This window comes from Periophthalmus magnuspinnatus, chromosome 6 (assembly GCF_009829125.3).
Source record: "Periophthalmus magnuspinnatus isolate fPerMag1 chromosome 6, fPerMag1.2.pri, whole genome shotgun sequence".
Taxonomy (NCBI): Eukaryota; Metazoa; Chordata; class Actinopteri; order Gobiiformes; family Gobiidae; genus Periophthalmus; species Periophthalmus magnuspinnatus.
The window spans coordinates 2,250,093-2,322,181 of record NC_047131.1 but is presented as its reverse complement, the minus strand read 5'-3'; the positions used below and the strand labels follow the sequence as shown (position 1 = coordinate 2,322,181).

Here is a 72,089-nt window from a genome sequence, read left to right as displayed (position 1 = left end):
ACAATGCAGCTGCAGAGACTTAGAGATATCACACTTTAACTAAAACACACTTCGACAGATGAGGACTACACTGTAAATCACTATAAATCACTGTAAATCACTGTAAATCACTATAAATCACTGTAAATCACTGTAAATCACTATAAATCACTATAAATCACTGTAAATCACTATAAATCACTGTCATTGTGGGGCCTTTGTCTTTCTGATGAAGCTACTGAAAATCATTGGTTTATACTGGTCATCTGTGTCAATATAAACAGATAAAAAACTATTAATCACACAAATTACAAACACATCCAACTATCACAACAAAGACTTGCAGCAGAGGTATCACAGAAAACAACATACAAGAACATATGGAAGAGATTGTGGGCAATTTGACTACAGTAGTTCAAACACTTGTATAGGCTATGCAATATGTACAGTGGGAAAACCACAGCGCGGACTTGGCTCGGGGAGAGGGAAGGCGGCTTGGCACAGACTGGGCCTCTGGTACAGCAGGCTTTTCTGTGCCCAACGAGGAATCAATTTGATTTAGAGAAGGGAGACATGTGAGAAGTCGGAAATGGAGCGCAATAAAAAACAAGGGCACTTTTGAAGACAGTCTGCAGTGTGTAAATCCTATAGGGAAATAAAGCATGACAAAAATGCCATGGATAAAAAATGTGATATGCAGTATTGAGTGTTAGATACACTTTTTTCTGTTTGATTTGAGAGGAAATGCCAAAGGAATGCCACATATCAATAAGGTTCATGGCTAGATTCCCAGTTTGTATTCTGTGTCGAGATGGGTTTTCTCCAAACTGCTCTTTGCTTGGCTTTACACCATCAAATTTAAATATACACAATTGACAAGTACTCCCGCAAAGTACTCCTGACCAAGATCCTGACACAAGATCTGGAGAAGAGCCGTAAAACAGTCTCCCACTGCTCTTGGCAGGTGGTCCGAGAAGCATTAAAGCATTAAAGAATGGGTCAAAAGCAAGGAACAAATGTTCATTTTTTGTTTTTGTTTTTTTTAATTATGATAAAATTGTTGATGCATTTAGCACTGATGACACAAGGACAATACACTCGTCTCACTGGAAATGTTATTACTTTGCCTAGACTTTTTCACACCGGTACTAAACATATCCGTCTTCATGGAGACGAGCAGGTGACACTGCCAGGTCAAGTTACAGGCCAGATCTGTGGAGAGTTAGTTTTAGCAATAGAAAATCTGTAACTGCATAACTGCAAGATATACAAGTTTAATACCATATTTTGGAACATTCCAGGCAAAACAATAACATCTCCACGTGACAAGCAGCTGGGAGACCCTCCACTAGAACAGTTGCATAGTGCATTTTATAATACAAAAGTATTCATTCAAGTATTTGCCTGTCTTTCCTTAACACTTCCAGATTCAGCCTTTCAAACTCTTCTAACCACCTACAGACTAAACACTGCAACAGATCCACATATTGTGCCTGAGTGTTTCTTCTGAGTGTTTCAGTCACACAGCCCTCACCACTGACGCCTCTGGCCTCCCCCCACAGGAGAGCTGAGGTACACCAGCAGTTTGTGTGTTATTTGATCAGAATGCAGCCCATTGCAGGACGTGGAAAACTGGAAAACTGTGGCCAGACAGTTATTGTAATTTCACAACTGCCTGCAGCTGTTTAAGCCATTTCCTCACATGACCATTTATGGGCATGCACTACCTGTGGTTAGGACTGACAGGCTAATCTGCCGGCGCCAAATGAAGCGCATCTGTTTTTATGTTACATTACAGGTTTTCTTTCATCACACATCCAAACTATTGAACAACGAGCAAAAGTTAAAATGATTTTCCCTCAAGCCACATCAAATTATTTTTGTTATCAGCATTTCAAATGTGGCCCAGTGTCACTGGAGCATATTATCAGACATGAAAAGACACACATACACACATAACAAAGAGGTCAGCTTTGTTCTGCTCTAAAAGGACCAGTGGCTCAAACCAGTGTGTACTGTCACTATGCTGTTGGGTAAGACATTTCACCAAGACACTTCTCCCACCTTGACAACGTATGAATGTGGTGTGTGAGTAATTGGTAGTAGGATGAGCTGATGGCCCAGGTAGAGTAGTGTCACTAAAGAGAGGTTATCAGAGCAGCTATGGGTATCAGCCCTAGTATTCTGTGACTGACTAAAGAAATAAGGCTTGTCAAGCCTGTAAATCAAATATAAGTGCAGGGCAGTTTAAATAAATCAATAAAGAATGAACAATTTGGCAACAGTCTAACCAGACGTTTGGCCCTTCAGTCCGAGCTCCGACCAGTGAGGCTTATTTTGAGTTTGTCTCGAGTAGGCGTCCATTCACAATTTTGTAGGCTTACCTCAAGCTGGCATGTCCCCAATTCCATAAGTGTCAACTATAATGGTGCGGGGCCAGGTCGAATCCCAAAAAATAAATAAGAAGGAACTGTTTTAGCATAAAATTAAAAATGGGAACGTTAATGCTCTGCAAATTGTGCTTAGGTGGAGAGCAAGAGAAAGGAGCTTGTTTATACTCAGATCTTAAGCATGGTGTGTCTCTTTGACTGATGGCTCTACACGTGCACAACTACCCCATACACACTACAACATACACACTACATACTCAGGACACACTCAGTACATGTGGGGCCCCTCGCTCTCACATGTGGCAGCAATCAGGCCTCACAGATGAAATTAGATAGAACTCGTATAGAGACGGATCAGTAATGACCAGGATCTAATGTCTAATCAAAATAAATTCACTTCAAACAGCCAGCCACTTCAAATGACTGTACAGACACGCACATAGAATAAATCACTTATTGAATCAACTCACTGCTCTTAATCTTGTGCCTTTCACTAATATTGGCAGAGCTGATGAAACCTGTGGTGATGTGTTTAACTTTTTGATGTAAATTGTAGACTTTCTGACCACAAGGCCCAGCTAACCTCCGCCGTTCTCCAGACGTTCTTTATGGAAATTCAGGGATCACTAGATTTATCTGCGTGACAGTGTGTGGGATGAGATATAGTTGCTTTTTTGCAGGTTAATTCAGAAAAAATCCAGTGTATTTACATTGGAAAGGTATGGCTGAAATGTATCCTGTTTCAGCAGCCCTTAGTGATAAAGAAATCGAAGGAATGTACAAAATGTAAACGTGTTATCTTTGAAAAGGAGCCAATAAAACAGCTATTACAGGAGGAACAGCAGAGATATGTCATCTTATTCATTTAAAATCAAGGAACTTTTTGCACATATTTACTAAGAGAACTGCATTAGTGGAAGAAGAAAGAATTCAGAGGTTTGGCCTTTTAAACTAATACTAATGTAGATTATTATCAGACCAATATTATTATTATTATTATTATTATTATTATTATTATTATTATTATTATTATTATTATTATTATTATTATTAAGGATTGGGATAATAGTAAGGTCAAAGGTCATAGTCACACAGAAAAATAAGTACCACTGTTTAATCAGAGAGATCAGTGAGACGTGAACACACACCGCTCTGTAAATATGGACACGGGGGCCAAATATCTCACACCTGGATACAGATTTGAAGTAGTCAGACTGTATTTGGTGCTGCCTCCCTGTTGCTTCAAAATGTCTTTGAATCAGTTGACCAGACCACTGCTCGGTGGATAATTACTATATGGACTTATCATTCAATATGTGATAGATACAGTTAGTTTTGGGGGTCAGTATTTATAGTGGTGCTTTGTCTCTGTACTAGTGAGGAACATTTAGTTATTTTTCTGTACTATGATCAGATTTGGACAAATAACTTTGATGACGCACTAAGTATTTCATTTATTTATTGCAGCTCGTGTTCTTTGACAGAATAGATTTTGGGATAATTCTGCTTTAGGGTTATTGTGTCAGTGGCATAATGGTATTCAGTATTATCGTTGACCGTCTATATTTATATATTTATATATTTATATTATACTGTAACATCACGTGACCATTCTGAGTAAAGCAGTAGAGTGCAGCCCAAACTATCAAAAAGATGATGATAAAAATAAAGGTCTGACAATAAATAACTCTGTCTTGAGTCCAGCACATATATAGAGCTAATTCAATCACACAGTTACACTTACTTAGAAATGAAGGCAGTTAAACGCTCTCCTTACCTGTAGTAATAGTAGGAGTTTTGCACAGGTGGGCTCAGGATCCACTGCAGGGGTCTTCACAATGAGGCCAATGGGAACACCTATCAATCAGGAGAAAGATTTTACTTTCATGTTCACAGTGTTATTATCCAAAACCACAACCAAGTAAGACATGTTCATGGAAGACCCAGGACATGCCGAGGGACTATGTCTCTCAGCTGGCCTGGGAACGCCTTGGGGTCTCACTGGAGGAGCTGGAGGACGAGTCTGGGGTGAGGGAAGTCTGGGAGTCCCTGCTTAGACTGCTGCCCCTGTGACCCCGGGCCCCGGATAAGAGTAAGAACATAGATGGATGGACAACCAAATATACATGACCTATTTACTTGTAATAACTTTTGGATCAATGGGACTTAAAACATGAACAGGGTTTATTTCAAAGCGAATCCAAAGGCTGGATTTTGGGAGCTGGGTCGGAGGCTGAGGTGATCACTGGGTCCAAATAAACAGGGTCACGGGAAGATGAACTAATGACCTGGCAGCGTGTGGAGAAATGAGTCTTTGGCCGCGTCCCAAATCAACGCCTGCGCCACTTCGTCGGGTGCATTTAAGGGCACTTATGTAACTTCTGACGTGACAAGGCCCGCCCTATTTCACGCGGCCGATAAATGTTCTCTGCGTTTCCATGGAGATCGTCCGTGAACGAAGCGTGCATCTGAGCAGACTACACGCACTGCTATATCCCATCATGCATCGCGCGTGACTTCTTCTACGGGAGAAACAAGGTATATTTTCTTAAACTTATGTAATACTCCCTACAATTGGGAAAAAAATCACCTATAACATTATATTTGCCTACTGATATTTAAAGGGTAAGATTCATTCCTTACTTCATTCAGTCTAAGCAGAAATAAACAGCTGCGACGATGACACTTTGACTCTTCTTCTGTTAAATAATAAAGAATTAAAAATAAAACTGTAATTATTTCAGTGTCAGTTTTACACCTTTAGGTCATGAGTCGACGGTGGTAAAGCTCATTAATCAGCAGCTGTCACGGTTGCTAGGTGACATAACGTAAGCGATGGCATAGATGTAGGCCTATTTTGTTGCATTTTAACTTTAAATAATAACCACAAAGTCATAGTTATAGGGCACTGAAATGACTGGCAGCTTGATCCTGTTTAGACATGGTGGACTCACTGTTACTGGTTTTGATTTGGTTTAGTTCTGGTTCATTTCTTCCCTGATGTAGTCTAGTAATTCTTTTTATTATTATTATTATTTTCCAATAAAAGTCATGTTTTTGTCCTAGAAATACTGCCACGTGGAAGAAAACTCCATTGATAAATATACAAATGCATGTGGTATTTTTATGCACAGCTTTCACCAATTCTGGTTTAATAAACTTCTACCATATGTTACCAAATCACAATTGTAGGAGGAATTGGTGCATATTTCAAAGCGCTTCAAAGCGAACTATAAAACATGGCTATAAAGAGCGGAATATGTTTGGCCAGCTCATGCGCACAGCGAGGAAGAACACGCTGTAAGGACCAAAACAGGAAATGTTAAGTGTGTGACCTCTAGAGTGTGTGTGGTGTGTGTGAGTGAGTTTGTGTTGTAAGCCGACTCTCGGAGCAGCTGATCATGTGACGAGAGAGCTCGTCCAGATGTTTCGGAATTAGTCCTAATGAAGTGTGCTGCTCTCTTCCTCTTTCCTTCTTTCTCTCCGCTTTTCTCTCTATCCCATCTCTCTTCCCCCTCTCTAATCTTTCTCTCTTACTCCTCTCAATTTTCTCTTCTCTTCTCTCCCTTCTCTCCTCTTTCTCTTCTCTCCCCTCTCCTTTCTTTCTCCTCTCTTCTCTCCCCTCTCTTCTTTCTCTTCTCTTCTCTCCCTTCTCTCTTCTCTCCCCTCTCCTTTCTTTCTTTCTCTTCTCTTCTCTCCCCTCTTCTTTCTTTCTCTTCTCTTCTCTCCCTTCTCTCTTCTCTCCCCTCTCCTTTCTTTCTTTCTCTTCTCTTCTCTTCTCTCCCCTCTCTTCTTTCTCTTCAATTCTCTCCCTTCTCTCTTCTTTTTCTTCTCTTCTCTCCCTCTCTCTTCTTTTTCTTCTCTCCCTCTCTCTTCTTTCTCTTCTCTCCCTTCTCTCTTGTTTCTCTTCTCTCCCCTCTCCTCTCTTTCTCTTCTCTTCACTCCCCTCTCTCTTTTCTTCTCTCCCCTCTCTTCTTTCTCTTCTCTTACTCTCTCTTCTTTCTCTTCTGTCACTTTCTCTTCTTTCTCTTCTCTCCCTTTCTCTTCTTTCTCTTCTCTCCCTCTCTCTTCTTTCTCTTCTCTCCCTTCTCTCTTCTTTCTCTTCTCTTCTCTCCCTCTCTCTTCTTTCTCTTCTCTCTCTTCTCTCTTCTTTCTCTTCTCTTCTCTCCCCTCTCTCCTCTTTCTCTTCTCTTTCTTCCCCTCTCTCTCTTTCTCTCTCCACTCTGCCCTTGGTGATGAATACAGTTTTCTGAATCTCTCCCCCTCTCTCCATTTCTATTCTCTTCTTCCTCTCCTCCCTCTCTTCTTTCTCCATCACTCTATCTTTGTAACAGAGCTGCAATTAACAACAGTTTGGTCTGTGATTATATTTTTGATGAGTTGATGGGACCATTTGTTTTTCTTTTGTTGGTGATTTAAATTTAAAGTGCATTTATGAACATTTATAATATTGTTTATTGTTGTTTTCCTGATGTGATAAATGTGATAAAAGCTCTTCTGGCACAACTTTTACAGTCTGTGTTATTCACATAATAATCACTCATTTTGAAATGAATCATGTTTTAATATGATTTGCCTTTTTCAGTGGTCTCCTCACCTCCCTTTGCTCTCCTCTGTTCCCTCTCTCCTGTTACCTCCCTCCTCTCTCCCCTCTCCTCTCTCCTCTGCACCCTCTCTCCTCTGCTCCTTCTCTCCTCCCTCTTCTGCTCCTTCCCTCCTCTCTCCTCCCTCCTCCTCTCCTTCTCTCCTCCTCTCCTCCCTCCTCTCTCCTCCGCTCCTCCTCTTCTTCTCCTCTCTCCTCCCTCCTTCTCTCCTCTCTCCTCCTCTCCTCTCTCCTCCGCTCCTCCTCTCCTCTCTCCTCCTCTCCTCCCTCCTATCTCCTCTTCTCCTTCTCTCCTCCCTCCTCTCCTCCCTCCTCTCTCCTCCGCTCCTCCTCTCCTCCCTTCTCTCTCCTCCCTCTTCCTTTCCTCCCTCCTTCTCGCCTCTCTCCTCTCCTTCTCTCCTCTCTCCTCCTCTCCTCCCTCCTCTCTCCTCCTCTCCTTCTCTCCTCCGCTCCTCCTCTCCTCCGCTCCTCTCTCCTCCCTCCTCTCTCCTCCCTCCTCCTCTCCTTCTCTCCTTCTCTCCTCTCTCCTCCCTCCTCCTCTCCTCCGCTCCTCTCTCCTCCGCTCCTCCTCCCCTTCTCTCCTCTCTCCTCCTCTCCTTCTCTCCTCTCTCCTCCACTCCTCCTCTCCTCCCTCCTCCTCTCCTCCGCTCCTCTCTCCTCCGCTCCTCCTCTCCTCTCTCCTCCTCTCCTCCGCTCCTCTTCTCCTCTCTCCTCGCTCCTCTCCTTCTCTCCTTCTCTCCTCTCTCCTCCTCTCCTTCTCTCCTTCTTTCCTCTCTCCTCCTCTCCTTCTCTCCTCCGCTCCTCTCTCCTCTGCTCCTCCTCCCCTTCTCTCCTTCTCTCCTCTCTCCTCCCTCCTTCTCTCCTCCTCTCCTCCTCTCCTCCTCTCCTCTCTCCTCTCCTGACAGTGATCAGGCCTCCTCACAGATGTGTCTGTTGCTGGGTGCATTATGTGTTGCTGTTTGGCCTGAGGAGCATCAGTGTGTGTGCTCAGTCTCTCAGGTCATGGACAGACTCTCTCACTTCATCAGCAGGAGTCTTGGGGTTTTTTAATCCCACAGAGATGGGACAAGATCTCATGCCATAAAACTGCAACAAGGTCGTACACACATATGGACAATGATCTCAAGAGAGTTTGTTGTCAGTGAGTTTACATTTGGATTGAGCTAAAAAATGCAAACTTTACTGAGTTACACATCGTAGATGCCGCCCCCCTCGGTCTGTCAGATCTTTAACGTAGTTTACGATGAGACTGAAACCCGCCTCTTCTCCCTGGCATTAACACTGCAGACAGGATATCTTGGTGTTTTATTGCTCTTTCCCTAAGGTTTGTAGTATGTGTATATTTGGGTTTCTTGCACTTTGGTCAGCTGATGTTTTTAAATGTGCTGTATACATAAAGTTGAACTGAATTAAAGGCATAGTTCACAAGCAGTGCTACAGTGCCAGCAAAAATATGAAATAATCATTATAAATTATGTTATAATCTTGTATTGTCTCATTTCCGTGGTCCCTATCTTGTGTTGTGTCTCAGGGAAATTGTGCCTTACCCCAGACGTGATCTTAAACATTAGTAAATGCGTCTTCACTCTGCAGATGTTATGTTACTAAGACAGCGAAGTTTGAGGTTTGAGGCTATACATCAGACACCAACTGCTGGAAAAAAACAAAGTGAGAGAGGTTTAAATCTCAATAATACACGGATATTTGAGAAGAACAGTCTTTTTCAATTGAGACAAATACAGCAAATGGATGTGACTGATTCATCACAAAAAGAAGTGATTTCTTGTAAGTAAAGTTCCAGGTTCTATTGTGCTCCATCTAATTGATCCTCACTCATACAAACTGCTATGACGTCTTAGTTTGGCCTCATGTCTCTGTAATCAAGTGAGTGTGGACGACGGGAAGAATTCCTCGTGAAAATCATTTCTTTCATCACTGATTGCACAGACTGTGTCAGAGATGCCTTGTTCCAGTGGTTCTTAAATGTTTTTACTGGGAATAACGCTGGGTCTGCAGGTTTCTTTTATAGTCTGTGTCCTGAAATAGAGAAACTGTATCCACATTTAGAGCTAATTTGTCAGGAATAAGCTTGACAAATCGGTATCAATTCTGTAATTTCCCCAATGCACAAATAAAGGTTTATCTTATCAAGTCTTTTCCATAATGTAAAAATTATTGTGACAACACTGTGTCCAGAATTAGAGAGTTGCGATTTAATTTCAGAAGAATCCTGATTTTGACCCATTAGCCCTGGTTAAGACCCATTTGTCCAGGTTTAGTCCAGGTTTAGTCCCACTTTAGTCTGGCTTTAGTCCAGCTTTAGTCCAGCTTTAGTCCGGCTTTAGTTCGGCTTTAGTCCCGCTTTAGTCTTTCTTTAGTCCTACTTTAGTCCAGCTTTAGTCCCGCTTTAGTCTGGCTTTAATTCCGTTTTAGTCCCTCTTTAGTCCTGCTTTAGTCCTGCTTTAGTCCTGCTTTAGTCTTTCTTTAGTCCTACTTTAGTCCAGCTTTAGTCCTGCTTTAGTCTTTCTTTAGTCCTACTTTAGTCCAGCTTTAGTCCTGCTTTAGTCCTGCTTTAGTCCTGCTTTAGTCTGGCTTTAGTCTTGGGTTAGTCCGGCTTTAGTCCTGCTTTAGTCCTGCTTTAGTCCTGCTTTAGTCCTGCTTTAGTCCAGCTTTAGTCCTGCTTTAGTCCCGCTTTAGTCCCGCTTTAGTCCTGCTTTAGTCTTGGTTTAGTCCCACTTTAGTCCTGGTTTAGTCCCACTTTAGTCCTGGTTTAGTCCCACTTTAGTCCTGATTTAGTCCCCCTTTAGTCCTGCTTTAGTCCTACTTTAGTCCTGCTTCAGTCTAGGCTTTAGTCTTGGTTTAGTCCCACTTTAGTCCCGCTTTAGTCCTGCTTTAGTCTTGGTTTAGTCCCACTTTAGTCCTGGTTTAGTCCTGCTTTAGTCCTGCTTTAGTCCTGCTTTAGTCCTACTTTAGTACTGCTTTAGTCCAGCTTTAGTCCTGCTTTAGTCCCGCTTTAGTCCCGCTTTAGTCCTGCTTTAGTCTTGGTTTAGTCCCACTTTAGTCCTGGTTTAGTCCCACTTTAGTCCTGGTTTAGTCCCACTTTAGTCCTGGATTAGTCCCACTTTAGTCCTGGTTTAGTCCCACTTTAGTCCTGGATTAGTCCCACTTTAGTCCCGCTATAGTCCCGCTTTAGTCCTGCTTTAGTCCTGCTTTAGTCTTGGTTTAGTCCCACTTTAGTCCTGGTTTAGTCCCACTTTAGTCCTGATTTAGTCCCGCTTTAGTCCTGCTTTAGTCCTACTTTAGTCCTGCTTTAGTCTAGGCTTTAGTCCTGCTTTAGTCCTGCTTTAGTCCCACTTTAGTCCCGCTTTAGTCCTGCTTTAGTCTTGGTTTAGTCCCACTTTAGTCCTGGTTTAGTCCCACTTTAGTCCTGGTTTAGTCCCACTTTAGTCCTGGATTAGTCCCACTTTAGTCCCGCTATAGTCCCGCTTTAGTCCTGCTTTAGTCTTGGTTTAGTCCCACTTTAGTCCTGGTTTAGTCCCACTTTAGTCCTGGTTTAGTCCCACTTTAGCCCTGGTTTAGTCCCAATTTAGTCCCACTTTAGTCCTGGTTTAGTCCCACTTTAGTCCCACTTTAGTCCGGCTATAGTCCGGCTTTAGTTCTGCTTTAGTTCCACTTTAGTCCTGGTTTAGTCCCACTTTAGTCCTGCTTTAGTTTAATTTGGCCTGTTAAGTGCTTCGGTCTGAGTAAGTTTTTTTTTTTTTGGACCTTATTTTTGGATCTCATTCTATATTTAATCATAACATTTATCTATCCAGGTTTTATCCTGTTTTTACTGAAGCTGTTTTTTTACGTTTTCCAGTTCTTGGCTTGAGAATGCCCCGTCTTCCCTTGCATCATGACAAAAGCCTCACATTACCAGATGCAGCTCGAACTCTGACTGAACCCAAATTCTCACATCAAATCCCTGTTTCTGTTTTTAATGAGGATCTGCTTCACATTCCCTGGGTGATTCCACATTCTTTCTATAGGCAAAATGAAAGGCAAATGAAAAGATGGAGTCTGTGAAGTGAGAAGTGGAGGTGCTGAGAAACAGACCAGTGTGGAGTGAGATCCAAGTCCCAGACAGGCTCATGTTTGATCGTGAGCATGTACCATCACAAAACACGGTATAGTTCAAGTGCATTAGGTCAGACTGTGCCCTGCCAAAGTCGATGTCATGATCTTGAGACTATCTCATAAGAAGAAGAGACAAAGCAGACCTGGACTTAAGTCTGTGGTCATCTAAAAGAGAAGCAGATTGAGCTAAAAAGCCCCTGTACAAAACAATACTGTAATTTGATGAGTGAGCTGCAATTAGTAATGCTGTCCCTATGTGAACCGAAGTTTTGAAACATAAAAAATGCCAAGGCTCATGTGACACAGACGACGAGGAATCACAGTTAGATCTGGACAATCAGGCAAAAATACCACATTTATTCACTTTATTTAACCTGGATAATTTGCAGACATTTGGAATTTCAATTTGGATTTTCAGATGTGTTTTTCGTTCAATATTAACTTGATGATACGAACATAAAGGACCATTTAACGCACATAATGACAGGGTTTTACAGCCTTAAAACACATAGAATAACTGTAAAAAATAAAGCTGATACTTCGTACGTAACCCCCGCAATAAACGAGGGACCACTGAAGTCACATTTCTTCCCCAAAAGTCCAAAGTCTGATTAAAAACGTTGATTAAAATGTGATTAATAGCTCGAACATACTGTACCTTCCATCACTAAATTCCTAAAGAGTAATTATTCAGCGCTTTATCGCAAATTCAGCAGATTGTGAAGTACCGTAAATTTCGGATTATAAGCCGCTACTTTTTTTCCACGCTTTGAACCCTGCGGCTTTTACAGCAGTGCGGCTTATATATGGAATTTTACTGGATAACGGCCCCTGGGGGGCGCTCTCTAGCTGTAAACGTAAAAGTGAGACAGACGTGGGGAAAGATTCTGCTCTGAAGAATTCACTAGTTTTGATTTTGAACGATCATTTTGCGCATCATGAAATGGATATGATGCAGTTTTTAAGATAAAGAAACAGAAAGGAAACAGAGCAGGGGTCGGCCTTTAACACGCAAAGAGCCATTTGGACCCACTTTCCACATAAAATAAAACACTGGGAGCCGCAAATACTTTTTGACATCTAAAATGAAGATAACACTGTATAATAACAATAATGTAACGGAATAATGTAGGTTTTACTTTCACGGACAAGCCTTCTACACGTGGCAGATAAATATGGCAAAAACAACTTAAGTGCATTAAAAAAATACAACTCACCAAACCGCTGCATCATGCATCGCGCTGATTATGTGATTATGTCTACTCTACTCCGCAGTTTCTTTAAAAAAACAACAACAAAAAAACTCGTAGCGTATCGTTTAATCCCAGGTGCTTATTCTCCATGTGCCTAAGCAGTTTTGAAGGTTTCATTGCCGTATTTGCTTTTCCCGTATGTTACGCAGAGCGGACTCTGTGCGTGAGTCACCTGTAGCGACAAACCCAGATTTTAAGTAGGCATTGTCTGTTAAATTTATCTTTCTTTTTCTTGGAGGTCGTAGTCTCCTCTTCTGGCTCCTCAGTTGTCCTTTTCCCCTTTGTTAAAAAGATCTCCAAAGACTTTTGTTTTGGCTCATTTTCACTCGCTTGTGGCTCTACTTTTGTGCGTCGTGTCTGATGTGTTATACGTGATACGTCACCGCGGAGACAAGAGCAGATAATATACTTGCTACTACATCAAATAGATTTCTGTGGCGATTTCCAGCAGGATTTTCATGATTCATCTACGGACGAGCTTATTAGTGTGTCATTAGGGACGGGCCAAAGTTGCTCCTGACCCCTGTGCGCACAGCGTCTGAAAATCAGGGCTCTTTACGCAGGACTGTGAGCTGTGTCTGTGTTAGTTCCCAAGCCACGCAGAGCCGCAGTATGAGGCGGAAAGAGGCGCATACGGCTCCGGAGCCGCGAGTTGCCGACCCCTGAAATAGAGCCACTGCACGTGAGCTCGACATCAATGAATCCAACTTGGTCAATGTAAAAAGACGACAAAAGTTTTCAGAGGAAATAAAAGCAGATTTTCCGTGTTGGTGCAGCTTTATTTTCTAAACCTGCAGATGTGTTCATCCCGTGTTGTTGTCGTGTTGGTTCCAATTTTCAGGCACAGTTTTAAAAAAGCGTGTCGGTGCACCGTCTTTCTGTGTAAATATCTCATGTTACAATATGAAAACCTGCGGCTTTTATTCAGGTGCGGCTTATATATGTACAAAATTGATTTTCTCTTCAAATTTAGCTGGTGCGGCTTATATCAAGGTGCGCTCTGTAGTCCGAAATTTACGGTACAACATAAAGAGAGGGACCACACAGACCATGCCCAGAAAAACAGTTAGCAAAACAATCTAACACAGTGGACACAGTATCTATGGTCTAAACTGACAGGAGTATCCAGAGCTCTCCTCCTCCTCTTTACTGCCCTGGAAACGCAAACTGTTTATTTTTTTAACAGTTTGGCGCATTCACTCTTTTATGATTTTAATGTTTGAATGTAAGCAGAGCCAGTGGGATGCACCCGTCACAGGTCCTCCAAACTCTCACCAACGCGCCCTGACCTCAATAAAACAGGCAGAGGATGGCAAATTGATAGAGATCTTTATGACAACTTGGCAAAAACAAAACGGCGTTGAACATTGTGGGTCGACCAAAGCCACGTCCTTAGTCCAATAAACGTCTAAAGGACTGCAGCACTTATGCGGGTGCTTGTATTTTTGAAGCTAAGGTGTAAATTCAACTTGTAACACTGCACTGACCATCACCTCAGCCATTCATATTAAACCTGCGTACCTGATTTCTGAATTAAAAATCTGTTCAACCAGTTCCCATCTCTCACAAACCCTTTGGCACATTGCTGGTATTCACATGCATGAATTCTTAGGCGCATGCTTTAAAACAGATTTTCTGCTTTGATTTTTCATATACAGTGTTCCCTGGTTTATCGCGGGGGTTACATTCTAAAAATAACCCGCAATAGGCAAAATCTGCGAAGTATCGGCTTTATTTTTTACAGTCATTATATATGTGTTGTACTTTGTCCATCTCAAGTTGTGATAACAGTTGCCCTTTGCGGATGTTGGAACACTGAGCTACTAGTTGCTTTGCCGTAAGCTTGGACTGTGGGTTTTGAAGTGACCGTTTTTCCCACATCCTGTTCATGTGACCCCTCTGACTCAGGTCACTGGAAGAAGAGCATTCCAACAGAGCCTTGTTCTCGCATCTCGCCAATCTCTGTCTTGTTCCAGTAGCCCATTTCTCATCAAGGTGCTCTGGTTCGCCAACACCTGACACAGACCTTGTTTGGTTTATGTGCTGGATTGTCTCAGGGGCCTCTGCACAGCCTACACCTTGGGTCTTGCCTGGTGTGGTAGATCTGGGCCTCTATCGCTCTAGTGCTCAAGGCCTGCTCCTGTGCAGCCAGGATGAGTCTCTGTCCTTCAGTTCAGCTCTCTCAAGCCATTGGTAGGATTTCTTGATATCAGTCACTTCAGTTATGTTCCGGTGGTACATTCCATGCAGGGGCTTGTCCTCCCATGATGGTTCCTCCAGCACCTCTTCCTCTGTGCTCCACTGTCTGAGCACATCATCTGTTGGGGCCTTGTGCTTGATGTACTTATGGGTCTTGGATGTTTCATCCTGGACTGTGGCTCTCACACTCACTAGTCCTCAGCCTCCTTCCTTCCTCTGAAGGTGCTGGATTTGGGATGGAACCCGCCATGCATGGTCAGGAGCTTTCAGGTCTTAACATCTGTGGTCTAGTGTGTGTGTGTATGCGTATATATATATATATATATATATATATATATATATATATATATATATATATATATATATATATATATATATATATATATATATATATATATATATATACATACACACACACATATACATATATGTAGTCTGTGCAATATGTAACTTGGGTAATGTAGTTGTAATGCACTCTCTCTCTCTCTCCCTTCCTCATTTTGCAGTTTGCCCATTTCCACCACAAAATCTTTCATTCTTGCACTTTATTGCGCCATAGATGTTGCTGTCTGCCGATGTCTAAACACTTAAGTTTATCTGTTCAATTAACACATTATCTGTTGTCTGTGTATGTTAAACTCCAATCTGGTTGAAGTACTTATTGGCAAGACAAGCACTTTTTTCTCGGGCTGTAGTTGATTAAAGACATGCCCTGTGCGTTGATTAATCATCTTAAAGGAGGCGCAGCATAGCACTAGCCTCTCAAACTGTAAACAGACAAGTACAGCAAAAGCATAAAACTGCAGTCACTCCCAAAACTCCAGCCAACTCGCTCTATTCTCCTTTCTGCTGTGGTCCGTTTAATTCCTTATAATCCAAACAAAATAATTAGTCGACCGATTAATCAACTAAATGACTAAAGACCTACAGAAAAAACTTTTTTTCTCAATGAAAGTTTCCCTCTGTCAGATGTTGAAGTGAGATTACAAACACAGTCATTCTCCCATGGCAGAAGTATTGGCCCCAGTGTAAATCCACAGTCTCCTTCAATAATGTGTCAAAAACAAAAGAGCATTATGTACATGGACACTCAAATACATCCTGTGCTTCCTACATCTGGCCAAGAAATATGCTCAAGAAACAAGAGATTCAGGGTGCACTTTAAAAGAGGGTCTGGGGCTTACTAGAAACTTACTAGGGTCTTACAGTGGTACTTAATAGATACTTGACTGGTAATTACTGTGGTAGTTACTGTGGTAGTTTCTGTGGTACTTCCAGTGGTTTTGCTTGCCAGTACGTCATATGTCTAAAAATAGCATATTCTTTAATATTGTACATTTTATTCTTTAATCAATCTTTTTTCTAACTGCAATAACATCACCATTACACCACTACACTACACCCCTCACTAGATGCCATTGTAAATAACACTGTAATTAACCATTCACTTAATACGACATATTACTATAAGTACCAGTACTAGTACCAATAACTATTAGTGTAAGTACCACTTCTTGTACCACAATAAGTACCGCTTTAAGTACCACAAAGTACTGCTATTAGTTATTCTGTATAAGTCCTAGCCAAAGTACCGGTAAGTATCAGTAATTACCAGTAAAAGTACCACAGGAACTACCACAATAACTGCCATTGTAACTACCACCGTAATTACCCGTCAAGTATCTGCTAACTACCACTGTAAGTACTTAATAAGTCCCAGATCCTATTTTAAAGTGCTACCTAAAGGTGTACTAAGTAACCTTTCTGGGAACCTTCATAAGATATTCTTAATTTGCCTGAAATGTTCCACAGTCCGGTACATCTCAGTGCAGATCTGGGGAGAGGCGAGCACAGTCACAGTGAGAATTCAAGTTTTTCAGGGAACATTTTCACCAATAAAAGCACCTGCAATTTAATAAATACACAAACACAAATGCAATGTTAAATACCATACTGTGGAACATTTCAGGTAAAACAATAACTCCTCAGTGGACACAAGCTGACCACCTGAAAAGTTACATAGTGTGTCTTTAAAAAAATAAACTATAAGTAAAAACACTTGTCTCTGATTGTGTCAAATTGCTGATATGAGATATAAATGCACATGAGTCAAAACCCTGCGAGGAATTCAGAATGGACGCACTGCCCAAAACGTTATTAACTTTCCTACAAGTAGTCATCAATTAGCATTTGCTGTTAATGAAGTAGAGAAATGCTCAAACGGGCCACAGTCTTTTCATAACTCCATCTTGTAAGTCATTGCGCTGTGGTTTGAAGCTTGTGGTGAGCGAGGCTTGTAAAGTGGGCATGCTCTGTGACTGGGGATAAGAGATTTGCTGCATCCCGCCCTTCTGTAATATCAACAGAATTGCTTCATCATGGGAGATAGTGTCCTAGTTCACCAGAATAGAACAGAGATTTAAAGGGGATTTTCCACAGCCTTCTTATTATATTATATAGGCTAAAGTTATATGGGTGTTTCTGAAGGTGTTTATGTCTTAATTATTGTTTATGTGGCTTTGTTGTAGACCACGGAATTAGGAAAATAAGGCATTAAAAGGATATTTCAGCATTTGGGTTTTTTTTATAAACTTGGGGAAAATTACACAGCACAGACTTGATTTAGAGAAGTATAAATGAGTAACACCACATTCACTTCAGTCTCGTCGGCCAGATCTGATAGAAAACAATGGGAAAGTCAGATGTCTGCAGGCTGCTTAAACATCATGCTGCAAAGTGCACAATGAACACAGCAAATGCATGACATGTGTTTGCACATTGTGGTGGAAACTAAATTAGACTTCATTAAAAGTTGCGGTATATTATATTAAAAGTACAATGACAATAAAGTTAATCTTAAAATGAAACTTAAATACAAAGTCCTGAGCCTGAACTTGAAACACTTGATCTGTCATGTGACTATAGATGAAAGGACCTTAAATTGCATATAGTTTATGTTCTGCAAAAAGTGCATTAATCCCATTTTAATCATATTAATCAAACCACTGAGCCACTGCTGTCTGAAAAACTGCATGATACAACATCTCAAACAATAAGAATGTCTCTCTTTCAGGTGTCTATTTTCAATTCCTGCCCTGTATATTTCTAAGGTCAGTTTAAATAATAAAATAAGGGCTTACATAGACAATCCCACCAGAATCTGTGCCAATACTTAGTTCACTTAAACCTTCTAGAGATGCTGACACTGACATCAGATTCTACTGTTGTACTGCAGAGGTTTATTATCAGTAATAAATAATTCTTTCTAGGATTTCCATGTCATAAAAACTTGAGTGAGTCTAACAATGCACCTGCACGATGCATGAAGCAACTCTTCGCGTTAACTTCGTACTTAAAGCCTCCTGTACACCTCCTGTCCAGCTCGTGATTTAAACCAGACGACATGAGGCTGCACGCGTGATCCTCTGCAGACCATCCGTGCATTAAACGTCATCACGCCTCCTCCTGCCGTGCGTAAAGGTAAAGCACAAACACTAACCAAAACTTTGCCACTTACCACGCTCGCTCCAGGTCGGTGCTGCTGGTCCACGTGATGTCCCCGCGCTCCAACTCGCTTTAAAATATATCTTTTCGGTAAAGTTGTTGAGCAGGAAGTATTTTGGTTGCAGTTTGAGTCGTGCCCTCCTCTCCTCCTGCCTCACTCGCATATGGAGGACCTCCCATCCCCGGCGCAGTTGCAGCCCGGCTCCATGCGCTGTTTGGGCTCCTTCCCACGCACAGTCAGGGCGACAGAGGAGGATGGGAGTTACTTTAGGATGAAATGTTATCCGCGTAAAATCACATCAATGAGCAGGAGTGACCATATGGATCCTGTCCCACACTTGTTTGTCCTGTCTCGACCCTTGAAGAGAGACATCAGTCTGGTCCATTGAGATTTTTCCTCAATGAAAATAAAATCCACATGGTCTATATTTTGGCTCGGTTGAGATGTTCAAAAGGTGCTTGAATTGCTGTCATACAGATGTAAATTTTATGGAGGGAACAGCCAAAACAGTCTTTTATCTGAGTTATAGGGCCACTGGAGGAAACTGAGAGTTTGGAAAATTAAAGTGAAAGTAGCCCAGTAGCATTTAGTCTTTCATTCACAGCCAAAGTATGTCACTTTTTGACTGAAAGAGACTCAAATAAAAGCATGTTTTCACCATTTCACCTTGTTTTATTTAAACAGCATTCCACACAATATTTGAGGTTGCAACTAGTGACTTTCCACCTTTGCTTGTTGCTTATACTGGCTTGAAATAGCATAACAGCTTGATTATACATACTTTAGATTGTTTTTTTGTTGTATTGCACATGTGTCAAACTCAAAGCCCGGGGGCCAAATACGGCCCGCCACGTCATTTCATGTGGCCCGCGACAAAAATTAAATTAAAACGTATGACTGTCTTAAAATGTCAGTTTATCAGGAGATACACAGTTACACAGTCATATTTTTACATCTATGCAAATTTGAGTGCAACCATTTTACTGATGTGGCCCTCGGTGAAATTGAGCATGACGCCCCTGTATGTATTGTGAGGGTGGTCAGACTTGTAGTGCTACTTCTTGTCCCTGTCACAGTCTGATGAAGACGCCAGCTGTCGTCAGTCTAACCAACAGAAATCCCATAGGCCAACATTACATTATCCAGTGCATGTTTGGCAGATTTGATCATCCCATAGGTTTGCATTTCATAACCTGTCATGGTTTGGTTGTGATTACAGGTGTCCAGTTTGAATCACTATTTCACAATTTCAGTTTGTCTTTGTTGGCCCGACTATTTGAGAGGCAACAGATAAGAGAAGGTGATTTATCAGTAATCAGTGATATGAAGTCAAAGTTTGTTGAGTTCTTGTTTTAAAAAAAAAAATAATTTTGTGCAGAGGACTTATGGAGGACTATTTTGCATTTGGTCCTATTGTCCTGCCTGATGTGAAAGTGTTTTTGAATGTTGCCAGGTGTGTTCTGGTTACATCACCAGTCCCTTCTCTTACATCTGTGCAGTGTTCGACCCAGTGGACCAACTTCAAGGTTACATATTTGAGCTAATATTTTTAGTGTAAAACTATTACACATTGTTCAATGCAGTATTCCCAAATGGAGGGTGGGGACACTGAAGTGGGTCACAGGGAATAGGAATAAAAAGTTTGTGTTTTTATTTTGTTGGGAACTAAGAAACAAAATATCCAGATTTGAAAATGAGTTTATATTTGATTTTTTTTTTTTATGTTTTACCTTTCTGCTTATCTCTTATTGTAGTGTCCTAATTATCTATCTATCTACCTAAGCCATCCCAAGAATATCTGCAAAATAAAAATAAAAAGTATAATTCAACTTGCTGTACTTTTTATACATGCATTTTCATAGCTGGCAGCAAAACAGTCGTCGTAACACCCAACAAAATAATGAACGAGCCTTGGACAAAGATAACACATACATAACTTGTGTTATATAGAGAAATCACTTTGTAAATTTTAAGTCTTGGCACTGCTTTGGTTTATGAAGTGTGTAAAGTAGAGTTATGATGCCAATTTTACCCGAAAAAATAGACTTATTAACGAATAGCACCAGAACAAACATGTAAGGTTTGTTTTTGACAACGCTGGCTCGTGTGCTCAGTGGCAGACCTATAAATCAGCTACTGCCAAAATGATTTACGACTTTGAAGATATTTGGTATTAGTTGTACTTTTGCTGCAACAAATAAAATCTATAAAAGTAGAACTCCAATCTCAAGTCAGTGCCAGGATTGCATTTCCTTTGGCAGTGAGTGAACGCATCTAAAGAGAAAGGTAGGCTACTTAAATGCAGCAGATGCCAGAGGATCTACTGTCATCTCAAGTATAACGAAAAACTGCTGAAAGAGAAATTCACTGTCTGTTCCTTGTCCATCACTCAGCGTCCATACTTTCTCCAAACAATCTCATCTCCCCATCCGTCACTCATTGGCGTTTTCAGCAGGTTATCTTCGAGGCAAGCTGGAAAGAGAGCCCGTTGTTATGGTGACCACTCAACTCCTGGATGCCGCCCAATCTTGTAAAAGTAGAAAGCAAAATGATGAGAATAGCGGGTATTCCTTCCAAGTTTAATGGAAGAGAGAGAGAGATGTGCAAGCCAACAATTTGAACTCAGCTGCATCACCGCTTTTAACAAGGGGATTATTGTCATTTTGAGATATAAAATGCAGAGCAACATTGTGTACAAGTTAAGCATGTAAAAATACTTGGAATGGATAAGATGGGGCTTAAGGAGGTCAGGGCCATCAGACTGAAAAGAAACAAAAGGAAGCAGCCAAGACTGTGGATGTTGTTTTATCAAGTTCATTTTGTCGTCTGGTTCGTTCCCCTCTCCAAAATATACTATTACATCACATAAAGCATGGGAAATTTCTCCCCACAGTCACACAGGCCAATAAAGTTATTCTTATCTGTTATTTATGACGCCATGGTCATTCGTATGGTAGCATAGAACTGTCTGCACTTAAAAAACAATCTGCAATATCACGTTTTAATGAAATTACATGATAGTATCACGAAAATTAGGTGATTCTTATCTCGAAATTACATTATACTATTTCAAAATTCCATGATGGTTTCACAAAATTACATTATGTTATGACAAATTAACATGTTATTATCTAAAAATTACGCGATACTATCTCAAAATTACATGATAGTAACATGAAATGACGTGATGCGTTCATCTTAAAATGTAACACAAAATGATCATGAATTACATGATAAGAAGTTATCATGATATGTAAAACAAGGAACTACGGCATCAATGGAGGAGTTATCCACTTTTGCTCTTTGTATGGGGAAATATAGGCTTTGCTACTGATTTTGGAAAGACTTTTCCCACCAGTAGTAGTATTACTAATAGTAGTAGTAGTAGTTCCTCCCCAATGGTAAGATGAGCCCATGAAGGAGCACTGAAATACACATCCAAATCCGTGGCTGAGTGAACGCCCTCTTTATGCACAGATTGAGTACGTACTCATAGTCTACAACTGTGCAGCTCTCATCTGTCATTGATAACAGCCTACACCTTTAGTAAATAAATTATATGTTTATACTTAAGCAGCCTCTCTATCTGTACCCCTCTGAAACTACACTGCCTGGTCAAAAAAAAAAAACTCACCACCAAAAAAAATGGTCACACACTATAATATTTGGTTATTCCACCTTTAGCTTTGATTACAGCACACATTCACTGTGGCATTGATAAACTTCTGCAATGTCACAAGATTTATTTCCATCCAGTGTTGCATTAATTTTTCACCAAGATGTTGCATTGATGATGGTCGAGTCTGACCGCTGCACAAAGCCTTCTCCAGGACATCCCAGAGATTCTCAATGGGGTTAAGGTCTGGACTCTGTGGAGGAAAATCAATGTGTGAAAATGTCTCATGCTCCTGAACCACTCTGTCACAATTTGAGCCCGATGAATCCTGGCATTGTCATCTTGGAATATGTCCGTGCCATCAGGGAAGAAAAAATCCACTGATGGAATAACCTGGTCATTCAGTATATTCAGGTGTCAGCTGACCTCATTCTTTGAGCACAGACTGTTGCTGAACCTAGACCTGACCAACTGCAGTAAACCGTAGCTATTTGCTTAGTTAAATCCAGGTGGTGACTTTTTTTTTGGCCAGGCGGTGTATCACATCATTTTGTGATACTATCATGTAATTTTGTGAAACCATCACGTAATTTCAAGATAAGTATCACGTTATTTCATAAAACTGTCGCCTAATTTCATGATAAGACGTAACGTTATACTGCACATTTTTTATTAAGTACAAATTTGGCAGTTATACGCCGTACATTAGCACATTTGAAATCACACTTCCAGAAGAGATTACAATAACATACTTGGGGTGAGTTTGCAGTTGCACTTATTTGATTCTGCTTTGTAGGGCTGTAGTTTACAAAAGAAGTTCTTGATGGAAGACATGTCCTGCCACTCACTTAACAAATAAAGGGGGGCATGGCAAAAGTTCTCAAAATGATTTCATGCTACACTGCACTCAAACAAAACCAAAACAACCATTTTGGCACCCTGGCCAAGTTCTGGAGGACAGTTAGATCCCTCTCAGAACCTAGTATTTATACATTACCCACCAATATTTCATTGATTTCAGCTATTGTAAATTGTTGAAGAAATATGTGTACTTTTAATAGGCATTTTATCTCTGCATGTGATGTTCTGGATAATAATGGTGATCCTTCTGATCTTGATTATGTTGAATCCTCTGACAGATGCAGTCACATTTCATCTCCCAGACCTTTCACTTACATAAATGTACACCGCTTCATAGACCCAAAGAAGTCCACAGGAGCTGAGGACCTTGATCCAAAACTTCTATTACAAGCTGCCCCATATTTAATTCAACTTCTATTGCATATTTTTAATTTGTCAATTCAAATGGCAGTCATATCAGAATGATGGAAAATGGCACATATTTTGTCTTTACGCAAAGGTGGGACAAAGGTCTTACAAAAGTTTTCCAAAAATTTGTTTCAAATCAAGTCTGGAGTCTTATCAATCAGGTAAATCCTTGTGAAGTGCCTGAAACATATTGGTTTGACAATGCTACAGGTGATTGTTTCCAAAATTATCTTTCAAACAGAACTCAGGTAGTAGTAGCCGATGGGTTTAAATCAAATTGTTTAAGTTTTAGTAAAGGAGTGCCCCAAGGCTCAATTTTATCTTTATTTATTTATACAGGGGGGACCCAATGAGAGCACTTGGGCTCTCTTTTTTATGGGTGCCCTGTTTAAAAACCGAAAAAACAATCAAAACAAATAAGTCAATAAAAAACATCAATAACAAGTGCAGGTGTGTGTATAAAAGTTTGTTATCAGATTATTAAATTGCAATTGTGTCACCAACGTGTCCAGTTTTGCTTTTCCTTGGAGCATATTCCATTTTTGTGAAGCAAAACAGCTCAAAGCCTCTTTCCCATCTCAGTTCTGGTGTGGCTCGTCCTTAGCCTTATGCAGTCATGTGATCTGGTGTTAAATGTTCCGGTATCAATAATTAACAAGCAGGTGAGGTATTCTGGCAGTTTTTGAAGTAATGCCTTATAGATAAACTTAATGCAGTGCTGTTCTCTTCTAACAGACAGTGATGGCCAACCTACTTTTTCATAGAGCGTACAATGATGAGTTTCAAATCCATCACCTGTAACAAAGCGAAGGGCCGAGTGAAATAGTGGATCCAATGGTCTCAAAGCAGAGGCTGAAGTCTGCATATACACCACATCCCCATAATCCAGTACGGACAGGAAGGTTGCTTGCACTATTTCTTTTCTGTAACTCATTGGGATACAATATTTGTTTCTGTAATAAAATGATAATTTAGATTTTAAACTATTACATAATTCTGAGATATGTTTTTTAAAGGACAAGTTTTCATCAAGCCAAAACCCAAGATATTTATAAGTGTCGACTCTTTCAATGGATGTACCATTTAGTGTGTAAAGGTTTGTAGCTTGCATGTTACTGAAATGTTTTTTTTAGAAAAAATCATATACTTAGTTTTACTTGCATTCAAAAACAGCTTAAGATTTATGAGGGAGTTTTGGATTTCATTAAAATCTTGCTGCAGTTTTAAAAGTGCCTGATCAGCAGAAAGAGCACTTGCACACAAAACAGCATCATCTGCATATAAATGTATGTGGCTTTCTTTTAAATTGTGACCAATAGAATTAATAAAAATAGTAAAAAGTAGGGGGCCCAAAATTGAGCCTTAACTTTACTTAAAGTTTAAAAAAATCTGATTTAAAACCATCGGCTACTACTGCCTGGGTTCTGTTTGAAAGATAATTTTGGAACCAGTTACATGTAGCATTGTCAAATCCAATCTGCTTCAGACGGTTCAGGAGGAATTTTGGGCCCGCTATGCACTTTTTATTATATTTCTATTGGTTGCAATTTAAAAGAACACCTCATACATTTATATACAGATGATGTTGTTTTGTGCTCCCTCTATTGAGCAGGCAATACTAAAATTGCAGCACGATTTTAATGAAATCCTAAATTCCCTCAAAAATCTTAAATTATCATTTAATGCAAATAAAACCATAAGTAACTATATCTTTTTTTTTTTCTAAAAGGTTATCACTTATGAATATTTGGGGTTTTAGCTTGATGGAAACTTATCCTTTAAAATACATATCTCGGAATTACATAACAGTTTAAACTCTAAATGATCATTTGATTATAGGAAAAAATCTTATCCCACTGAATTAGAGAAAAGAAATTGTTCAAGCGACCTTTCTTTCTGTACTACATTATGGAGATGTGAGGTACATGCAGACTTCAGCCTCGACTTTGAAACTTTTAGATTCACTCTTTCACTCAGCCCCTTGTTTCATAGCAGGTGATGAATTCAAAACCCATCAGTGTTCCCTCTGAAAAAGTAGGTTGGCCATCGCTGAAGAGAACAACACTGTATAACATTTATTTATAAGGGACTACTTGATATACTGCCTGAATATCTCAGTTGTTGAACTTTGATACGGAAACTTTTAATACTTTTAATACTTCTTTAATAAGATCTCGATTGTCTACATCCAAAAACTGACCTAATGTTTTAAATTGATGTATGTGGTCTTTTGTTTTGTTTATTTTCATTTGGATTGTACTATATTGTAACAGAGCGCTCTTCCTGTATAAAAATAAATGAATGAAAATTGTATTTATATGTAAAACAGATTCAATTGTCTGTGTAATCCCTCAGTCGTCCAGGTCTGATCCATCGCAAAAGACGAAATTTAAATATGTCAACTGGACAAATCGTTGCAGTGCAGACGTTTGGCTGCTCTTCCAAGACGCTTCTTCAGTTGTGGTCAGATTCCTGCTGGACACTGCCTTATATCTGTCTGAAGGGACGAGCTGACTACACTGAAACCATAAACAGCTATTGTCTCCAGTTTCAGCCTTAACAACCCTGTTCAACTTGTAATGGCTGCCTATTGTTCTAACAAAACAAGAAATCCTCAGCTAACTCACTAATTTATCCTGTCTGCTTTTATAACATATAAATCCTTATGATCTACATAAAATAATTAATCGACTAATACAAATATTGGTCAACTAAGACTCCATTGGCCAAATAATTGACTAAATGGCTAAAGGCCTAGAGTCCTGATGTAGACTTGGCTTAGTTCTGTTCTAGTCCTTGTTCAGTCCTGATCTAGTCCAGGTTTAGTTTCCAGTTTTAGGCCCAGAGCGAACACACCCTTTGTTAGATCTGCTGAACTTGTTTAAATGATTGGTATTTGAGAGAAAACTGACCAGAAAAAAATAAGAGTTATTTAATTACTTAAACACATTTACATTCAAATACTTAAAATGAACATAAATCAAAACTTCAAAAACAAAATATAAATTCCAACTGTAACAAATAGGTATTTTTTTACAAAAATAAATGTCATGAAAGTCACTGTTGCACATAGCTCACTGTAAAGAAAGATCAAAATATAAAAACGTGAAATATCATGTAACTGTATGGCAGTCATACTCATGTTTTATTAACATGAATTTTACAAGGGCAAATATGGGGGTGAATTACAGTTTTTCTACTCACGCACACACATAACCAGTGTATCAAAGTAGAAGCATAATCATAATTTCTGTTTGTTATTCATTTAAACTACAAAATAGAGTTGAAAATGTAAATTGTGACATGGGACGTAAACATCGGCATGGGCAATAGATCAAACTATTAAATATTGTTTTGAAGAAATGCCAAATTTAAATATAAATAATAATAATAAAAAAAAATAAGATTATCAATAAAAATGTGAGTATAAAGTAGTATTTCTGCACATTTTTGTGTAATTTTATTGCCCTTTCTTTTTCTGATACTTTACAATAATACATTTAAAGGTTAAGTTTAAAGTTTTAGCACTTTCCCATGGACTGCAAAAATATCTGATTTCAATTTTGTTAATATTGCCCACCCAAGGGAAAATAAATCCAAATTTTGACTCAGTGTGCTCAAATCGGTTAATTCTACGTTCCAAATCCAGCACTTCTCCAGAACAGAGACAAACTCTGCACAGCCCATTGGAGATGCATTCAGAGCGTGCAAATCCCTCCAAGGGCTTTCAGGGTTAGCAATGAAGCCAAACTCACAACTTCCCAGAGCTGAAGTACACAAGTGAGTGATGTGATGAAGTGGTAGAGAGATGAGGGTCCCACAGTGCACTATTTGTGGGCTGGGTCTGTTCTGGTGACAACTCCACCAGAGATATGACTTAAGCTTTATGTTTTTCCCCCACTTTGGAAAACGATACCTGAATAACTAAACCTCTTACTTCATTGTTGTGTCTTTCAGTCATTTAAACATGATAGCTTCTCAAAGTACTTTAATTAAACCTTTACAAGTCCATAGTTTCTCTTTCAGGTTGCCACTGTGGTAACTATCTCCATTTTGACCTCTCCGTTCTCCCCCTGGATAGCGCCCTGGATGGCTTCTTTCACCTCCATGTCGGCGTGCAAGGCCAGTTCCGCTGCCTGGAAAAGATCAAAAATATGGTGTCAAGGTAAGAATGTCCTGGTTTTTGCCGTTATTGACAAGTAGGAGCTGAAGATTAGACAGCAAGTGAAGGGGACTGACAGAACAGATCACAGGAGAACAAAGGGGGGCAAGTGTTGAATTGAAAACACGTGAAAGAGGAAAGAATCTTCAAATGAGAGGTGTTGTAATGCTTTTTGACAACGCCTGTGCCCGCTGTCAGAGGAGGCTAGGCGCATTAGATCTTAAAAGCCCTTTAAAAAGATGGGATCACGCGTCAGGAGTCAGGATTGGAGGATGACCAGAGCGAATGAGTCACTTCTTCCTTCAAAGTTCACTCAGACACACCTGCAGTGTTTAGAGCCCCGAACACTGTCACTGCACCAAGACAATAACATCTAATTCAACAGCTGTGCTCCTCCAGCCCTCAGATATGAAATTGACGTCAACAGGGTTGAAAGGTTAAAGGCAATCAAAGTATTAATTTGAACAAGTATCGATACTGAAAAGAATCCTTAAATCTAGTAATATTAAACAAATACCAGTAATTTTGAAGAAACTAATTTTCTGTTTAAAAAAAAAATCTATGGTATCAAAATCTGTCTCAAGTATCAAGCAAAATCAAAAACTTTGGTTCAAAACTTTACTCTTGTGACAATGCTAATTGCCTATGCTACAATTATCTATACAATATAATGAAATATATACCCATGAGTATATTGTATATATGAGTATATAAGTATTTAAGAGTGTAAGAACTGCCATTTCTGTAGTTTAAACCTTTACAAATACGTTCTGAAATGTATGGGTTTCCTGTATTAGTTTATCAATTCATATTTACGTTTCCGCTCAAATGTTAATGTTCATACTTAAATGTGCACTGTGAACTGTGTGAATTTTAATTGTAAAACGTAAGTACTGCAATTAGATTTGCAATTTATTAGAAAAACTGCAATTGGATATTTTCCCAAGACAGTTCAGCTCTATATCACTATACTCCACATGTAGCACCTGCAGGGGAGTTTGAAACCCAAGCAGGCAAGAATTTATATCAAGATATGTGGCTCTTCTAATCATCACCCAAACCCACTCTGTGTAATGTTGGCTATGAAAGTAACAGATGAATGCAGAGATAAATAAACAGTACAGCTCGAGTAATTTGTCAAAAATGTGTAAGTGGTACCACCTGCTTGGAACATGTTCCTCCAATTCAAAAAATAATCTAAAGAATGAAGATAAACCTTCAACAACAATCCCACATAACAAAGTCAGATACCACAGATTTTCTTTCCATTATGGTGACAGATGTGTGATGTCAATAGATGTCATGATGTGTGCTTTTGATTCAAGGGCCACACCATACATTTGATTGAGCCGTTAAAAAATGTATCATATTGCGACAAAAATTGCGATTTGATTTTCAATTTATGTTTTAATAATTGGATTGTGTTCAAATTGGAACTGGAATTAACATTAGAGAAGGCTGAAATCACAGAGACTGCAAATCTTTTGACCTTTCACATTTTTATTTGGCTGTGCTTAATCTTGCAGCCCTAGTGGTCAGCATATATAGAGAGACTGCTGCTAGCTTTAAAACAGTATAGTAAAACAATGATAAACCTTACAACAGGGCAGCAGATGGAGAGAGAAGGCCTCACACAAGCCACAGCAGGATCAGGGGCAGATGGTCATATTCAGAAACACATAAAGCACTACACCTCATTTTTAGTCATAAAAATGTAACCAAAAACAAAAACAAAAAAAGAACTAGTTCATAGGATCAGAAGTCTGCATCACCCACAGAATTCAGATTTGTCTCAATCTGTTATTCATCATCTGCCCACATGGCCTAATGAATCCAGTTTTCAGTCTTCGCTAAACTCAGGTTCACTGCGGCATATCGCTGTCAGCTTTGTTGACATCTGTCATGGTCTGTGTACAATCAAACACTAGAACAAATAAGGCCTTTTAAGATGCTTTCAAATAAATCACTTAGGTAAACAAATAGCTGGAGTGCCTTCTTCACTAAGCAACATGCTGAACACACTGGGAATTACAGTGCACCAGCTGGAATGTGCAAAAAAAAAATACATTTCTGGTTCAAAATCAAATCAAAATATGGTTCTAGATATTCACGCTACTTCCAAATTCCTAATCAGGAAACACCAATGGTCTTCACCTAGACAACTGAATACAACAAAGTGTCAACACAGATTACAAAAAGAGCAAATCTGAAAGTGTGTGCATGGCTGGTCAGCACATTTCCTCACAAAGGCAAATATGTTCAATCACAACAACATGCTCGTGGAGGAGATCCATATCAGAAAGGACTGTTACTTCACACAAGCATAAATCATTGTAAGGCCGTTTCTGGTTCCACTCACCACAAAGGCCGTGCTCACATGAGGAGAGGCTGTAGCGGCAGGGGTAAAATGTGATATTATTCAACATTTGGGTGAAAGCAAAACCAGACACAACAATGGAAGAGAGCTGTTGTTTTATTTGGCAGTTTTAAGTGAACACTTCAAAAGACATGCATGCCATTCTCAATCCACATGTGGTGATTGTTCAACCAACTCCATCAGCAAGACATTCTCACTTCATGGCTTTCTACTGCATTTGTGATCTGAAATGATTGTTTGGCCATATTGCACTGCATTTTATTTAAGTAAATGTTCTACATGTTATACCATTGGAACAGAAGTGAAGTGATTATTAAATTGCCTCTTAACTGTAAATATAACCTTGACTTTTGTTGTGGATTTGAGTTATGTATGGGTTTTTGCACTCTGGAGGAATAAATAACTTTTAAATGCCGCTGATTAATAATCTGCATTGTTGATGTATATAAAATTAATACTACAAGTCATTTAATGTTTTGGAAAGAAAAAACTTTACAACAGGAAAACTTTGCACATTCTACTTTAGGACGGGTGAGTAAGAGGATGTGCAAAGGTTTGCCTGGTGAAGGCCAAGGGCTGAAACATTGATTATATACAGTGAGGCAAATAAGTATTTGAACACCCTGTGATTTTGCAAGTTCTCCCACTTAGAAATCATGGAGGGCTCTGAAATTTTCATCTCAGGTCCATGTCCACTGTGAGATACAATCTAAAAAAAAATCTGGAAATCACATTGTATGATTTTTTAAAATAATTTATTTGTATGTTACTGCTGCAAATAAGTATTTGAACACCTGAGAAAATCAATGTTAATATTTTGTACAGTAGCCTTTGTTTGCAATTACAGAGGTCAAACTTTTCCTGTAGTTTTTCACCAGATTTGAACACATAACAGGAGGGATTTTGGCCCACTACTCCACACAGATCTTCTCTAGATCAGTCAGGTTTCTGGGCTGTCGCTGAGAAACAGAGTTTGGAGACTGGCTAGGCCACTCCAGAACCTTGATATGCTTCTTACACACTCCTTACTTATCCTGGCTGTGGGCTTCGGGTCATTGTCATGTTGTCATTGTCATTGTCATGTTGGAAGACCCAGCCATGACCCATCTTCAATGCTCTAACTGAGGGAAGGAGGAACACCAAGAGAAAGAAAGAACACCATCCCTACTGTACTGTATTAAGGAGAGGATGACCGGGGCCATGTATTGCGAGATTTTGGGTACTCATCATTCTTCTTCCTCCAAACACGACGAGTGGAATTAAGACCAAAAAGTTCTATTTTGGTCTCATCTAACCACATGGTCATTGGCAAACTTAAGACGGGCCTGGACATGTGCTGGTTTAAGCAGGGGAACCTTCCGTGCCATGCATGATTTTAAACCATGACGTCTTAGTGTATTACTAACAGTAACCTTGGAAACGATGGTCCCAGCTCTTTTCAGGTCATTGACCAGCTCCTCCCGTGTAGTTCTGGGTTGATTCCTCACCTTTCTTAGGATCATTGAGACCCCACGAGGTGAGATCTTTCATGGAGCCCCAGTCCGAGGGAGACTGACAGTCATGTTTAGCTTCTTCCATTTTCTAATAATTGCTCCAACAGTGGATCTTTTTTCACCAAGCTGCTTGGCAATTGCCCCGTAGCCCTTTCCAGCCTTGTGGAGGTCTACAATTTTGTCTCTTGTGCATTTTGACAGTTCTTTGGTCTTGGCCATTTTAGTAGTTGGAGTCTTACTGATTGTATGGGGTGGACAGGTGTCTTTATGCAGCTAACGACCTCAAACAGGAGCTTCTAATTTAGGATAATAAGTGGAGTGGAGGTTAACTTTTTAAAGGGGGACTAACAGGTCTTAGAGGAGCGGAATTCTAGCTGATAGACAGGTGTTCAAATACTTATTTGTAGCAGTAACATACAAATAAATTATTATTATTTTTTTTAAATCATACAATGTGATTTCCAGATTTTTTTTTAGATTATGTCTCTCACAGTGGACATGGACCTAAGATGAACATTTCAGACCCCTCCATGATTTCTAAGTGGGAGAACTTGCAAAATCACAGGGTGTTCAAATACTTATTTGCCTCACTCGTATATACATACATGGTTTAGTGACAACATCTGAGTTAATTAGAGGCACACCTGTGGATTGTGGATGTATTTGAGGGCACACCTGAAACACACTGCTTCTTTGGGTAACATCATTGGAAAGTCAAATGAAATCAGTCAAGATATCAGGAAGAGAATTGTGGACTTGTCTGGTTCTTCCTTGGGCACAATTTCCAAAATGCCTGACAATGCCAAACACCATGGCAATGTCCATGGTCCAAAATGCAAAAGACCTTGTGAAGATGCTGCTGAAGCTGGTAAGAGTGTATCATTATCCACAGTGAAACAAAGACTGTACCGACACGGGTTGAAAGGACACTCTGCAGGAAGAAGACATTACTCCAAAAAAACATAAAAAAGAAAATGCACACAGGGACAAAGGCCTTAATTTTGGAGAATGTCCTGTGGTCTGATGAAACTGAATGAATGAAAATTTAACTGTTTAACTGGCCATAATGAGCATCATTACATTTGGAGCAAAAAGGAGGAAACTTGTAGCCTGAGAACACCAACCCAACTGTGAAATACGGGGGTGCCAGCATCATGTTGTGGGGTTGTTTGACTGCATGAGAGACTGGTGCACTTCACAAAATAGATGGCATCATGAGGAAAGAACATGATGTGGAAATACTGAAGCAGCATCTCAAGACATCAGCCAGGAAGTTAAAGCTTGGGCACAAATTGGTCTTCCAAATGGACAATGACCTGAAGCATACTGCCAAACTGGTTACAAAGAGGCTTAAGGATAACAAAGTCAATATTTTGGAGTGGCCATCACAAAGCCCTGATCTCAATCCTATTGAAAATTTATAGTCAGGCCTGAAAAGGAATGTGCGAGCAAGGCGGCCTACAAACTTGGCTGACTTTCACCAATTCTGTCTGGAGGAATGGGCCAAAATTGCAACTATTGTGAGAAGCTTGTGGAAGGATGTATCCAAAACATTTGACCCAGGTCATACGGTTTAAATACTAATGAAATGTACGTAAATTTCTGGCTTTGAAGAAAGTAATGAAAACATGTCTTTTAAAAAACCTCTCATTATTCTGCCATTTAGCAAATAGAAACAATTGAGGTAATCCTAATGTAAATTTTGTCTAATTTCATGTCAGTCAGTGAGAAAAAAGTATGTGTAATTTTATATAGTGTATGTAAACTTCTGGTGGCAACTGTAAATAAAAAAACACAGCATAGTGCTGCAGTGGTGCACTGATATAACTGTATGAGACAATATGAATGTATCTCACCTGCACAGCGGCTGCATGCTCTGCCACCGGGGCGAGCTGGACGTACTGCACCTGGATGTCTGGGGGGAGGGTGGCCCCTTCTACGGCTGTAGTGCTTCCATCAGCTGAGGCCACTGCGATCAACTGAGCCCCCCGCAGCACCTGAAAAGAGAGAGATAAAGGGCATGTAAACTAGAGCGATATTACTGTACAGTCACTATTTAAAGGCCCTGTACCCCATTTTTTACCATTTATCTGGTCCCAGTACAGACATATTGTATAAGCAGCTTTTGAGGTCAAAATAAGTCAGTCTGTGTTGTTTGCATCTAATTAGATACCATCTCATTGTCCATTAATCAAGAAGTGTGTGTTAGCATGCTGGTTGTTGTTAGCTCTGTTAGTTGTTAGTTCTCAGAGAGTTGTGAAAAGCACCTATAAACTCATCATGGTGAATAATTGGGATGCATAAGGTTGGTGAGGAATAACACTGGACCACTGCAAACCGTTTGAAATGAACTAGTTCAGTTTTTCACATAGATGATCAAAAATCAAGTACAGTACCTTTAACTGAAAAATATATTTGAAAAATCAACCCTGCATTCACCATACTCAGCTGTGCCTCGAAAGAAAATTGCCAACATTATAATGATTTACAGAACACAGCTGGAAATGAGACCTACATACAACCAAACAACAGAAAGGCTCATTTGTGTCCTCTCTCATATGTTTATGTTCATGTATTGATTACAGTCATACACCCAGTGTCAAAAACAGCATAGTGTGGAGTTTGAAGTCATGGGACCCATCTGAGAGCATGTAAATAAAGCTGGGATCATGTTGTTCCCACTTATTCTCACCCGGACCCTATTTATACATCAAGCAAAGAACTTGGTGACTCATTCACATAATTATACTTCAACTTTTGTTTTCTTAGACTCATTTGGGAGTGTATTCCCAGAGCACAGAGGAAACAAAGGCAAGAACTCTTTGGATGAAACATTTAAGAGAATCATAATCTCCTCCAGCTTAGAGTGAGCCAAGCGACATTAGCGTTGGACTTTTAACGTAGTAATTACAGAGCCCCAGTGCAGCTGTAGTATTATTGTTGATCCTATAGTTTGTGGAGGCTGTTACTATAGATAAACTGTTAACCACAGATACACAGGGGGACCTACTTTGCAGAGGCACAGACGTAAGCACACTCTAAAGCACTGGGATTAGCACATCGATGTTATGCATTTGGGCAGCATAACTCATGTGTGACAAGAGACACACACACATTAAACATACAATTATGTTGTCAGCGCAGACACAGCAAAACAAATGGTAGGAAACATTCACTTGGCCTGGTGTCTGAGCACACTCTTTTCAATGAGAGGTCAAAGACCACACAGGGCAGCGCTTCAGTGTGGCACAGTGTTCTAACAATACTTTCCTGTCAATGGATTCTGAATATAAATGGTAACTTCCATGAGAGGCGGAGGGAAAATATTACCATTTAACTGCTAAAGGCATTAATAGATGCAGTTTCCAAAATGTACTCCCACATCATAACATCACTATGAATACTACAGTATTTAAACCATATGGCTTGTTAAGATCAAAACAATGCATCCTTTATTGAAGACGTCATTTTCCCATGGTAAAAATACTTGTGCAACTTAAGGCCCATCTATGAACCTCATCACTCATCATTAATCAACAGGCACATATAACCTAGCAATGTTTTACTGGTTGGAATATTTTTTAAAGCTCTCATGGAAAGAGCATGATCAGACCACAAGGACCAACCAGTCAGCACCAGAAGATGTATCTTCTGAATTCAATTTTGTACAACCCTTACTATATTGAAATATGCTTTTCCACTTTAAAGTCCTCACTGCTAGAATCTGTGGTAGGCCTAGCTAGGACATACACAAATGATCAAAACTTAAAGAGGGAACATGCAAGGAAGCAGAACCCAAACCACACAAACCCAATGACACATCATGTTTGTTGCCCCTAACCCCTTCCGAACCACTGCTACGACCTTGGCTTTTGAAGTGTTGAGCCTGGAGCCTTCAATTACCCCTAGAACATACAGAAATTGCCTCGTCATGTCATGTGACTTTGCCAGATCGACGGCTACATGCATCACCGCAGTGTGCCGGGCCTAAAGATGGAAGTGATTAAGGAATGACTCATCCCATCAGACAACCACTGCGATGCTTTGGGCACAGATGCGAAATGAAGTTCAAGGCAGTAGACTGTTAAATCTGGGTCAAATTAATCATTGTTTCTCATGATCCAGAACATTCCTGATCAATTTGCGCATCACCCAGGAGACTCGCTGTAAACAATGAAGATGCACACAGTTTTTGGGGAGGAAGTGTTGACTCTGCACAGCTGTTCAGAGATCTCAAAGCAGCAGCCGCCATGCGTTAAGACATTAGACCAACTGGTGCGTCTTAACAGTTCAATGGCAAAAGCTTTGAGAGACTTGACACTTGAGATTGTAAACACTTGTCTCATTCTATTTAATTCTAGTGTTCATTTGAGATTGGCTCTGTGCATTCTCAGCTGCGGGGACGAGCACAGAGAGACTTGCAAAAAACATTTACTGGCTTGGAACATTGTGTGAGATCTGCAGATTATTCAAAAGAACTTCTCCGGTCAACATCCTGTCCCACAACTCCGACCAGGATAGCCACTATGGAACTGCCAAGCCCAAGACGCAATATTTGGGAAAAGTACAGAACTGGAAATTGTGCATTTTCATCAGATAATCACTATAAGCATTTTGGAAACTGAGGAGGACAATAACAGGTTACAATAATTTACCAATAATCAGCCAGTGAAAAGGTGCTGGCAAAAAATGAAAAATCAAAAGTATTATTTAGCAATCAAAATAACATGAAAGTCATGGTTTAAAAATGTTAATGATTAAGTGTAGAGTCAATACCTTTTCTGACAACAACAGTCCTCTACCATCAGAATGTTACCATAATCAAAAGTTGCACAGTGTAACTTTTCTGGTTAGGGAAATCTACCGTCTTGATGGAGATATTATAGCCTTGTCTGAAATGTTTCACAGTATGGCACTAAATAGGTATAATATATAACACTGTGAAATATTCTAGGCAAAGCAATGATATCTCTACAGAGCAAGCAAAGTTACATAGTGCATCTTTAACACATTAAGATTTCAGGAAATGATGTAAAAGTTATGGTGGTGTTGATTTTATGTCTCTGATGATGGTAAGAGGTCTATTGTTTGTTTTATAATGGAGAAATGCTATACCAAGTCTTATTGTCATGAAAATATTTACCAATATCAACAGAATGGTGAAATATATTTACTATATTTACAAACATTGGTAGAATTTTCAGAATTTGCCATTGATTCTAGTAAAAATTGTTACTTCATACACCAATTGCTGTTTTTCATCTCTTCTCCATGTCCATGTTAGCTAACCGAGAAGCCAACTGAAAAGCACCAATAAGTAAAATCACCGACAATGTTAAATGTGGTGTAGCTGTGGTCCCTAGACTCACTGGAGGTCTTTATTAACTTCAGCTGTGCCTTGGACGCTCTCTGAGTCACCACCTCAACTTCATGCACTTGTCTGTTTTAGCTTTTCTCGCAGCTCGCCTCCAAAAATGACTTGACTTGGTTGTTTGACAATTTTTAAAGCAGCATGAGGTCTTAAAACTTGCAACAAGAATTACCAGTAGTGATGCTAAAGAACAAAACGACAACCTCTCTCTTTGGACAGAGATTTGTCGACCATTAACTGAGAAATGCATTGGTAGCCAGGTCATTGGTCAATCACACGCATTCAAATATTAGGTCCAACACTGCTTCGCTTTTGCAATGTCCTCTTGGCGTTAGTGGTTTAAATCCAAATTCCTCCAGCTAAAGTAGCCCTGACAGCTTGGCCCAGTGGCATTGAAGGATGGGTCAAATGCTGGGGACAAATTTCCCCACGAGGACCCTATAACCTTAAAAAATACGGTAAATTCTTTGCTTGCAGCCAATTGGTGAGACATGCTACCAAAACTAGACACACAGTCTGTCTGTAAATACCCCCCAGAAATCCAAGGCACCCCTCTAATTTGTTGGCAAAAAAGAACCACGCTTAGTCATTAGCATTACCGTAAATTCTATCTGGTTCACTTGTAATTGGGTTGCATTACAGTAATTTTTGTCAAATGAATTTTGAAAAGATCTCCCACATCTGAAGAAATGCAGACACAACATGGAAATAAAAAATAAGACTTTGGCATGTCTTGAACTTTCTCCCATGCTCGGAGCAGTCAACACCATCGACCTTTGCCAGCACTGGACAGATGTCCAAGACGAAACTTAATCTGAGTTTTTAAGGGGGAGACTCTGGCTGCAATAAAGCAATAAAAATGCCTATAGACATAGTGATTGGGGCGTATTAGTGCAGAGTGGGAAAAATAGTAGCTACAAAGTGCTTCTCATGAGTGATAATCTGCTTTAGTCTTTTATTCTACCCCAGAGTCTCATCAAAATTCAGCAATAGGACTGCAATGAAACAACAGCCAATAAGTAGAAATGCAAAACTAAGCTTCCTAGAAGTTTTTTAACGTTATTTGTTCTATTGTTGAAAATTACAAGACTTCGTTTATCACTTGCCCAACTAGACAGCTGAATTCTACTATGTATTTGTCATACCATGTTTTGATAGATGCAAATCTCGCTTGATCTGCAGTGATGTTGGAGCCCGAGTGAGCAGTTCCCATACCACCCACACCGTGACACCGTTTCCACGGCACCTGCATCCAATCAACCCCTCCCTCTCGGCCTTTCGCTCTTTAACTCCCACCAGCGGACTGGGAGTTAAGAGAAGCTCAAAGAAGTTTTATGGCAAAACCAGTGTTAAATTCTAATCGAGCAAATCAAACAAGGGACTGATCTGATGGCAAAATAACAGCTGTAATCAAGATTGGGGCTACAACAACAAAAACCCCACTCAAGGGTTCTAGGACTGTCTCAGTGATAGGCATTTTTACCATGTCTGTAAATATGAAGATTTAGGATGATGCTTTTATCATGTTCCCAATCAATCTGTTAAATTCATTAGAGATATAAGGGATGATATAAACAGGCAGTAAATATGAGAATGGTGCATGTTTTATTGAGTATTAAGTCATTTTTAACGATAAGAATAAATGCCAAGAGATAACAGCAGAAAATGTGTTTTCCTGACTACGTTGTAACAACAATGTGAAAGAGTTCACCACGAGTTAGACATGAGGCCTGAAGTCATTGGTCAGACACTATCATTCACTCTTTCTTCTAGGATGTGGATGACTGGAGAATTGCTGTGAGGTGTGATACAATAATATTTGGCACCGAGACATTGGATTCATGAGTTCTTTCTCCAAAACCAATAGTTAATTTATCTTTGAGTAACAGATGCTGGACTATAACCCAATGACTTTGGGCCTTAGGTGGGATATCCCTTGGAGAGAGAGAGACCAGGTTAAGTGAGACATGAGAGACATGCTGGAATTAAGTAAAGGATTGGGTTGGTTCACTATAAATGACAACTTTTAGTTTTAATACATTAACTGTTTATGTTAACTGTTTTCTAAATCTATTTTCTCCAATTAGAAGTCATGCTGTTCTCTTGGTTCAATTTTGCACCTATGCACCCAAGTGTGTCAGTTAAACTTGCAAAACATATGTGAAAATTGGGGCTGCCATACAAATGGCTCAACATCATTTAACTCATTTTACAGTCAGTGTGCCAGGACTATAATAGTTTAACTCTATTTAATCTGTGTATCTGATATCACAATGCAATTCTGCTTGGACCCATCTGCTGAGGCATGAGTGTTCAAGACCAATGTAGACCATGAGTCACTAGCATACAGTCATCCGGCACTTCGTCCCATCCAAAAATCTGCTTACTACGACAAAATAAATTAGCAGTTGGGGGTACCCTCCTCTGCACTCCTGAATCATTACCCCCTTGATATTTTGTCATTTTAGGATTCCCCTTTTTTGTTGACAAGTCTAAAGATCATCCCACGGCGAAACAAAGCAGACCTACCCTCCTTTGAAACCCGATGCAGCACTTTAAATCGTTGACTGCTTATGTTCATCCCACTTACACTAAACATTGTCCATAAAACATCTTGGTTGTATCTTTTCATCTCCTCCTTGCCCCCGCTCAATCTGCGGTGAATCAATACTAAGCCCTGCTAGGGAGGTCACAACATCAAATTTTAGTGTTATTTTGGGAGTAAACATCACAATTTTACAGATATTTATGATTGAAAGCATGACAAAACAACTGAAATCCTCAATTTTCTTTCATTACAGCTGTCTGTTCTCCCTCCTTAAGTATGCAGTTTTACTAAATCAAACTTTTACTTTTTTGGAGTGTAGATTTTCTTAATTTTGCTTTGGAAGTGTTATCATAGGTCTTAACGATGATATTGTGGCCAAAATAATGATGATTATTGACGAACCAAGTGCATTAGTACTAACAACGCTAAACAACAATGGCCAAAATGCTAGCAGATCAACAGCAGCAAAACTATGAATTGAACCATGGGTTGTCCAAGCATCTGTTACTGTTTAAATGATTGGAAATAAGTGGATGCTTTTCTCAAAAATCCGGACTGACTAGTGCAGTGTTAAAGGTACACTGGCTCTCTACCCTGTGACCTACTTCTCAGAATACTACATCAGAAAAGCAACAGATGCATTACAACAAATGATGACAGGAGGACATGGCACAAGTTCACATGAAGGAAACAAGAGCTCTATAAAGTCTTTGTGGACATGTCAGGCCAAGAATCCATACATAATAACATTTGGACCATTAGCTGGCATGTATAGAGCATAACTTATAACACATTTACTGCTCATACTACAGCCATGGTATAATATGGTAGTGAGTATTTGCTGTTTTATTGATTCAGTAACACTTTATAATATCTACACTTCTAATAGCCTTAATAAAGCATGAACAAAGATTCGCAACAGTTTATTAAGAAGATTCAAGCTTACTAACTACTTAATACCTTAACTAATTCCTAAGCCTGAATCATTCTTAATAAGCTATTTGTTCATTATAAAGTGTTTGTTTAACCTTACAAGGCTAATTATGGTATAGTTACTATAAAGTGGTACCACTGAATTCATACCCAATGCTACTTTGCATGATTAGCTGCAAATAGTCCCTGGTTTTACTAAAGGTATGGTGGATAATGAAAATATGGATATACTGCGATATAGTCCTTGTTTAGATTTGGTTTAAGCCTTGTTTCACTTTTTTGTGCTGGCTTCATTATACACTTAATTCTGTAATACATAAGGATGGACGATATACTAGTGATAAAATCTGTATGTGATACCGAGGGGATTTTTATCAGCTTTTTAAATAGTCTTCATGTGTCAAAGTGGCTCTACGTTACACATCATAAATATACAAAAATACCAAATATTGGATTATAACCTAAATCCAATTGGGGAGAAGTTAAATATTTTCATTTTTTGAGATCAATATTACATTTATCTGCCACAACAGCAAAGCATTTTTTTATAACAATTTTTAGATATATTTAGAAAATTCTCGACAATATCCAATGTGTGAACTTGCATTGATCAACACACTTGTGCATTGCTCCCCATTACAAAGATTTAAGTATCAATTCACATGGTTCAGAAATGCCCAGACAGGCTGTCCACTATTTCCCCTCTAAACCGTCATTCACTTCTTTCATCTTGCGATCATCCATTTGGTCTGAATCAGACCAGGCAGAGATCAGAGCCGAGGGGCACCAGATAAGACCCCATGACAGACAGAAGAGCCGTAAAACATGAGTCCTTTCATTGGATCAGAATTCCCTTTCTTCTGCACTAAGGTTTTTATAAGGTACATATTTTGTGCATAGATCCACTTTTGAGTAGATCTGTCATTATGCTAAATTTTGAAGGTTGATATATTACTGCAGAAAATATGATAAAACGACAATATTAAAAACTACTTTAAGCAATAACACAATAACCATGATAAATCTAAATGTGCTATATTGTTAATAAACCATAGGCTGCAACAAATAGAAACAACTGAAACTATTTTGTGTTTCATGAGTCATGGAAAATATATTTTTTAACCTCTACTGCTCAAATATTTTTGTACTACAAAAAAGAAACTACAAATTTCCCCACTAGTGAGGCTCAAGAAGTATTTTTAAAACAATGGTCCAGATCTATACAGTAATAACTGAGACAGGCCAAGTTTTGAGTTTGGTAGGATTAGTTTTAGGTAGGAACAGTGTAGCAACAGAAGAAACAAAAACTATCCATTGTATTCCAAATGCATAAATCTTGAGCAGTAGCAATAAGCGGCGACATCATTCCCAGACAACGCCTTCTTAAACTCAGTAAAGGCTTTGGCACCTTTAACCATAATAAAGTCTCATTCCAATAACAATAGTTGAATGAGTTTAACAAAATGTATCAAAGGTTTTCAAAGGTTTGAACAGCAGTTCAGACAGATATTATATTTAGAAATACAGAAACCTCACACCTTGCTTTGACTTTATGTGAAAGATCTCTCTCTGGAGAGAGTGGGGCACTATCTCAATATCTTTGTCTATAGCTGTTATCGAAGAATGTGGTTTACACTTTCTAATCCTCAGTTTTTCTTTTTATATTACACAACAACTGAATCCTATTAAGCACATTTTGTCTTGGCCTTCTTATCAGACTGGAGTTCTTTGAAACATGTTTTGTCAATCAAGAGAAATGAGGTGAGCTTTAGCATCATTTTCTTTTAAAAAACACAGTGGGAAAGATAATAGCATAGAGGTACATTCCACTGACGGCTTTTTACTCAAGGTAAAACGAGGTTAATTGTGCGAAATGATGACCTAAGCTAACCTTCGAATAACATGACATCACCACAACAGAATTGTTAACACGAGATACGGGTAAGGAAGTTGCAAGAGAAGCATAAAGTTGTACCAAACAGGATAAACAATACTACTGAGGATTAGTGAAATAAATCAAACAGACCACAATATGTGCATTGGAGCTATAAAAAGTACAGCTTCCACTTGTTTATTGACTTAAGACTTTAAATGGAGCTGAGTCCAATGAATAAAACCTGACATCTAATAAAACCTTTATGTTTTGATAGAAAATGATGCAACCACAATGCAAGCATACAAAAATAGAAGTGAGCTGGAGTGAAAAGAATAGTTTTGGAGATGAGTTAGACCATACTACACCAAGATGGCCGACTGAAAAAAAAAGATATCTGAAGCTATAATTGGAGAATTTTCAAAAATTGGTTAAATGAGTTAAGTAAGCAAGCACACATTGTTATTACTGACGATAAGCTTATCTCATATTTTTAACAAACTGGAGTCCAAAATCCACACCACAAATTGAATAGAAGATTTAATGTCATTTGTAAGTATATCTAGTCATTAAAATTTCTCTCTCTGTAAGCTTTGTAATATGGTTCTCCTGTGAGTGTCTGTGTGTTTTGTATTCCCCAGATTGGTCTCAAACCAATCCCTTCATTGTGTGAAAGGCATGACCTGCACAATTGTACTTTTCAAGTTTCAAGTGGAGATGTTACCATAGCAAAAAAAAAACAGCTTTAAACTATCTGTTCTATGTTTTGAATGATTTAAGGTCCTCAAAATGGCATCCCTAAAGGAGGTTCAATTATGGAAAAAATATTATATATATCTGAAATCAAGCTTATTCACATTTTTGTGCTTTTTGACTTGTGTTTCTTCCATAACTTCATTTTTGATGTAAATGGGCTGATTTTTGTTGAAATATTTTCGAGAGTTTTAACATTTTGTCATCAGTTTTAAAATGTTAGCCTATTCTCATTCATGCTAACAAAAATACTTCTTTTGTGAGAGCTTGTGGACAAAAATTATTCACTGACTTCTTTTATAATCTAGATTTTTCAACTTGCCATTGTACAAAGTATAAAGCATGCAATATTCAACATCTATATATTTTCTAAAACTTCTGGCTTCAGATTAGTGTTCTGACATAATTTTTGGCCGATGATGTAGTTTAACCTTGTATGGTCAGTAGTGAAAATGCATGTAATTCCCCATTGATTTCCATTATAATCATTATTTTACAATTTACCCTCATACACAGAGTATAAAGCATGCAATCTCACTTCTACACATTTTCTCAACCCTCTGACTGACAAATTAGGGTCGTTGCATATTTTCTGAATGATAAAGTAATTTTTACCTCATAAGTGGTTGAAATGTCATTTTGTATTGGGATGGCTTTGGCATTGGCCTCTCCTCAGGGGGTCCATGACATCAAGTGTTTTAAGTTAATATTAGTTAAACTAATTTGAATGGGTTCCAATGAGCACATTTTTGAATATAGCTCCCACAAAAAACTATCAGTGCAAATAAATAATTTTTGCTCCTAATCTAACACATATACCAGGGTTTAATAATAGGCACAAAAAAAATCTAATTAATTGAAACAATCCACTTTTTGTGATATTATGAAACAAAAAGTGGGTTGAAATACAATTAATTTAATGACAAAAAACTGGCAAGGGTTAAAACTATTTAAAATACTAATTTTAAAATATGAATCCTATGGTGAGATCTTGATTGAACGATAAAAAAAAGTTTGAAAAGATATGAATCCTCTGATTTTTATAGCCAAATGTATTTCAGGTGTACAAACATTTGCTTAACTCCCACTAAGTGACTTTTCTATTAAACTGACCACAGGGAAAAATAATTATGCATTTGCAAAATTATGGCCAATAATCTTTTACAGACATCAGGCTCTTCAAATGAAACAAAAAAAATCCTGTTTGCATATGGAAGATAGTTAACTTTTTGTGATTTTGGAGTGCGTATTGATTTTATGTCAAGGTCAGACATTTAGAGGTTGGATCATAAGTTAACATCTTAGTTAAACCAACTGAAAAAATATGAATCCTCTGATTTTATTTTTAACTTTTTTTTTCCAAATTAATTTCATGTGTACAAAAATGTGCTGAACTTCCAAATTGTGAGTGTTTTTTGTTGAATATGCCATTACCAAAATAATAATAATGCATTTGCAAAATTATGGCTCATAATCTTTTACATCCATCAGGCCCTTAAAATGAAACAAAACAAAATAAAAAAAACAAAAAAATTTTTTTATTATGTATATGGATGGTATTTGGCTATGGAGTATGAAATGAATTGACTTTATGAAAGAAGGTCAGCAATTAAAAGGTTAAAAATATTTGAAAATACAAATTTTAAAATATGACTCACAAGGCAAGATATTTGTTTTTTCAGCTTTACAAAAATGTCCTCCCACGAGAGTTTTTTAAAGGTGTGATTGAGGGTCAATCCAGGGGTAGACTTTTAATACACATTTAAAAGCCAGTATTGATTAGACATGTGGAGGGGAATGGAGCAAAGCTAGCATCCATCTTTTTCAGGACAGACATTCATTGCACAGCCCTTGTGTTCATAAAAATACGTCTATAACCCATGAGTTATAACTATGGGAATGTTTCATAAGTGTATGTATACAATTACCCTACAAACAAAAGAAACACAAGCTATTCTCTAACACATTTCGTTTTCATAAAAAATTTAAATCTGCCGCAATGTTCTTGGCAAAGCTAATCATGTACGACCCAAACAACTGCTCCACCCGAAAACGCGTTTGGAGATCGATGTAATGCTTGTTGTCCAATTTCGTGGAAATAGCTCCAACTGTGGTGGATGTTGTGGTGAAAATTCCTTGAGAGAAAATGGGAGAAGTGGGCCGGGTCATCTGAGGACACGGGAGCACATGTGTGTTCACAGTGTGTCAGAGCAGAGGAGCAGACACGCACATACTTTCTAACAAGCAATAAAAGTATGCAACCAACCACAGCTCTCATACGAAGCAGGCACTAACTCAGAGCAAATGTTCAGCTGATTTACATCCTCCACGACGAAGTGTGAGGCCAGGGCCATGTTAAGACCTTCCAGAGCCTTCCGTTAACCGCATATTTCTCTGATATAAACAATATTCAATCCATGTTTATGTGCATTGGATGTTATCTTGTATACCGTTAGAATAGAGCTGTAATTATTAATCAACTAATTGTTACAAGTCAAGAAGAAAAGAAAAAAAAGCACTTTGTAATCACTATCTGGACTATAAAGACTCTAAAACGAAGACAAAAAGACGTTTTTATAGCAAAGGCAGAGGGATTATTTAATCAGGATGTTTTTATTTTAATCACTTTATTCATAAATATTCTATTTAGAAGGTTTCAATCACCATATTTCAGCCTTTATGTTCTTTACAATGTTTTTAAAGGTGCACTATATTCCAGTTTTCCATTTCCATGGAGATGTTCTTGCACTGCCTGGACCTTCTTTATGTTGCATTGTGATTCAATTAAAGTGTTTTTTTATTGCTGCAAAAATGTCTTGAACATGCATTCTTACTGTGAGGGGTCACCTCTCCACAGAGTTGACCTGCAGCTTAACCTGGTAGCACCTGCTTGTCTCTATGGAGATAAACTATCAGAAAAAGTTACATCATTGTCCACCTTTAAAAAGTGTCAATGTACAACAGGGATAATCAATTGACTAGTTGACTAATCAAATTAATAATCGCTGACTAGTAGACTACTAAAATAATCATTAGTTGCAGCCTTATTTCTGAGCAGTACAATTTCAAAACATAGTGCAGTGTGCAAAGCCTCCACTCCATGTGACCCTTCACTGCGCAGATCCAGTTGCTGATTAGATAAATACATAGGTTGCTACTTGCATTGTCGCTTCATTGGCAGAAAGTAAAGACGAAGCATTCAGTTCCTGCCAGCATTTTTAACTCATGAACTGTGAGACAGATATGAGCCAAGAAGATGTCATAAACACCACACTTAATACGCTGGCCTCCATTTTTGATTTTTCACTACAAAGCCTGAAAGAAGAAACTAACAACAACTACTAAAACACAGAATTCTTGGGTTATAATTTTATGGACACATAGAACAATGAAAGTATAATTGACTTGTTTAAGAGCTTTTGGTTACCATAGTGATGGTAACATTACAACAGTCGAGGGTCAGTTTATATAGGGATATTTTTTAGTTCTGATACTGGTTTTTATACTATGGCTTTAAGTATCTAGCCAATATCAACTGATACCACTGCAGAGACTGAAAATAGCATTCATTTCCTTAAAACAAACTTAATATATGACAAAACTGATAGAGATGTGCTATGCAGCTGTTATTTATCTCTCAAGTAACTACAGATAAGCTTTGTATAAAAAAGTTGAAATATTATGACCAACTATGACCAGTAAATAGTATTATTACATCAATTTATATGCCCAACCAGGATATCGTCTGAACAATATTTGGAAGCAGATATTCAATCCAGAACATTTTTCGGGGTCAGTGTAGATATCCAATATTAAAACTGGATTGGTGCATTCCTAAATTTATATATTTGAATTTTTATGCAACATTAGTAATAGAGCAACAGTAGGCCAATATTTTTCAGACAGTTGACTACGGAGCCAGTCTTTGGCTATAAAGCAGAGTATTATAAGCTTATATAAACCAGGACTAGATTGGGCACATCATAACATATTGCTATAGAGATCAATTTAGCATATTGTTTTGAGAGCAGTGCACTCTACTGACTGTGGTGAAAAGTCATGGATGAACTAAAATGAAATATGATTTTGACAGCAGCCATTTTGTAAGACTACAATAGTACATACAATTTGTAAAGAACAAATACATCTCTAAGTGCCTATTACTGTTAAGGGGTCATGAAAACTGAAACTGAATACCTTAAAGCTGAGGAAGTGGGTATTTCAATCAATCCATCTTGCTCTTAGCTTTCATAATCTCTTTGACATATTGCCTATATTCACATGCATATTTTTTGGCTCTTTTTGTCTTCTGAACAGCTTTTTCAGAAGAAAAAGTGAAGCTGGGTGGACTATTAGTCCACAGCCGATCAGGTCACACACTAAAGCGTCATACAGTGTTATAGTTCATTCATTCTGGTAACAAACTGTTGTACACATACCTGCACCCATTTTTTATGTTTTATACGAAATAAAATAATACAATGTTTTCGAACTTCTTGAATAGAGGGCACTAATATGAAAGGTCATACTGAGACATTACCCAGATTAGTTGATCTATCACACGCATGTCTTGCAGGTTAAGCAGAAACTGTTGTCTCAGGATATATAAAATGCAAAACTTATATAACCTATAATCAAAGCTCTGCTGTATGGGAAATGTACACAGTGAAGTGGGAATGTGATACAAAATCTGTATATCTCTGATCAGTTGTAATGAAGAACCTGACATCCACCATAACAGCCCAGACAGCCAAAAACACTAACTTCCTTCCCCAAAGTCTTAGTTTGAGACAAAGCCGATGAACTCATGAATGTGAAACAATGTGTTGGTTCAGGCGTCCATATGTGGTAAGGGCTGGTCAAACAGGGACGCCTCACTTTGATCCAGAGGAAAGAACAGAGCAACAGGAAAAGCCTATGGTCCAAAACATCAGACGCCCAAGCAGTGGGGGACACGCATGAGATCGGGAATTCAAAAACATCCACGGGTGCATGGATTTTATTCTTTAACATATGGGACTAAATCAGATGCAGTTTTCATATCATTTAATCTTTTATGGGAGGCAATTCTTTTTAATAGCCATTGGACTCAAAATTTGCCCATATATTTAATTGGTGTAAAGATGTGGATTAAATTGTTTTCCCACTTCTTGGTTGAAACTGCACTCAATACACTGATTATTATTGAACTGTTTTTACCAAATCATTCACGTTAGATATTGGGCAGTGAATGGGCAGTGCTGGTGAAGTGTCTTGTGCAATGACACAGTGACAATATGGGAGATTTATGTTACCTACTGGTTGACTAATTTTTTTACCACATCACTTTGGTTTCAATCTTTAAAATCAAAAGTATTTCAAGACTAAGAAAGTATGTTGGCTAAAACCTCTCCTAGTAAATAAACAGCACTTGTTAAAGAGTGCCTGTGATTTTTTCCTTCACACATTGTTTAAAGTCATGTGGGTGAGTGGGAATGGGCCACAGGTTTTTGTTTGTTTCTTAAGCACCCACACAGCGCACGGTTGGAGCTCAGAGAATGACTTCCTTTCGACGTGCTGTGGGAAAGATGGGCTAAAACCAAATACTTACTGTAAAGGTGTGCCAAGTGTATATTTAGATTTGCATTACTCTGCAACTAACAATTGCTTTGCAGAATCAGAAGTCGTGAATGAGTTTTTTTGTTGTTGTTTTTTTTACTTTACCCAGAATAAGTTAGACATCTTAAACCTACCATCTGCAAGTGATTTTTTATTTATTTTTTATTTTTTTACCAGTAGGTGGCAGATGTAAAACCTGCTCCCCTCCTCCTCCCCCACCCACTACCTGATCTTTGTTCTTTTGTCTTCTGTCAGGCCAAAGCTGGCACACTATCAGACATCTGGTGGTGATATGTGAGAATACAACAAGGGTGGGTCGGCCAATCTAATTACAGATGGTAGCTTTAAGGCTATCATGATGCATCAAAAACGAAATGAACATTTTGATGTGGTTCTTTGTCCGAGTTATAAAACCTTTTTTGAAGTCTGTATGGGCAAGATAACAACTCTTTGATTACTAAATTAAATAACAGTGATTTCAATAGTTGATTAGTTGCAGTAAATTAGCCCACAAGTTTCATCCCTGTGCTGGTCTATGTGCAGCTTCTCCACTATGTTTACGGTAGGTTCTTACCTGTCCATCCTGCCCAACGTGAACTTGATGGATCTGTAGATTTCCCTGAAAAAGAAAATGACAAAAGTTATGTTATTTTAAAGATGACATTTGAGGCTCAATTCCTTTTCATTAAAAGGTCCACCGTGCAGCTGTTCTGGTAGTAACTTGCCTAGCTAAAAATGTTTATGTAGCATTAAACAACCTTTCTGAAGAAGCTGACAAGTTATAGGTCAAATCTGCAACGCAATTACATCCATGGAGAGAATCAGGAGAGGGACCCGCACCGGAAAAGTTATATATTGTATCTTTATGGTAATTTTGTATTGTCATAACATTTATTCCTTGATCAGAATTATATTTGGCTTATGAATCAGAAAATAATGGTTGAACTTAAGGATGGTCACAAATTTTAGAAATATCACTACAGATAATGACTCAAACAAAACGTGTAAGGGTGTTTTAGCTAATTTTTTGTCTCTACTTTAACAACATCATTTAACATCTAACAACATGCCCTGGATATTTGATTAGCGATTGCTGGCTTAGTTGATCAAGGCTTCTGTGAAAAAACAATAGAAAACGCTGGCACTCGCACAAGTAATAATTTCCATGTAAACTCAGTGATATTAGCCAAGTCACAGTGGAACATACTGTACATTAAGCCTTTGTAAACCTCAGCTGTTTCCTCTCTCTAATTCCTGTATAACTCAAGTGCCTGAGTCGCCATATGGCCACAGACCAGTGTAATCTATGCAACAGCTCATTTCCTTTTCAAGCACCAGTGTCTTTGATGAGAGGGACTTTTCTTAATGAAAACATATTCTGAGTGGCAGACTGGGGGAACAGGGATTTTGTTGCTAAGCTTTGAACTTTACAAAACAAACAATATGATGAAATAGAAACAGGAGAGGAAAGAGGAGGAAAAATTGGGCTGAAATACAAAGAACAGGAAAGGCAGGGGACTTCACCACGTCACTCACTCAGGCCGACGTCTCTAAGCACTTTACCCAGAAGGAAATGAGAAAAACACGAGCGTAAGGTGTCGATTACTTTAGCCCAAAAGTAGAGCTGTCTTGCATACGCGCCGCAGATCATATTCAGTGAGTAATTACATGTGTATGTGTGTACACTGACATAAATCACTGTCCTGCAGCCTGCACCGAAAACCATTAGGTATGAGACTGGTGCGGAAATACCTCTCAACCAGACCGAGCAGTTTTGGAGAGATATTCTGATTTAAACTTTTACAGCATTTAGAGCTGCCCCAGGGAGAATTTCAGTGATGACGTAAGCCCAATTTATAAGCAAAATCAGGGCTATTGTATTTTATGATTTTCTACTTAGTTCTACTTTTAGGATTTACTCTAAGCCACTAAATAATGAAATATGAAAATAAAACAATCAGGATGCAGAACTAGATTTTTCTAACCTATTTGAACACTAATTCAATTATTAAAGCACTAAATAAACCACTATAATTAAAAACAAAAAAAAATGTCTGAAAGATGCAGCTAAAACAAAGTCTTCCATGTATTTGTCCTTACAGTGGATAAATAAAGTTGTCAATTGATTGACTCACCTCACTGTCCTGTGTGATCTGCACCTCCTCTCCTTGTGGCACTTGAGCAATGTGTAGCTGTCCTTGAGGAATCTGAGAAATGTGCCAGATGCAAATGTTAATAGAAAAATTATTTAAACTTCACTTATTAAATTCTGTTGTTTAGTTTGAAGTAAATACATGGTTTGGAATTTATTTTAGTAATTTGAGCAGCAGCATCAGTAAATAGGAAATTTAGGTGTACTAGGTTTTACATGTTATTTTAGCAATGACCATAAATTCTGGGTTCAAATTTAATGATGTGCACAGGGCCAAGCAGGAAAATAACATATAAGAGAACACTTTTAACTATTGCCTACATCCAACTTCCAAACAGCTACTTATTTTGAGTTAGTTCAACCCAATTCAGAGTGACAGGATTTATTAGAAGCGGACTACAACACTGTAAATCATGTTGAGGTTTTAATACTTTGCGAGAGTCAACCAATACAGCTAAGACTTTGTACCAAAATAAGTGATGTAGACCTTTTCTAAAACAGCCTAAAATATCCATTTAACACTTTTTTGTCATGCATCAGAGTGAATCAAGCTTTGATTAAAGTAACACTACTCAGTGAATACAGCTTGTGTGCATCTTACAGTGGTTTTATAAAAACAACTGATTATTCGCTGAAGGAAGTGTTGTTTACAATCCCACAGCACATCTTTGATATTAATCAAAAGACCAGACGCTTTAATGTTCCACTTCTCTGGCATCAACAGGTCTGTCAGTAGATCCTTTAACTGAGCTGTTAAACAGCAACAGCAGACATTTGTCAAAAATGTTCCCAAACACTGGACACATCAGCATAATATGGATTCAGTGTAATTAAATTTTTGTGCAGACACTAATTTATACAAAGCAGTTCCTTGTATTTATACTGTTGGGGAAGTGCATGTACAGAATATACATGAATACTCACCACCTGAACTTGTCCATCCTCCCCAATCCGGTGGAACTGAACCTGCTGGTTGGCAAGTGTGTAATGCAGAGTCTGTTGAGTGGCTGTTTCTATCTGTGCCGTTTCTGTCTCTGAGGAAACAAATGACACTTATTAAAGCCTATACAGGAACCCGTATCCTGTAGCAGCCTATATGCATACTGTGTGTTGTACATAATAGTGCACAAACAGAGGACGAGGGTCACGCAAATCTACAACTGTATAACGAACTGTATAAAGAAGTGGAATAAGGGAGTGTGACATCACCCATAGTGTTCAGCTTCAGTCAAATGAAGCTCATCGAGGCTAGCAGTTATAGGGGAGAATTTGGAGCCGAGTTACATATTTGGAATTCCAACCACGAGTATCATAGCAACCAAAGAGCCAATCTGGAGTGAGGCTGTTAAAGGTAAGGCCCCTTCCCGGCCGGACTAAAGGTTCAGCAGAGAGTTGGTGCTTACCAAGACTGTCAGTCAAACCCTAGCAGGAGCGACCTCGGGGAAAGAAGTCACCCGATTTGTCTGTTATTAATGTTCATATGTTGATTTATGGCCAGAATAGCAAAATAAAAATACCAGGATCATGTAGTACGGGGTAATATAAACATTTGAAGACCAAAATGATGAGCCTGGCAAAAGCAGTTACAGAAAGAGGGGAGACAGTTTTTCAATATAAAGTCGAGTCAACAGAGCCGGAAGCGCACCCATGTCCACTTTCTATTCGGACATGACGGCCAGTAGCTATGTCCATTTTTGTACATGGTCTATGATAGCGCAGTGGTTCTAAAACTTTTCACACAAAATATCACAATATAATATTTGGTTTACAGGTCTACATACTTTATCAAACAATTAAACCAAGCCATGGATAAGGTAGTTCTAAATAATGATTAACCCAAAGTATGGCAAAAAACATGAGATTTCACTGTAAAAAACATCCTCAAACAGCAGAGGGACTCATGTACCACAACAGACACGTACCACAGTTTGAGAAACACTGGAATAAGACCATAAAACATACTTTTTAAACTACAAAACACGCGACAACCAGTGCCTAAACACAGTGAGCACTCTGTGGCCTCGATCTGTTCATACATAACCAAAGACTGATCCCAGAAGCCACTAAACAATGTCAACCACATATAGTGAAAATGACCGTACAAATCAACATACATGTGAAACACAACTTTACCATAAAGCTTTCACAGTTCTGCTTTGTGTTATTCTGATTTGAAATGTCACACTGCCTTTCATCTTTCATCACTGCTGTTATAGTGTTCACAAATACATGTATATATATGCAAATGTAAATACATGTTGGCCAGGAGGAAAATCAAAACCTATGTGGCTAAGGGGCAACAACAAGTTCCATCTGTTGCTGTGCTTCATATGACATCAAACATTCTATAGCCACTAATCAAAATAATCAGTCTCAACATTTGTGATTTTACTGTTTGGATATTTCATAGCAATGTGCAGTGATATTAATAGGGAAAACTGGCTCCTCCCATAAGGGATTATGGCATCACATGCTAGAACCTGAAAACCACCAATTAACACGCGATTATTTGATACTGTATACTAATACTATAGGGTATCATTGTTGCACTGAATTAGCAGTTGTGTTTAGTTGTGTGCTGTGTGGCCATGGGAGAGCCCACAGGATATTTGGGTTTCCTCGGCAGTCGGACGTTCCCTGGTCAGAGGTGAAAGGTCGCAGCTCACAGGGACACCAGGACAGTGAGCATTGTGTGCAGATTACAACCATGTGTCCAAGCAAACTGAGTTAAGAGCCTAAAATAGAAGACACTCTATACAACAACCTGTGACAACAATTCACACATTCACACCGTCACCAGATGTAATTTTATTAGGAACAATAACGGGGTGAAAATAGGTGAAATAGGTCAGTTTTTTTCTCCTAATTTGGATATACAACATCTGGGCATGAATTATGTATCAGAAAACTCAATAACAACAACTCTGGACTTTTAGGGCCCCAGTTATCAATTCAGGTGCTAAAATGCCTCTATAAATTGAAAAATAGCATGTGTAATTTCTGTGCATCTTGTGCGTAATTTATTTATTGTTGTTGCAAATTAACATGCCCAAACTTCCAAACATTTTCACATATTATTTGGATTGAGGAGCCCTTTAAAACTTAAAACGGTAGTTTTTGGTAGTTATTGTTTTCACTTTGGATTTTAGAGCGGGGGCAGTGCAGAGACAAGACAGGCTGCACATCACACCTCACCCAGGATCCATCTACTGACTGACTGGACTCTGCCGTCTCCACTTTAGGACATGGGACAGACACGTAAAACCTCAGTTTGATGGAACACTGCTGTGGAACGCCAAAGTGCCAGAGTGTCACATGTAAAGAGTTTTTATGTTATTACTGCTGCTTTGAAAACAACATTTATTATACCATCTGTCCTTGGTGGTCATTTTAAAACATTTAAAAGCACTATCAAATTGCCCCCGCCTCAATATTCCCACATGTTGGCGAAAACACCCCATTTTACATATTCATTCACTCCTAGAAAGAAAAAAAATCTGTTTTTTTAAATTCTCTGAGAAACTGCTTCGGGTTTTGCTCCAGTTTTGGCGTGGTTTAGCACGAGAGCTAAATAAATGATAAATGAGGCCCTTATTATGTAGCACTGCAACTAATGATTATTTTAGTAGTTGATAAGTTGAACAATTATTTCTATTGTACATCGAGACTTCTTAAATGCATGTATAACCAAATATAAAGCTTGAAACGTAGTGAGTGAAGGCTTCTAGATGGACAATATTTAAAGATACGTACTAGAAATGATAAAACAAATCTGAAATTGTTGGTGTTTTTGACATTTGATAAAGCCCCTTTGTTATCAGGGTTTCTGTATGCTTTTTAAAATGTGTGTTATCCAGATAACTATTATAAATACAACTATGTTTATTTTTTATAGTCAATTTGTCACAATTATTCAATAAATTGTCACAGCCCTATTGAAATGCATTTTTTGCAGTAGCATTGTTATACTAACTACACGTGATCTTTTCCCCATTGCAATGCCACCCACATAAAGCAATTATTATTTAAAAAAATGTATTAGTCATTCCCTACCAAGGGTTCAGAAGCCCACTGCCTCAGAGTGCCTAAGCAGGACAACTTAAAAAGAGGTTCAAATTAGACTGCTGAATTTAAATAGCTACCAAAAGATTTTATAGACGTCGAGAATCTCTTAACCATTGAAAATGCTATGAATTTTTCCCCAGAAACTAAAAGTAGTTTTTCAGGTACGTCGGGGTCATCTGCAAATCCACTGGTATATTAGGTGTCACTAAGAGAAACAAGTTTGGAAACCATTTGTATAGATACGCTGCTTTTAAAATACCATTATTGCCAACATTTACACAACATTAAACTTCTACATAAAGCTATAATTATAGCAATGTAATGTTGAATATCATTACTTTTCATTATGTTTGGCTTTTGGACATATGATTTCACAAATTTCCTTTTTGTTTGATTACAAAACATAACAACCTTATCTGCTAAGGATAAAATATTAATTTGGAGCTGGGTAGGTACCAGTTACCGCTGACCATAAACTGAATTTGTTGATTTGATTTTGTCTTTAAGGAATGAGGAAAATTAAAAGAAAGCCAATAAAAAGGAAAACTTTTGGCTGGCCTCTGGACATCTCCTTTGAAAAGTGCAGTAAACATTTCAAGTATACTCAATGAAATGGCCTTTACCTGCGACTGGGCCCATCACAATATTTACTATATGGATTTATCGTTCAGTAAATAACAGATGGCACAATCATTTTGAGGGTCATCATGGGTACTTATTCTTATTTTTCTGTACTACAATAAGATTTGAGCTGTAGAGGGTTGAATAACTTCTGTAATTCATTAGAGATACTACTTAATTACTAAAGTAAATTACTAATTTATATATTGCAACTCATGTTTTTCTTTAGAAAAGTTTTTTTGGGGACAATATATTAGTTTCAATTAGAGATAGACCGAAATATCAGTTTGCCAATATATTGGGCCTATATTTGCACTTCTTGTGTGAATCGGGTATTTAGTTCAGGCTCACCGATTACTGCATAAAGCTTTATTTTAACACTTTCGTGTGATGATGGCATTCGCAAAATGAGATTACACTGCTCCATTATGGGTTAGTATTAAAAACAAGGTTGTGGATATCTAAAAATTATTTCTATTAAGATCATCCATCCATCCGGGTTACGGAGACAGCAGTTTCAGCAGGGAGGCCCAGACTTCCTTCTCTACACACACTTCTTCCAGCTCTTCCGGGAGTATCCCGAGGCATTCCCAGGCCAGCTGAGAGACATAGTCCCTCCAGCGTGTCCTAGGTCTTCCCTGGGGCCTCCTCCCGGTGGGATGTGCCTGGAACACCTCCCTAGGGAGGCGTCCAGGAGGCATCCTGAGCAGATGCCGAGCCACCTCAACTGGTTCCTCTCGACTTGTAGGAGCAGCGGCTCTACTCTGAGCTCCTCCTGTGTGACTGAGCTCCTCACCCTATCTCTAGGGGAGCGTCCAGCCACCCTGCGGAGGAAACTCATTTCAACCGCTTTTATCCGTGATCTTGTACTTTTGGTCATTACCCAAAGCTTAGGTGAGGGTAGGAACGTAGATTGACCGGTAAATTGAGAGCTTTGCCTTTGGACTCAGCTCCTTCTTTACCACAACGGACCGATACAGCGACCGCATCACTGCAGATGCTGCACCGATCCGCCTGTCAATCTCACGCTCCATCCTTCCCTCACTCGTGAACAAGACCCCAAGATACTTGAACTCCTCCACTTGAGGCAGAGACTCACCACCCACCCGGAGAGGGCAAACCACCTTTATCCGCTTGAGAACCATGGCCTCGGATTTGGAGGAGCTGATTTTCATTCCAGCCACTTAACTCTCGGTTGCAAACCGCCCCAGTGCTGCGGGTCCTGACTCGATGAAGCCATCAGGACAACATCATCTGCAAACAGCAGAGATGAAATCCTGTGGTTCCCAAACCAGGCCCCCTCCGGCCCCTGGCTGCACCTAGAAATTCTGTCCATAAATATAATGAACAGAACCGGTGACAAAGGGCAGTCCTGGAGGAGTCCAACATGCACCGGGAACAGGTCTGACTTACTGCCGGCAATGCGAACACAGCTCCTGCTCCGGTCATACAGGGACCGGACAGCCCTTAGCAAAGAGCCCCAGACCCCATACTCCCAGAGCACCCCCCAAAGGACACCACGAGGGACACGGTCAAATGCCTTTTCCAAGTCCACAAAACACGTGGACTGGTTGGGCATACTCCCAGTATAGAGTTGGTCCAGTGTTCCGCGACCGGGACGAAAACCACACTGCACCTTCTGGTTCCAAAGTTCAACTATCAGTTGGATTCTTCGAGTACCCTGGAATAGGCCTTACCAGGGAGGCTGAGTGTGATTCTCCTGTAGTTGGAACACATCCTCCGGTCTCCCTTCTTAAACAGAGAGATCACCACCCTGGTATGCCAGTCTACCTTGCAACCACAGCTACGTGCAGCGGCATCAACAGTGGAGGTGGAGAACACGGCCCACTCGGACTCCATGTCCCCAGCCTCCCCCAGGTTGTGAGAGAAGCTCTCAGAGGTGTGAGTTGAAGAACCCTGTTGACAGAGGGTCCACCAGACGTTCCCAACAGACCCTCATGATACACTTGTGTCTGTCAGGTCTGTCCGGGTTCTTCCTCAGCCAGCAGATCCAACTCACAACCAGCTGGTGATCAATTGACAGATCTGCCCCCCTCTTCAGCTGAGTGTCCAAGACACACGGCCCAAGGTCAGATGACACAACAACAAAGTCAATCATCGATATTGAGATCATCTTTCCTTATTATAGTTTAATTATACAAAGCAGTAAAAAGTTAAAATGTCATAGTTTATCATCAATATATCAAACTTTGCCATCGTGACAGACCTACCTGAGACTGAGGATCGAGGAGTACGTTTGGAGAAGCTCTTCACAGCCAGACTTTGCCCTCGCTGTTTGCGCCTCCAGGCTGTACGACACTTTGAATCAATGCTTTGTTTAATGCGATACCAGTCTGACTCTGAGATGCCAAATTTGTAGAATAAGTGGCCTAGGAACATACAAAAAAAATCATTAATTAAACCACATATCCTAACAGTCTGAATAAACATGTGTAAATGAGGTAGAAAAATAGTTCTGCCAGATTAATTTCAAATCTAAATATTTTACACAAACACAAAGGCTGCAGACAATTAGGTAATACAATGTTGTCTGCAATCAAACATCTAGTCTCCACGGAGTGGTATGTTTGAATAAACCTGCTAACCCTAAAATTAAGACATCTACAATGTGTTCTTGGATCATTTCAGTGTTAATGCTTGCTTGTGATGTGGACACTGATAAGTTACTCAAATGATAAATAAATGACTAACTGCATTTAGATCATTTCCAAAGTTGTTCAATGGGTTCATTTAGATGGCCAGAAAAATTTGGATAACCCTTTTTTTTTTTTTTTTTATCTGATTTTGGTGCGTGTTTGCATGCACAAAAGAATCTGATCTAAAACACCTGCTGACAAGTGTCAGTTAATCAGTAGATGTTGTATATGGAAGTACAATTCATTTTCAAATAACATTTATCAGTCTTAAGAAATTTGTCTCATTTTTGTCTTTTTTCTAATAGTTTACCCCTTTTTTGTATATTTGTTCTTGTCAAAAACTGCTAAGACGTGAAAGATCAGAAAGAAATCAAATTACTCACATCAGATGTAAACTGCTTACATGACATTTCAATAATCTCCAGAAATCAGATAATGATCAGATTTTTGCTGTGCATGTAAACCTAGACAATAGTAATGGAAAAAGTCTGACCCCAAAACATCAATGCCTGTATATACTTTAACTACCATGTAACAACAATACCCATACGTAACACTGAAATGGGACTTAAATTGGTCATCTGTAGACATTCTGGGCTTCAAGGTCTATAAATAAAATACATCTGGCACACCTTCTTTGACAGCAGCCTTTAGAAATCAGTGTTGTTTAGCTGGAGAGTAAACATGTGTAACTAATGATGCACAGCGTATGCCTGAAATGTAAAACTAATACAAAAGGACATGGCTGCGTTGTTAACCTCATCCCACACGCCCTTTGTCAACACAGGCCCAACATCCCTCCACCAACTGTGAAAGGGAGTGAGCCTTGACAGCTCATTTCTAGATAAATTAAGAGCGAAGCTACAGCCCGGGGCCACAGAATGAGATGGGGGGAAAGGGGGAAGGGATGTCTGTGTGGATAATCAGTTGGCAGGCACAGCACCTAGTGGATCTTGTATAGGCAAGTCAGACAGGTGCAGCTCATTTTTGTGTGTTTTTTTTTTTCCCCCAAAGAGGAATGAGTCATTCAAAAGTCAATTTCCAGCTTTTACAGAGCAATGTGCAAAGCCAAATGTACATGTGTGTAAAAGGTGCAGAAGTGGAAATACAGGTAAACTCATTTTAGATTCAGGGCATTGGCCTATTTAACACTATGAACGATTGATAACCGAAAATGATGCACAAATGTTGAACCTCCTGTGGGGGACTACTAATATGGTACATATTTAGATCATCATGTTACCTTTTATTGTTTTGAAATGCTATATTCGTAGAACACAATGTATTAACATGTTTCACTTTTGTTTTTGATGCTCTGAATCCCCTCCCTTTACTCTCTGCCTTATATATTTGAAGACTCACAGCGGATGCCGTAGATCATGAGAGGATCCAGCTGCTTTTTGCCATGTTTGCCTTGACCCGACAGGTTGGACATGGCTTGGACCTCTCGATGAAACAGATAGTCCAGCAGTGTTAGAGCCATTTTTTCTGCTGTGCGACAGTTTGTGGAGATATGAAGCATATCGGCAGGCGACACCGGGCATCGAACCCTCATCTCGGGATTGTTTTCATCACCCAGCCAGGTACCATTAGGATAATCCTCTAAGAAAAAGAAGGTGGTTAGACATCCAAAACAGGAATTCAACCAGCTTAACAGTACAGTTCTGTAAAATAATACAATAGCACCCTTGTGTGGTTGTAACATAAAAGTACAACTGCATTTCATGATGTTTCAGTGTTTCTGTTGTTATGGTTGGAGAATAAGTATTCCAACATTTTAAGTAACATTAAGGTTGCCAGTTGCCATAATTAATAACACTATTTCAATAATCATTATCTTTACTATACACTCTAAAACACAGACCAAAAGACATTTTAACAAGGACAGTGGCATAAATACACAGAAATGTCAATAACAGAATAGACTATTACTGATTTTCATCAGCAATAGTTTATTAAAATGATCCCAGACCAGTCAAATACTAAAATAATTATTACTTGCAACCCTATGTAATAAACTTAGAATTGTTGAGTAAGTTCACACCTTCAGAATTGAGAGTGATGAGAGTCACGTTTTGGCTGCTTTGGACACAACCATTAGAAACAGAGTCACTGGCCTCTGAGCCGCTCTCCTGCTCTTCTTGGCTTTCATCAGGACCTGGTACTTTTACCAAGATTGTGTTTTGACGCTTTTTAGCAACAGTACTGAAAGACAAAAATTACACAATTTGAAATAAAAAAAATAAATAAATAATACTAAATTGTTTATGGTAACTTTGTTAATAATGCATAATTATAACTGACTTGCTAAGTAGATTTTCAAGTGGAGTGTCTTCTTGGCTTGAACCTTTTGTTGGTTCACTGCTTACTATGACGTTAGTTTGAGGAACAACACTAAAAGAAAAAAAGAATAGTTAGTCTCTGTGGAGGAATTTGAAGCGTTTAACTGTGTTCTGCCTGTGTTCACTTTACCATCTGACTTTGTTCCAAGTCTGAGTGGCCCCTTGAGGTGACCCTGCAACCATGGGGACCTGAATAGGGCTCTTGGCACCTGGCACCAAGAAGTCCAGCTTGCGTCCGAGAGCTTTGCATGTGGCATCTAGTGCCAGTAATTTGGATTCAATACCCTCCAACCTCTGGTTGACTGATGTGGTGAATGAGATCAAATAGTTCTGAAAAGATATTGGAAATGGAATATGGGTTTACAAACTTGAGCATATTCTTTGCACACACATTTACATTAAGTTAAAACTGAGTTAGTACCTTAAGAAAACTAATGTCTGAGTTGTCCTGGCTACCGCTTAATTTTTTCTTTTTCCTTTGAGGCCTTTCGTCATCATCTTCATTTTCATTTTCCAGTAGATCTGACGTTCATCAAAACCACATTGAAACTCAAAACACAATTAAACTGCAACTGAATGAATGCAATATTAACTAGATATCTAAATCAAAGCTTAAATTGGATCAACAGATTTTGTTAAGATATAGAAGGGTATATATAGTATTGTATATAGAACAGAAAGTGTAGAACACCATACCTGCACGGCCATCTTGGTCAAAGTCTTCTACTGTTATTTGAACTATCTGATCCAACTCTTGTCCTGACATTGTTTAGCCTTAAAGACTGAAAAGAAAAACAAAGGAACATGTAATTTTAAATTCTCAGTGACCATTTGCTTTACAGGCAACTTGTGCTCTTGTAACATAGGTAATGGATGCCTGCTCATGCGGTGTATCAGTTCTTCCTGAAGGTTTGGGGAGAAATAGTCTACATATTTAAAGCTACAATACAAAGTAACATAATTAGGCATCTTATGTATACTCAGTGCATTCCTGAATTCCCATTGTACAGCATTTATTTCAACTTTTTTTTTTTACTAAATAGTGCATTCAACTTCAGTGGCATTGATTGTTTATGCTTTTTGCTTAGAAGCATAACTCCTGGATCACACTGAACACAGGCCACATATAAATGCAGAGGTAGATGTAATGCATTGGGCTTTTTGTGGTATATGAAAGCTTTTTTGTTCAAGATCATAGTCTGTACTACAGCATTACAATTAACTAGTAACCAATGAAAGTGAGCTCTGCAGCTATGACTACCTTCACTTCACTTGCACAACAAATTATTAAAGTATACTGAATTTGCTCCATTTATTCCCCAATCCTGGCTTGTAGTAGTTAAGAAAGTGTAGTCCTGAAACTTTGCTAAATTAGTTTGCAAATTAGCTTAGCCGCGGACTTAGCTCTGCGGGTGTAAATGTGAAAATCATTTTTCTCCCATGTATATATTCACTTTGGACTTGGGCACAACCATTTAATGTGTAATAGAAGCTCGTATGTAGTTCCTTTTATTCAGACACATAAATTGTCGCTAGTGTTGTAGCTAGTGCTAGCTAGGACTGCAACACATCACCAAAGACTTGCGAGTCTGGCTAACGCAATGCTTAGCATGCTAGTCAGGCCTAATGGCCGCCAAAAAGTGAAGCAAAAAAGAAGGCCATGGGGATTGTAGGAATAAAACACGACCCGAATAAACAGTGATCTTCTTGCTGGCACACACGCCGTGTGCACTGAAGATTGGGTTATATTACCGTGTGAATGATGAATTCTCGTGTTGTTTGAACAAATTCCGATAACGGCGTCGATCCTCGCGAGAGATGAGCTGCACGGCCTGAGCTGGGCTGCTCGTGGCTCCTTCTTGTGCTTTCAGACTGATCTCCAAATGGTGTTTTACTGCCCGTCACTGGTGAATCAGTATTATTACACTACATCGCCTCTATAATGTGTTCTCGGAGGTGCTGACATGTAGAGACACACCCGGTGAATTGCTTGAGAAGAGCGTGAAGATGAATGATGATTTTTAGATTCGTGTACAAGCTTCAGCTCCTCTGTTGTTCCACTTTGAATCCACACTACCTGCTGTGTGATGTGCAGACCAGCAGGCGGCGCTGTGGGGGCGCTGTGCGCGCGGTGTGCGGGCGGGGAGGGCACAACGGGGAAACTCCACACGAAGAAGTGACGCATCATGAACCCGGAAGACTGCTAACAAACGGGAATATTTTCGTCTTATCGGGCAGGCTTTTATAAACACTTTGTTCAGTTATTCTGGTCGTGAGATGGAGGGTACGATACCTTTTTCTGATTTAAATCGAATATCATGTTATGTTTTAGTGACGGTTGGGGATATTTGGTTATTGTTTACATGCTAAGAATAGCCTGATTGCTTGGGTGGGTACTGTACTTGATCTGTCATAAGCTATAAAAAGAAAAGTTATTAAAAACAACTAGAGTATAACACTTAACACGAAAACACTTCATCTCGAATGTATTGTGCAGTTAAATTTTATTTAAATTGTTTTGGTTAAAGAGAAGAAATGAGAAGATTTGTATCCGGAAGTCAGACACAATATATTTATATTTCATGTAGAGCTGGCCAAATGTATTATTGTTCATTATTTATGTACGTATCTGTGATTTTGTGATTTCTCTCTTTTTGTATAGATACACTCTTTCAATTAAAAGTAAGTTTTTACCAAATCTACATTTAGTAATTGTAGGTTGTGGATGTATATTGTAACTGTTATTGTCCTAATTTTGACAGTTTACATCAAAACAACTAGAGCGTCTCGCCAAAAAAGCAGAGAAGGAATCTGAAAAAGAGCAAGCCAAAGTAAAGAAGGTTTGTACAGTGGCCTTTCCTTATTATATTAATGATAAATATCATATCATGTAATTGTGATAGTGCAGTATTGTTTGGGGTTCATTGACTGTTAAGATTTAGCACAGAAAAAGTACATCTGGCTTGGCATTAGGTGTTACTACAGAAAACCAGTTGCAGAGCGACTTGGCAAATTTTTATATTCATATGCCATTTATGTTAGAACCAGACAGAATCTATTACCGGAGTGGCAATGGCAGTGAAATATCTTATTGTGGGACATTATCTGATCTATCCTGGCATTTTTACTTATTAACATTATATATACTGAGAGAAGCAGTCAGCTATTGCTTTGATTGAAAGTGATTTCAAGCGAGAACTAATGGATCTGGAAATAGCCATCCACACACTAACACATTCACACAGTCAAAGTTTGTGTCTTGCCTTAACATAACAACAATATATGCCACACTATTTGTAAAATCAAACTGCGAGCCTTCAGAAACCAAAAAACATGAACTATTGAGGTCAAAACTAAAAGGAGGAAAACTCTTTCTGGCTTAAACTGTTATTAGACACACAGGCAGTCAAATGCCTGCATACTCCTCACTCTCCTCAGAGAGTTTAAGTGACTGTGCCCTTTTTACCTGTGTTATGTGTAAATAATGTTTATTTTCCAGGCTTTGCAACAGAAAAATGTGGACTGTGCCAGAGTATATGCAGAAAATGCAATCCGCAAAAAGAATGAAGGCCTTAACTGGCTACGGATGGCGTCTCGGGTGGATGCAGTGGCTTCCAAAGTTCAAACTGCTGTCACAATGAAGGGGGTCTGTGTTGCTGTTATTGTTTTATTCTGTATTTATTAATTCATGTGTTGAATGGCTTAAATTTAACTTAATTTAATTTTTAGGTTACAAAAAACATGGGACAAGTAACAAAAGCTCTGGACAAAGCTTTAAATTCCATGGACCTCCAAAAGGTTTCTGCAGTTATGGACAAATTTGAATCCCAAGTGCAGAACCTGGATGTTCACACCTCGGTCAGTAGCACAAACATTTACAGTTATTTAGAAGCAATAATCTAGTATTATTTCTTTGAAAAACGTTCTTGTGTCTCATCATCAAATTCTTAAATTATATAACACTAGCTAGAAATTTATGGAAATAATGCACAGACGAGACATGAGATAAGATTTCACATTTCAGTTAATAAGAATGTATTTGTTTGACCCTTTCCAACAGCCAAACAGCACAGGGTACTTCATAGAGATGATACAAATAAGATTTCACCTTTTATTATTTACGAGTAGATAACTTGTTAAAAAAAATGCATTCACTGATATGCAATAGTAAAACATGACTTGAACAAACCTTCTTTAGCCCAAAAAGAATATGTGCAATTGAAATCAGTTTACATACACTATATAAAAAGACGCATACGCTTTTTTTCCTCACTGTCTGACATGAAATTAAACTAAACTTTTCTTGTTTAAGTTATAATTAGCAAAATTATTTCTATTTGCTAAATGATAGAATAATTTGAATTTGAATTTCTTCAAAGTCAGATGTTTACATACATTTCATTAGTATTTGGCACCATTTCCTTTAAACTGTATGACTTGGGTCAAACGTTTTGGATATCCTTTCACAAGCCTCTCACAATGCTTAGCTCAGTTACACCAGTTCTGTCAGGAGGAATGGGCCAAAATTCCTGCCAAGTTTATAGGCCGCCTTGCTCGCACATGTCTTTTCAGGTCTGTTCATACATTTTCAATAGGCCTGAGATCAGGGCTTTGTGATGGCCACTCCAAAACATTGACTTTGTTATCCTTAAGCCACTTTTTAACCAGTTTGGCAGTATGCTTCAAGTCATTGCCCACTTGAAGACCCATTTGTGCCCAAGTTTTAACTTCCTGGCTGATGTCGCTTCAGTATTTCCGCATAATGTTCTTTCCTCATGATGCCATCTATTTTGTGAATTGCACCAGTCCCTCCTGCAGCAAAACAACCCCACAACATCATGCTACACAGTTGGGATGGTGTTCTCAGGCTTGCAAGCTTCCCCCTTTTTTCTCCTAATGTAACAATGCTCATTATGGCCAAACAGTTCAATTATAATTTTGTCAGACCACAGGACTTGTCTCCAAAAATTAAGGTCCCTGTCCCCGTGTGCATTGTCAAACTATAATCTGCCAGAAAGAAACCATCACTCCAAAACATAAAAAAGGCAGAGTGGCCTTTCAGCCCATATCGGTACTCATTTCTCTATGGATAATGACACACCCTTTCTAGCTTCAGCAGCATCTTCACAAGGTCTTTTGCTTTTGTTCTTGGGTTGATCTGCACATTTTGGACCAGAGCACATTCATCTCTGGGACACAGAACCTGTCTCCTTCCTGAGTGGTGTGATGGCTGGACATTCCCATAGTGTTTATACTTATGAATAATTATTTGAACAGATGAACAGGGCACCTTCAGGCACCTGGAAATTACACCCAAGGATGAACCAGACTTGTCCACAGTTCTCTTCCTGATATCTTGGTTGATTTCTGTTGACTTTCCCATGATGTTACACAAAGAAGCAGTGCGTTTCAGGTGTGCCCTCAAATACATCCAGAGGTGTGTCTCTAATGTTGTCAGTAAACCTATCAGAACCTTCCAAAGACATGACATCATCATCTGGGTTTTCCCAAATTGTTTAAATGCATAGTAATCTTACTGTATTTAAACTTCTGACTTAGAAGAAATTATTGAAACATTGTGTAAAAGGATCCTTCTCTCATTATCCTGGCATTTAGCAATAGACATCATTTTGGTAATCCTAATTCACCTAAAACCTAAAAGTTTATCCTGATTTCATGTCAGATGGTGAGAAAAAAAAAGCGTGTGCCTTTTTATATAGTGTATGTAAACGTCTGGTTTCAACTGTAGTTGTTACAGTTGTAGGCCACTTCAGGCCACAAGTGTTTGTAAGCGCCACTAAATGACCTCTGTGTTTAGGTGATGGAGGACTCCATGAGCTCAGCCACCACACTCACCACACCCCAGAACCAGGTGGATGACCTCATCCAGAGAATCGCAGAGGAAAGTGGCCTGGAGGTGATGGACCAGTTGAGCCAGCTGCCTGCAGGCTCCTCCACTCTGGGAGCAGACAGCGTACACAGCCAGGAGAAGGAGGACAACCTATCCCGACGGTAAGAATATGGATGTTAATAAATGATAAGATCACATTAATGATTAATGAACAATGTTAGCTAGACTTTGAACTGTGACATTTGTTAGGAGGTATAATGAAATATTGTGAGTGCAACATTATATTGAGTGGGAACTTCTACAACAGTTCCTAGTAGAAAATCTGATATAGTGTCTTATATATAGTTATCTTATTACTCCTGTGCAACTTTTCCCAGAACCTTGTGATTTCCAAGCCTTTGATTTTTGAAAAGTATTAATAATTATACAACATTTTCAAAATGTGCTTTTAGTGTGCATGCAATAGTGTTGTAATTTTAATGAATGTGTGTAATGATGTGTTTGTTCAGGCTGGCTGCTCTCAGGAACTGAACGCTGCAGACAGACCTGAGACTGCAATGAAGCAAGCAGGAGGTGTGTGGATCCACTGAACTCGACAATACTGGCCACTGGCATCCTGCTTTGTAAATACACTGCTCCAGTTCCCCCAAATTAGCATGTCTCACTTCACTTGTGTGCATTTATTAATGATTATTTTGTCTTTACTATCATCATTTGAGACATTGAAATGAAGTGAATATGAATGCGGAGTGGATACTGACTGTGGTTCAAAGCAGTCAAGGGTATATATAATGTAACATCTGTAACTATATAACAATATAAAAATATATTTCTGAAGTGTTTAAAGACTCGAGAACCAAAATACTGTTTTTGTGGTGGGTTTGGGGAACATCAGGCTTCCAAGAATCCGCAGGTTTCTGCAACAACTCCATAAAAATTTTACCCATTTGGAAACATCATTTGAGTTCCATCATATGCAAAAAACATACAATCAAGTATATTGTACAAATTATAATTGTGTTTTTTCAGTCCGTTTTCCCCAATGGAATTTTAATGTTTAATGTTGTTCAGTTTACTGAACTGTCATAAACATTGTTATGGAAATTAACATTTTTATTACGTTCAAACAATCTGCCAGCAACACTAATGAGAAGAGTGACGCTGCTGTTCACCTTATTTATTATGCTGGAATATTTTCAAAACAAGTGTCAACTAGTATCAGGAGCTATACAGTAACAGCAATATTCACCTTACAGAATCCAGGAATGAAGCGACCCAAGTTTGCTCTGTTATACGTTCTTCAGTCGTGTACTTGTATTTCTGCTGTGGTTTACATCTCTTCTCTTTTGTTGCCTTTTTTGTTGCTTTGGGGCCTTATTTTTTTACGTAAGTGCTATGGATACTCAAGCGTAATGAGTTGCTTTTTGTTCAGCTATAACAGGTGTCAAAACTCAACTTTCCCCAATTTAGCTTAATCTTAGCCAATTCTGCACCTTACGGTTCTACACAAATCTACACATACTTTGAACCTATAGTTTAATCTGAGTTTTATTTAACTCCAATGCTATCTTCAAGTATAATCGCATAAACACTATAGAACTTTCCTCAAATTTCTTGTCGGTACTGCCTAAGTTTGATTGCTTGTAAAGGAGAAAGGACTCTAGATGCTAACTGGAAACATATTTTTGTCATCCAATTGCTTTGATGTAATATGTAAAATTGTTTTTATTTACTACAGAAACAAATAGGATGGACAAATTAAATGTCATGGTGGTGAAATGGAGATTGCATCGGGTAATGCCCTTTTTTCACCATGAATGTATGTGTATGAATGTGCTCCATTAAAGTTTTGGTTGGTTTTGAAATGATACCATGGTTTGGCTATTTTGTCTGCAATTTTAGCCACATCATTTTTCACAGGAAGAACAGTTGCAACAGTCCACTCATTACTTATGTCTTAAGCGTGATGTTATAAAAGCACCAAGATCAAATAAAAAAATATGGTTGCTGCAAGTATTATGATCAAAAATACCCCAAATGTTTAAAAATGTACAGGTACAATGTGTAACTTTATGTGAATTTAAAAGTACAACATGTAACTTCAGCTGCATGATAAAAAAGAAAAAAAGATCTATATTCTAGAGCTGGGGTGTCCAAACTTTTCTCATTAAGGGCCACATATAAAAACAGACAAAACTGAGGGCCGATTGAGGGCCATAGTCTGGTCGCCAATACAGTGAATACTTTTATTTATTTATCTATTTGATAGGGACAGTGCATATTAATGAACATCTGTAAACACAGTGTAAATATGACAGATTACAGCAAAAAATACTAATTTCCATCTGTTGTCCCTAGGCAGGTACACAGACAACAAATACAACATAGACATTACAAAAATACAATAAAAGCAGCTAAAGGTGCTCACAGACCTGGTTTTCCTTCAGCCACAGTTTAAGGTGCAGTTTGAATGTGGACAGAGATGAACATTGTGTTATTGTCAGAGGAAGACTATTCCAAAAAAGAGTCCCTTTAACAGAGCACGGTTTGTCCAAATTTAGTGCGTCTGTGTGGTACATCACAATTTCCTCGAGATGTGGCCCTGGTTCCCATCCCAGTCACAGTCTTTAATTTGATAAAGTCTTTCAGCGGAGGAGGAGCAAGTCCGTGTAGAACTTTAAATATAAAACAAACAAATATGTTTTTATTACAAGTTAGACTGAACCACTAGACCTTTCTTCATGTTTTCATCCTGAGTGGGACACATTAAATATTTGATATGGGCTTGTTAAAGTTTATTTTTATAAATGTACAGTAAAAAGTAGTGTTTAAGGTAACATGGGCCAATTCACCTGTAAGCTTGATGGCCAAGAAAAACTGGTCTGAGGGCCTCATTTGGCCCAGGGGCCGCAGTTTGGGCATACCTGTTCTAGAGAATTGGTTTTGATGTGGATGTGATCTGACATATAACTAAAGAATCAGATTGGTTGACTGGCCTGGGACAAATAGGTGGACAGTGTGGTAATTATTTAATTTAAGCTCACAACACTGCATTTGATAGAATTATTACATTTAATGGCTAAATAACTCGCATATGTATTTGATGAAAACCCGTGTTTGGAATGAGTGTGTATTAGATTCTAATACAGGCTTGAGTCTATCGGTGTCGTGGTTTATTCTGACATTACAAAACCGGAAGTGAGACTGTCCTTCACGTGTGTCTTTTTCTACAGCAGAGCACAGACCGGCTCCACATGACACAAAGAAACAGCTCCGTCCAGGCTCTGACAGGAGGAACATCTGCCTTTGTCTCTGTTTGTATAGATATATACATTTATATTTGGATGTAGGTTTTATTTTGTGGGAGCAGACAGAAGGACCTGTGTGAGTAATCTCTTGATGACAGCCTGGTGGGGGCTGTGCGTGTCCACACATGACAGCGCGGGGCGGGCTTATGTGGAAGTTCCGGTATAAAGACAGCTACAAAATGGGAATTAAACGAGCACCACGGGAGCCGGCTATTGACGCCGTGCGAATGTTTTATCCCACAAAATGAAGACGTTACCGAGTGTTTTTGTCAGGGCGCTGGTGTAGATCGCGAGGTGGCTGCAGACGAGGGGGACCGGCCCCTGCGCGCACTGTGCCTCGATGGGGACGCTTTTTACCCTGTGTTGTGCTGTGCTGCTCACCCACGGAGCGACGCGGGCGTGGGCCACCAACATCTGGACTGTGGGCAGCAGCTCCGTGCATGGCACCGACAACAGCAGCCGGTGGGCCTGGTTTTAGTCCTTCTACACACGCCTGATTTTTATTATGGCCTCGTCTGGGCAATGTTGAATTATCTGATCAACAAATGGAAACACGGATTTGTTGCGTGCTCTTAAAAAGATGGGACAACTCGTGTTTTGTTACGTGTTTTCCTGTGTTTCCTAGTTCATGTATTTTGCCAATTGTGAAATAGGCTTAAATATTTCAACAGTTCAATTACACCTTCTATGTTGACTTCTTTTTACAACTTAAATAGCCCATGGCCTATACATTAAAGCTCTATTATGTATTTTGCATTATCAGGATCCATATTTTTTACTTAAAATGAAGTGTATTTTCATGTGTTGTAACACTGTTGTCTCTTATTAGGTGGCGAGTGGAGACGCCTTGGAGTCAAACAAACCTGAATGTGGGCAGACACAATCTAAAGGCTGACGACTCCTTCATCACAATTGGAGATGGCTCCTTGCTGGAGTTTGAATTTCCTGAAAACTCCAAAGGTGTAATTGTGGTCTCTACCTGGTATTCGAATAGCAGCACCAAAGGCCAGAAGCAGACCTTAAGAGTGCAGTCATTGGACCCTGAAGTACTGTCCATTCTGAATGTGTCCTTCAGCAGAGTGTCTGTGGATGCTCAGAGCTACATCATTAGTATCCGCTCTGGTTTCCCTGGCCGCGTTCAGCTGCATATCCAACTGTTGAGGCAGGAGCGGGACTCTGCACCTGTCCTGATAGCCGAGAGGACTGACTACTTCATTATTGTAGTGCCATGGAGTGACGACCCTGCCTCTCGTCTAATTCGCTCTGGGGGTCTTTCCCATTTTTCTGAACATCCTGTCCTGTTTGCCTTGCTGCCTGTCATCTTTGTAAACAAGTGTGCCTTTGGCTGTAAGGTGGAAGGGGAGGTTCTGCGGAAGTTGCTGCGGAGGCCCGTCCCACTGCTCCTCGGGGCTGTGGGGCAGTTCCTGGTTATGCCGTTGTATGGCTACTGTGTGTCTCAGCTTGCCCACCTGCCCAAAGCTCTGGCTCTGGGGCTGGTCATTACCTGCTCAGCTCCTGGTGGTGGAGGAGGTTACCTGTACAGCCTTCTGCTGGGCGGTGATGTCACTCTGGCCATCTCCATGACGCTTGTGTCCACAGTGGTTGCGGTGGGAGCCATGCCTCTGTCTTCTGCCCTGTATGGGCAGCTGTTGGGGGTCCACGCTGCTCTACATGTGCCCTTTATTAAGATCCTGGGCACCCTTCTGTTCATTGCTATTCCCATCTCTTTGGGCGTTCTGGTCAAACTGCGTCTGCCTGGCCTCACCCGTCTCCTGCTGATGCTCATCCGACCCCTGAGTGTGCTGCTGATGGTGGGAGGGATCTTTATGGCTTATCAGATGGGAGCCTCCATCTTGGCCAATGTGTGGCCCCACATAGTGGTGGTGGGAGTTACAGTGCCAGTGCTGGGACTGGGAGTGGGGGCTCTGTTGGCCCAGTTGGCTGGGCTTGACCCTCCTCAGAGGAAGACCGTGAGTATTGAGGTGGGCGTTCAGAACAGTCTGTTAGCCCTGGCCGTCATGCAGCTGTCATTCCGACGCACAGAGGCAGACTTTGCGTCCCAGGCTCCGTTCATCGTGGCTCTGAGCAGTACCTCTGAAATGCTGTTCCTAGTGCTAGTTCATCTGGCCCGGAACCACCTGTGCCCCCCAGCCAATCAGTGCGACGCCTGAGTGCAGCTGCTCCTGACCTGTGCCGTCTTTACTGTTGAATGCGGAGCTTTTTACTTTGCTCCTGTGGTGTTTGACAATTTTCATGAAACCAAAGGCCTTTAAATTTCCAAGACCTTTTGTGATGGTTTTACATGTGATTTTAAAAAGGACCTTGAGTAAACGTTCAGCTACTTCTAAGAGATATTTTTCTACCAAATTACTTTTGTACCAGTGTTTTGTACCAAGTTTACGGCAATCAATGTGTCTTATGGGCGGATTGTAAGTGGACAGTGGTGTAATTACTGTGTTGTGCATCCTTGTACTTGAACATGAGTCTTGAGGATTACATAAATCATAAAAGCTTGTGACATCAGACTTTGTCAGTATCTTCATTTTGTGTTATTGGGTTAAAACGTTTTGGAATGGCCCATGCAGATCACCTTTTTAAATAACCATAAGCTTTCATTGCTTTAAATCTCTAAAATGACCTAATTTTGTTTTTGTAGATTTTTTTTTTTTACATTTGTTTCCTTATTGGTGCTATTTAGCACCTTAGGGTATGGAGAGTTGCAGACACACCCAGTAACCGTAGACCTTTTCCCTTCATGTTAAACAAAGCAAGAAGAGCTGATTCTTGGCTCAGCTTTCACAGTTCACACCACTCGTGTTTCACTTGCTCAACCTGATAATATTTTCATAATCTCACAATTTGGCTATGCGGAAGTCATTGCGATAACTTTACTGGCAATAGGTTTGAAACCCTTGCTGATATGAAAATGGCCTAAAGCCCCATAATGTGTTTGTTTGTTGTTCAGTTCAAATCAAGAGTGCACTCGAGTGAATATGAAGATGGTATTTCCAGTTCCAGAGTTAGGTAGCAGGCCTAGTTAATAAGAAAGCTGAAG

The 72,089-nt window shown here is 39.2% G+C and overlaps 3 protein-coding genes across 3 annotated transcripts; 2 read left to right on the top strand and 1 right to left on the bottom strand.

The window, feature by feature from the left end:
- Positions 1 to 25,848: 25,848 nt before the first annotated feature.
- banp (BTG3 associated nuclear protein) lies at positions 25,849 to 61,752 on the bottom strand. Its single transcript, XM_033968553.2, has 13 exons — positions 61,628 to 61,752; positions 60,572 to 60,657; positions 60,297 to 60,397; positions 60,006 to 60,205; positions 59,838 to 59,927; positions 59,578 to 59,738; positions 58,896 to 59,135; positions 57,108 to 57,266; positions 51,115 to 51,224; positions 50,174 to 50,245; positions 48,613 to 48,657; positions 32,819 to 32,959; positions 25,849 to 27,066 (listed from the first exon to the last, which is right to left on the bottom strand). Exons 2-13 carry the CDS (start codon positions 60,639 to 60,641, stop codon positions 26,953 to 26,955), a joined length of 1,503 nt encoding a protein of 500 aa, XP_033824444.1. The 5' UTR covers positions 60,642 to 60,657; positions 61,628 to 61,752; the 3' UTR covers positions 25,849 to 26,952.
- Positions 61,753 to 62,061: 309 nt separating this feature from the next.
- Positions 62,062 to 67,544, top strand: chmp1a (charged multivesicular body protein 1A). The gene is made up of 7 exons (XM_033968551.2): positions 62,062 to 62,159; positions 62,538 to 62,557; positions 62,638 to 62,715; positions 63,375 to 63,521; positions 63,605 to 63,733; positions 65,694 to 65,887; positions 66,236 to 67,544. The coding sequence occupies exons 1-7, from the start codon at positions 62,153 to 62,155 to the stop codon at positions 66,255 to 66,257; spliced, it is 597 nt and encodes a 198-aa protein (XP_033824442.1). The 5' UTR covers positions 62,062 to 62,152; the 3' UTR covers positions 66,258 to 67,544.
- Positions 67,545 to 68,941: 1,397 nt separating this feature from the next.
- On the top strand, positions 68,942 to 71,558 carry slc10a3 (solute carrier family 10 member 3). Its single transcript, XM_033968550.2, has 2 exons — positions 68,942 to 69,496; positions 69,864 to 71,558. The coding sequence occupies exons 1-2, from the start codon at positions 69,375 to 69,377 to the stop codon at positions 71,203 to 71,205; spliced, it is 1,464 nt and encodes a 487-aa protein (XP_033824441.1). The 5' UTR covers positions 68,942 to 69,374; the 3' UTR covers positions 71,206 to 71,558.
- Positions 71,559 to 72,089: the final 531 nt, after the last annotated feature.

What these genes read in the sequence shown, in the direction of transcription:
- banp (XM_033968553.2), bottom strand. Translation starts at nt 60,641, where the DNA reads ATGTCAGGACAAGAGTTGGATCAGATAGTTCAAATAACAGTAGAAGAC. An exon ending in TGACCAAGATGGCCGTGCAG is followed by an intron (nt 60,398 to 60,571) that starts GTATGGTGTTCT and finishes GATGAACGTCAG; the next exon opens with ATCTACTGGAAAATGAAAAT. An exon ending in CAGACATTAGTTTTCTTAAG is followed by an intron (nt 60,206 to 60,296) that starts GTACTAACTCAG and finishes ATATCTTTTCAG; the next exon opens with AACTATTTGATCTCATTCAC.
- chmp1a (XM_033968551.2), top strand. An exon ending in ATACACTCTTTCAATTAAAA is followed by an intron (nt 62,558 to 62,637) that starts GTAAGTTTTTAC and finishes TAATTTTGACAG; the next exon opens with TTTACATCAAAACAACTAGA. An exon ending in AGCAAGCCAAAGTAAAGAAG is followed by an intron (nt 62,716 to 63,374) that starts GTTTGTACAGTG and finishes TTTATTTTCCAG; the next exon opens with GCTTTGCAACAGAAAAATGT.
- slc10a3 (XM_033968550.2), top strand. Translation starts at nt 69,375, where the DNA reads ATGGGGACGCTTTTTACCCTGTGTTGTGCTGTGCTGCTCACCCACGGA. An exon ending in GGCACCGACAACAGCAGCCG is followed by an intron (nt 69,497 to 69,863) that starts GTGGGCCTGGTT and finishes GTCTCTTATTAG; the next exon opens with GTGGCGAGTGGAGACGCCTT.